A 72,089-nucleotide genomic window follows, 5' to 3' on the forward strand; every position below is an offset into this window, starting at 1 on the left:
GCTTTAGAAAGACTATGTCTCGATCTTTTGATCATGGATGTGGTCGAGTCTTGTGGGGAAAAGTGTGTAAACCTCTACAGAGTGTATAAACTAATCATGGTTAGCCGTGTCCCCGGTTATGGACATCTTGAGTATCTAGTATTTGAATTATTGATTGATCTCATCACTTTACTTAATGAATTTGTTGGGTTATTAATATTATTTCGGGATTGAGTTGGAGGAACCTTATCAATAATGACATAAATTTGGTAGTTAAATAAAATCTATTCCTTTGTTGTAGGGAAAAAATAGCTTTATGCAAATGTTAAACTTAGAGCCTCCACTAGCCAAATATGCATGTAGTGATAGCTATTATTCCATCATTTTTCTCTGTTGTGCGATCTTGCTAGCATATTCCATGTGCTGACCTACACGGCTGCAACGTATCATGTTGCAGAATTTTCAGCCGAAGAGTAAGGTGCGATAGGTTGTTGTCATGCATTCAGTTTTGCCGTGGAGTTGGATGGACTCATTTATCTTCGATGCTTCCACAAGTTATTTAGATGGCCTTCAGCCATATTATTGTAATAAGTACTCTTTTTGAGTCACTCGATGTAATAAGTGTGTGATTGAACTCTGTTATAAATCCTCGAGTATTGTGTGTGTCAGCAATACCGATCCAGGGATGACACTTCAACACAGAGACTACGGTCCATTGGGATCTGGTTGCTACAAGTGGTCTGGTGAAGCTGGCCGCTCCTGCACAATGTCATTTCCTGCCGTCTTAACTATGAACAATGCATATTATTTTAATGCTATTTTAAACCGTGTCTCTTTATTTCTGACAAAGAAATGAGATGAATTGACAATGCTGATGCTTATATGTGCAAAACCTATTATCTACCTACTTGTTTCTCTTTCAGCTTGACAACACTACTGCTAGGAAGAACTGCCATAATGATAGTGAGATGAACCCATTCTTTGTCCCTCTAATGTATATTCCAGAGAAGAAGGCAACACGTCTTGAGGGTAGGGATACAACCACAAAGTCATATCTTGATGTAGTGTCAAACATACTTAGTGACACAAGCTCGATGAAGTCGCTTCCTGAATCTGTTCGACTTCTTCAGTTTGCAATTCAAGCAGAAAGACATGCTTCCACTCAAATCCGACTGGAACTCCAATCTCTATGCAAGATTAACCATAAGTACAAGACGTCTATTGATGCTATGCAGCTTAAGTTGGTGGATATAAGCGTCAAAGAAGCATAGTCCCATCAGGTTGCTAAGCAGCTTGCGCTGCAACTCCTGGGTCACACTACTAGGAAAAGGGATATAGCTGATATGGACATTAATGGCGCACCATGTATGTGGTGCGCCATTAGTGTCCTCATTACTAATGGTGCACCAGACACACGGTGCGCCATTACTAGCAAATTTTATTTTTTTTATTTTTCCAAAACTATTAATGGCGCACCAGGGCACAGTGCGCCATTACTAGTTTAACTAGTAATGGCGCACCACACGCTCGGTGCGCCACTACTGACAAAAAAATTTACTTTTTTTCAAAAGTAGTAATGGCGCACCTGTGCGAAGTGCGCCATTACTAGCTCAAACTAGTAATGGCGCACCACACCCACGGTGCGCCACTACTGAGAATTATTATTTTTTTTGCAAAACTAGTAATGGCGCACCCCTGGCAGGTGCGCCGTTAGTAACCAGGGTTACTAATGGCGCATTTTTAGGTGGTGCACCATTAGTAACCTGAGACCAGCTAGATATTTTGGACAGCCACCTACCACACTCACTTTCCCCACTTCATTCTCTCCTCCTCCTCCTCCAAGATTGTCTCGGTGGCCTCCTCCTCCTCACCTCATTTGCACCATGGATTCACCCAAATTAAGTGGTTAAATTACCTTTTTTATAGGTAAGTAAGGGGAAAGCTTTCTTTATGTTGTAGATCTACTTTCTTCTCCCTCCAACAACGTGCACATGCACTTTTTATGGCCTAGCTAGATCTATGTATGTTTGTGGTGTTGCATATGTTTGTGGTGTTGCAGGTACCGGTATTTGAAATGCGATAGTTGCCAATATTTTGCCGGAATGTTGATTCATTTCCGTTTCGGCGAGAATTTGGTACTATGCATTATTTTTTGTCCTAATTTTAGGCAAAGTCATGCCAAAGTTTTTCTTGGTTCTAAAATATCGTTTTGCTCTACCCCGCAAGCGACCATGGTCCGCACGATGACTGAAGGCATTGTGAATAGGTTTTTGAGCTCCGCGAAGGCCGAGATGCTTCAAAGGACGAGACGGATATAAGATGTCTGTGTCGAAGGTCCAAGCTGAAGAGCCTTATTGCGGACCTGGATTCCAGGCTGGTGCGGGACCACCTGCTCGTGCGTGGTTTCATGGATGGCTATCGGTGGCAAGGTGATGAAGATGACTATGAAGTCGTCCATGGGGGCCAGGAAAGAAATGAGGAAGGGCAGCAAGACAACCACCGCGGCGAGGGCGGGTGAGAAGACGAAGAATATCTAGGACATGATCACGAGGTGATGTCGGACATGATGATGAGGAAGATCAAGACGAAGGGCATGATCATGAAGATGAAGATGCTGGAGCAGACGATGATGGACCATCGATGGGCTCGGTGCAGGACCCTCGTATTCAAGAGCTGCTTCTCAAGCAGACAGATAATGTAAGAGCTGTCGCCTGAGAGAAAGCCAAGCTGGATCAACTGGAGATAGACGCGGTTACTCCATTGTATGAAGGATGCAGGCCCGAGGATACCCACCTGAAAGTAACGCTCATGGCTCTGGAGATGAAGGTAAAACACAAAATGACCGACGCATGCTTCAACAAGAACATGTCATTCTGGCATGAACGTCTTCCCAAGGGGAACAAGTGCCCGACCAGTTTTGAGGAGGCGAAGAAAATCGTGTGTCCTCCGGATTTACCACACGTGAAATACCATGTGTGCATGAACAATTGCATCATTTATCGGGAAGAGCATGTGGAGTCTACCATATGTCCGGTGTGCGGCGTCACTCGATACAAGAAGAGGAAGAAAGCTCCTCGAAAAGTGGTGTGGTACTTTCCGATCACTCCTCATCTGCAACAGTATTTCGCGGACCCTAAGCTAGCAAAGCTCCTGCATTGGTACGCGGATAGGGAGGAGAAGAAGCAAGAAGATGATGGAAATGATCCGGAGATAAATAAAAAAGACAAGATGCTGAGTCACCCTAAGGATGCGAGCCAGTGGCAAGCGTTGAACTTCGAACACCCAGCATTTGGGGACGATCCAAGGAACATCGTGCTGGGCGCGAGCACTGATGGAGTCAATCCGTTTGGCAGCCAGAGAAGCACACATAACACCTGGCATGTGTTTGTGTGGATGTACAACCTTCCCCCTGGTTGTGCATGAAGAGAAAGTACATTCACATGAAAATGCTAATTGAAGGGCCGAAACAACCAGGGAACAACATCAATCTGTATCTAGGGCTGCTGAAAGAGGAGCTAGACAAGCTGTGGAAAACGCCAGCCAATACATGGGACGCCGCAGAGAAAGAATATTTCCCTATGAGAGCCGCACTACTCACGACGGTGCACGACTACCTCGGTTACGGATATCTCGTGGGGCAGGTGGTCCACGGATTTTCAGGATGTGTCAGGTGCATGCATGACACAACGTATCGCCAGTCAGATAGAGATCCCGGGTCTTCGAAAACCGTGTTCATGGGACATTGAAGGTGGCTTCGCGACGATGACCCATGGAGAAAACGCAAGGATCTGTTCGATGGTGAAACCGAACCCCGAAGACGCCCGCGTACGAGGAGCGGCGAGGAAATAGATGAGCTATTGAAAAATTGGAAAGATTGCCCACTGCCGGGAAAGAAGCAAAAGGCGCCGGAGCCGGGAAAGAAGCGAAAGGCACCAGAGCCACTACTGAAGGTATGGAAAATGAGGTCTGTTTTCGGGGACTTGCCGTACTGGAAGATCCACCATGTGCCTCACAGCCTTGATGTCATGCATATCACGAAGAACGTGTGCGAGAGTTTGCTTGGTACCCTACTCACATGCCAGAGAGGACCAAAGATAGGCCAAAAGCATGGGCAGACTTGAAATCAATGGGCATCAAGGAGGAGCTTCACGCTAATGATGGTGATGATGATGATGATGATGATAATGATGAGGTGAAGCAGGACACGGAAAGTCGTCGCAAAGGCAAAAAGGCCAAGAAGACCGGAAATGACTACCCTCCCGCGTGCTTCACTCTAAGTCAGGAGGAGATCGAGCAGTTTTTGACCTGCCTCGTAGGAGTAAAACTTCCTTACGGTTACGCGGGGAAGATAAGTAGATACCTAGACTCACGGAAGCAGAAGTTCAGCGGGATGAAATCTCACGACTGTCACGTGCTGATGACGCAGATACTTCCAGTTGCAATCCGTGGGATCAGGGACGCGCACGGCCATGAAACGCTAATTGGCCTATGCAACTTTTTCGACGTCTTCTCTCGGAAGTCGGTTGGCGTGAGGCAACTCAGAAGGCTACAGGAAGAGATCGTGGTGATACTATGTGAGCTTGAGATGTAGTTCCCGCCCGCATTCTTCGATGTTATGGTGCATCTGCTGGTCCATATCGTGGAGGATATCATCCAGCTCGGGCCGACGTTTCTGCACAGCATGATGCCGTTCGAATGGATGAATGGTCTCATCAAAGGATACGTTCGCAACATGTCACGTCCAGAGGGAAGCATAGCCAGGGGCTTTCTGACCTAAGAGTGCATCTCCTACTGCACGAATTATCTAGGCATCGAGAACCCCATTGGTCTGCCCATCAACAGGCACCTCGGCAGGCTCGCTGGATGGGATCACCGCGAGGGGTGCCGTGAAATGCATGTCGACTTCGAGGGTCGACTCGCCGACTTTGAAAGGGAAAACTTAGTCGCGCTACAACACATAGACGTGGTCGATCCATGGGTGGTAGAGCACAAAACCTTTATTGAGAAGACGTACAATGACCGAGGCCAACAGAGGACGGACGGAGATATAATCAAAGAGCACAACTCATGTTTCACGTGTTGGTTCAAGGAGAAGCTTCTGTCGTACCCTTTATATGAGGATTCTTCCGCGGAAGAAAAACTCATATTCGCCTTGTCATAGGGCGCCGAGCACAACCTGATGACCTATGAGGCGTACGATATCAACGGCTACACATTCTACACCGAGGACAAGGACATGAAGAGCGATGGTTATCAGAACTCTGGGGTAACGATGGAATCCTATACCGGTAACGACAAGGACAGATACTACGGAAGGATTGAGGAGATCTGGGAGGTGAGCTATGCTGGAGAGAAAGTCCCGATGTTCCGTGTCAGATGGGCCAAGAGCTTCATAAAAGAAGACCATTATTTCACCACCATGGTTATACCCGAAGCCAAATCCAAGACCGCGGGCGCAAACGTCACCGCGAAAATTGAGCCATGGGTACTGGCTTCCCAAGTTTACCAATGCTTCTTCATTACCGACCCGTCAAAGCCTAGTCGTGTTGTCGTGAGGAGAGGCAAAAGGAAGATCATCGGAATGGATGGAGTCGCCAATGAGCAAGACTTCGACAAGTACGGCGACCCGAAGATGGAACATGACAACGACGATGAAGTGCCATACACCACAAGAAGAAGCAGGACCACCCTACCTAAAGGACGTCCGTTCAACAGAAGAACTCCATTTGCGAAAAAGAAGGGGAAGAAGATTGTGAAAAGATAGCTAGCTAAGATCGATTGTATTTAAATCGTAGTCTTCATTTCTCAATTGTATTTCGACATTTTGAAATGATATTTCTTCTGTTCTAGTCCTCATGAATATTGAATTTGTTAATATTTTTTGAACTCATGAATATTTTTAAATTTCACGGGCACTTTTTGAATTCATGAATATTCTTCAAATTTTATGATATTTTTTCATATTCATAAATGTTTTACCAATTCACAAATGAATGCAACTAAAAATCCAAAAAAATATTGATGATATTTTTAAATAACAAATTTGATGATATTTAAAAAAAATCAAATTTGATGATTTTTGATGATATCTTCTGTTCTAGTCCTCATGAAAATAACAAATTTGATAAAAAACAAATTATTAGATGCAACAAAAAATAATGAAAAAAAGTTACTAATGGCGCACCAGAGGAGGGTGCGCCATTGCTATCAGAAAAAAGTTACTAATGGCGCACTAGAGGATGGTGCGCCATTGCTATCAGTGTTTTTATGGCGCACCCCTAGATGGTGCGCCATTACTAACATCCCCCCTCTAGCTGGATACCCCTTCGCCCGATCCCCCTTCCCTCTCCCTCGCCAGATCCCCCTTCCCTCCCTTGCCACACCCGCTCCGACGACCCCCGCGCCCGCTCCACACCTGCTCCGGCTCCCCTGTTGGATAAGGCCGAGACAGGCCCCTGTGCAAACCATAGCACCTCCCCACTTCCCCTCCCCTCGCGCTGCTTCGCCCGACTAGGTCGTCGCCATCACCGCATCGTCCCCGCAACCACCATCGTCCCCGCACCCCACCAAGGAGTCCAGGAGCTCTGCAGTGTTCTTCTACGTCATCTACGACCACCGCGGCCTCACCGTCGATCACGTCACCTCTTCAACCCCGGCCCCACACAAGCTCGCCATCGTCTTCCTCTCGGTGAGCTGCACCGGTTCCCCTCCCCCCTTCGATTTCGTCGCCGTAGACTGTCGCACCACTGCGCCCCAGCTCCTGGTTGCCGCCCCCCGTGGCCGTGCTCCCCTCGGCCCCTGGCCACGCCCTGGCCCCGCCCAAGCGCGCTCACCGCACCGCGACCGTGCCTCCACTATGCTCGGGCCACGCCCAGCCGTATCACATGTACTCTAGATGAGCTGCTGCAAGTTAGTTCCCCTTAGACTACATTCTATATTGCATAGCATAACTCCAGAATTTTTCATTGCACACCTGCGCATATATTTCTGTTGTGATCATAACACTAGAATTTATTTATCTGTGATTCTTATTGGGTTAAAAACTGGGGTGACTCTGGCTGTAAACTGAACTTGGTTCGGTTAAAAACTGCACTGTCAAATCTGGACAGCAAGCTTATATCTGAAAAATGAATTAGCTAGGCTCAGAATTTTGAGTTGGCCCCTTTACATAAGTTTTAGATAAAGTTTCAAGTTTTCTTTGGAGTATTTATTTTTGTTGTTTGGATGTACGGTTTGAGAGCAGCTATCAGTTTAGTTTGCTATCCCGAAATATATGTTCCTGGGTATAGTATTTTGAGGTGGTATTAAAATAAAGTTACAACATGAAAATTTTAGAGGCTGTTCTGTAGATACTTAAAACACATATCACTTGTCAGGTTTCATTCGGTATATTAAATCCTATGAAATTGTCAAAGTGGGATGTACTATGTTGGACAAAATTTTATGTTTGTACTTGGGTGAATGTAACCAGACTTATACTCTCAGATTTTGTCATAGTTGATGGTGTGAGGACTTATAATGTGATAAAGTATATACGTTGTTGCAACACCTCCATATGAAAGTAGAGGCACATTGTGGTGCTAGTTTGCTGGGTTTTGCCTCCGACCATCGTGTCATGATGATTTTGCAGGTACCCCGAGAGGCCCTTGAGTTTGCCGAAATGTCGATTAACTTCCGTTCCGGCAAATTCGGGTACTCCATATGTCCTATTTTCAGCAAAGGTCATGCTGAAATTTTCCATGAATTTTAGCATGACTTTGCTAAAAATAGGACATATGGGGTACTTATGACTAATGCACGGGCCGGGGTATCTTAGTACTTAATTAAGTAGGATCAACTGCCTCTTGTGTTATGCATGGGCCTCAGCGTCGATAAACCCTAAATGATAAAACCTTGGCTTTTAGGGTGCCTCAGTGTTGATAAAAACCTAAATGATGAAAGCTTAGGCTTTTAGGGTGCCTCGGCGTCGACAAACCCTAAATGATAAAAGCTTAGCTTTTAGGATGCCTCGGTGTCGACAAACCCTAAATGATGAGACCATGATCTTGTTCCTTGACAATAACCAACTTTTTGACCAAACTTTTTTCCTATTTAGAGAGAAACATGGCCCACAACGATGAGGCCGGCGGTTCGGGTGGCAAGCAATTCTGGGAGCTGTCCCAGGAGTTGGAGGGAGAACCTCACCGCTATGAGGACGCCGCGGAAGACACCGATCCTGACACCAACCCCTAGTGCCAAGTGATTAGGCCCAACCTAGGGTGCCTCGGCATCGATAAACCCTAAATGATGAAAACTTAGCATTTAGGGTGCCTCGGCGTCGACAAACCCTAAATGATGAAACCTTGGCTTTTAGGGTGCCTCGGCGTCGACAAACCCTAAATGATGAAACCTTGGCTTTTAGGGTGCCTCGGTGTCGATGAGAACCTAAATGATGTACGCTTAGGCTTTTAGGGTGCCTCGGCGTCGACAAACCCTAAATGATAAAAGCTTAGCTTTTAGGATGCCACGGTGTCGACAAACCCTAAATGATGAGACCATGATCTTGTTCCTTGATAATAACCAACTTTTTGACCAATTTTTTTCCTATTTAGAGCGAAACATGGCCCACAACGATGAGGCCGACGGTTCGGGCAAGGCATTCTGGGAGCTGTCCCAGGAGATGGAAGAAGAACCTCACCGCTATGAGGACGCCGCGGAAGACACCGATCCCGACTACACAACCCCTAGTGGCGTCGGGGATGACACCACTGATGGTGCCGCCGAGGATGCCACCACTGATGATGGCGGCGCACGCACAGATGGCAGCCAACCGAAGAGGCAATGGAAGGACCGGCGCCCGAACGTGCTCGGCACCGTCAAGGAGGAATTTACTGAAGTGTCCTCCGAGGGGCATCCAACGGCGCCCAAAGAAATAGTCAAGGGGTACGTGGGACAGCTCGGGTGCATTCTCTGGAGCACCGTCTCGATCAACACTGAGAACCTAAGGCATCGTGACCAAGGGAATTTGCACAACCTCCTCTTCACTAAGCTGCACAAACGATACAAGTTCCCCGGTGACTTCACAAACACACGCCTCTCAGGGAATAAAGTAAATAGTGCCGCCCTCATGAAGATGAGCACGGCCCTGGCTACTTGGAGAGCCTCGGTGAAGAGCATGATTGAAAAAGGTGATAGTTATGAGAAGATCAAGGAGAAAAATCCTTCGATCAGCGAAGATGACTACCGGGAGTTCAAGATCAAGTGCGAGAGCAACGCATCTGCGGAATCAAGTCAGTGGGGGACAGAGATGCTGGACTTGAACTTAGGGGTCCACAAACTCAGTCTCGGCGGTTACAGAGTGGCGGAACCTATATGGGACAAGGAGGATGCGGAGCGTGCCGAGCAAGGCCTACCACCCCTCTTCGAGAAATACCGTGACAAGCAGACCAGGAACTATGTCAGGGCCCGGTACAAGATTGACCCGGTAACCAAGGAGCTTACCACGGATCCGAAGACCAAGGCTCTTGAGCATGTTCTGGTAAGGAATACACCCCCACGTAATTATCTCCATATGGTTGCATTCGAATTAATGAAGCCAAATTTCTAAATGGTTCACGTTCCTTCCGCAGGACACTGAAAGCAGTAGCGCGGGGTCGTCTCAGAGCTCCCCTTTCGACACCCCTTTAAATAGGGCGTTGAACGTAATGAAAAACAAGGATAAGCTCAGTAAGCCGACGTCAGCTGGTCGTGTGGCCGACAACGGCTTGTCCACGAAATGGTCAGAGTACTATACCGCTGGGCGAAAGGAGAGAAAGACCAGCTCGGAAAGCCAGGAACGCGAGGTTCAACAACTAAAGCCACAAGTGGCGCGAATTCCGGAGATCGTGGAAGAGCAAGTGCGAGACCAACTGGGAGCGACAATCACCGCCATTATGCCTACCTTGGTTTCTGGGCTGCAGGCGTGGATTGCAGGCGGCCAACAGGGGCCGTCCCCCCGATTCCCAGTTTCACGGGCAGCAACTCGCGCAACGCGCCGGTGGCACCAGTGGTGTCTCTGGCGGAGGTGGCATTGGTGTCTCCTGCGGCGGCGGCGGCATTGCAGCTTAATACACCCGGGTGTGGGAAGAATACATCGGCCGGCACCTCTGCAGCAAGCGGCCCCTCCGTCACTTGCATGCCCGCCGTTGGCGGTGCCTCGACATTAGCCGAGCTCGATGCCACCACGGTAACTAATTATGCCTCTTGGTAGATGACTTCATCTCCTTGCCTTTAACTGGGCATGCCTGACGCCCTACATGTTTTCGCAGGGCGCCGCCGATGTTCCGTGCACTCTCCTGCACTTCGTGAACAACGAGTTGGTCAATGTCGACAAGGGCACAATCGTTCAATCGGGCAGCCGCGTGTTCCACGGTAATCAGATGCCACCCACCGTTTATAGGGTTCAACTGGTTCGGGTGTTGCCGGGCTTCGACGACATGTTACCTCCGTATCGACCCCATGGGGCCGGTGAAGATGATGTGATGACCCTCAGCGCATGCATAAGTTGGCCCATGCTTTGGCCGAAGAGCCAGATTCATTTGGGGGCGGGGGACACCACCCCACAGACAACACCGCCAGCCGTGCCGGCGCCAAGCCATGGCAAGACCCCCGCAACGCTACCGGACATGCCGGACATGGATATGGCACAAGATCCGGACATGCATATGGCACATGATCTGGACGACAACGGCGGTACATTTACCAATGTCGATAAGTACTTCAACAAACATGGGTACGGTGATGAATTCTTGGGGCCTCCTTCTCAAGAACCCAACACTGCGAAAAGACGATCTAGCTAGTACCGCGGAGAAATGCAGTTGCAACACGCGTCGTCTGGCGTTCAGTTCTCAGGAGACGCCTCCAGCTGCCGCCTTCACCGAGCCTCAAATAGCCGAGGTGCAAAATATTATCAGCCCCAACACGCTCAAGAAGGCTGTCTATGAGCAGAACTCGATCCCATTATAGCAAAAGAAGAAGGGATGGAAAAGAAAGAGTAACAAGGCTGCGAGCCAGCCGGCACCGAGTATGATCCGTGCTCAGGACTGGCCACCTTCACCTAAGGATATCTCGAGGAGGGTGCATGTGGCGGGTAGGCCGATGCTACCGACTAATCTGCTCAATGCTGCAACCGGTGCTATGCGGAGTCTGCATGATAGTGTTCTTTCTTTGGAGAAGCGGCATCTCCGAGAGAATGATGTGGCATACCCGGTTTTCATGGCCAAGGTGCCAGAGGGCAAGGGCTTTGTGGATAGCGCCATCGGGGGTATGATCGTCCTGCGGTTTGATGACATCTTCGCTATGTTTAACCTTCATCCGCTGCACTACACCTTCGTTCAGCTATTTTCGCTGAGTATGGAGATGCGGATCATTAGAGACAAGACCCCGGACATCGTTATAGTCGACCCCTTCTACATGCATGCCAAGATCTTGGGCAGCGCTGGGGACCGGCAAGTCGCGAGTTCATACCTCGAAGGCGTCATTCTGGCAAACCCAGATAAAGATAACTTCCTCATGCCTTACTTTCCCGAGTAAGTCATCCCGTCACCGCCCCGTAACATATGATTTCTTAGATTTCGATAGTTCTTTTTTTATAACATTCCGTGTTTTGTGCAGTGACACACATTGCACACTCATCCTCTTAAGCCCGAAATATTCCATGGCCACGTATTTCGACTCGGACCCGTCAGTCGAAGAAAGACTACACAAATATCAAGAATGTTCTTGATGATGTTCTCCTCGGCTACGCCAGATCTGGAGGCACCTTCGGCAGGCCAATTTGTAGGTACGGCAAGGACGTGTTCGCCCACAAAACGACGTTCCCCTGCGTCAAGTAGCCGCCTGGCGGTCAGAAGGATGCCTACTACGCCCTCCATCACATGCGGGCGATCGTACGGGACCATAATCACCTTCTGCTACCAAATAATCTCAAAGATTGGGCCGCAAGATTGTCGGCAATCCAGGACGCGGACATCAAACAAGAATTCTTTCGCATGCTGTCGGAGTTTGTGGAAATCATCCATCAAGATGTCCTTCATACCTCAGGGCAGTTCTACCTTAGATATCAACCGTCAAACAGTGAGATAGAAACAACGCTACAAATGCAGGCTGACAATGCCCGCGATTTCATGACCATCACGACAGACAGTGGCTTCATCCATGCTCCGGTCCCTGAGTCGAGTCGAAAGTAGTGATGCTATGTGTAGTTCTGAAATATCGATTAGCTCATGTTGTAATTAAACTTTAATGAACTTGTATGTCTCTTTGGTTTGGACAGTCGCTCAACTTATATGTAATCGATGCTATTTATTAGTAGGACCATGAATCGTGCTATTAATGTCTTGCTTTTCTCTTCCGATCCTTTTGTTGCATACTTATATATTACTTACGTATTGTCTGTGAATTGCTACTAACGTTTTGTTTGGCTAGTGCATAGAGATGCCGTCGTATGTTGTGTACAAGGGTAAGGTTCACAGAGTCTACGACGACTGGGAGGAGTGTCGGAGACAGGTTCACCATTTCAGCGGTAACAGTTACAAAGGGTACACCACTAGGGCGGAGGCGGAAGCTAGATACGCGCGCTATCTAGCGGGAGAGAGGAGGGAGCGGAGGAGGAACCGGATGAAGACCAGTTTCATCGCGATGATGCTAATCGTGATGACCGCAGCTCTCTTCTATGTGATGGTAGTTTAGATGATCAGTATCGACTTGTAATGTGAAGACAAACTCGTTACTTGCGGTCTCGAGACTCGTAATGTTCTAACTTTGTTCGGTATTTTGAATTCGGAGACTAGCTAATATGATGAATTGTATTCGGAGACTAATCTTCTATTGTATTCAATAAATCTGCTATTGCTGTGTGGTGCTGTCTATATTCTATGCAGTAATATATTTTGTAACCTGTGCAAATATCAGAAAGGAAAAAAATAATTTCTAATATTCATACTAGTGGCGCACCATACAGCACATTAGTGGCGCACTGCTGTAAAAATACTAGTGGCACTTTGTCTGTTAATGCGCCATTAGTAACCCAGAGCAGAAGGTAAATAAATATGGCCCCCTGGGAGGCATACTAATGGCGCACTGCCTGGTGCGCCACTACTGTCTGATATACTAATGGCGCACCAGGGGTGCGCCATTAGTATTAGTTACCAATGGCGTGATGATAGTGGCGTACCTGTAGTGCGCCATTAATGGCCAAAACAGGTGCGCCACTAACAGGCCTTTTCCTAGTAGTGTCGGGCTAACCTTTCTTGAACTGTGTTGAAGTGCTATCGGTTATGTCTATTATTTTGTCGGCCTGTTAACTTCCACCACTACTAGGAAAAGGGCTATAGATAGGATTGACACTAATGGCGCACCAGGGAAGTAGTGCGCCACTACTATATACTAATGGCGCACCAGTTGGTGATGCGCCATTAGTGTGGAAGACACTAATGGCGCACCAGAAAATAGGTGCGCCACTAGTGATAATTTTTTTTATTTTTACATACATACTAATGGCGCATCCTACCGAAGTGCGCCATTACTAGTTCTAACTAGTAATGGCGCACCAGACATGGAGTGCGCCGGTACTGAATTTTTTTATTCTTTTTTTTTGCAAAACTACTAATGGCGCACCGCCTCACAGTGCGCCATTACTAGTTTAAACTACTAATGGCGCACCCTGTAAAAGTGCGCCATTAGTATATATATATATATATATATTTACTTTTCTGCAAAACTACTAATGGCGCACCACCTGCAGATGCGCCATTAGTAACCAGGGTTACTAATGGCGCATCTGCAGGAGGTGCGCCATTAGTAACCTGGGACCCCAACAAGATATTTTGGACAGCCCCACACCTACCCACTCACTTTCCCCACTTCATTCCCTCCACCTCCTTCTCCAAGATTTCGGCTGCCTCCTCCTCCTCACCTCATTTCCACCATAGATTCATCAAAATTAAGTGGTGAAATTACCTTTTTTTTGATAGGTAAGTAAGGGGAAAGCTATCTTCCTGATGTAGATCTACTTTTTTCTCCCTAGCTCGCTCCAACAATGTGCACATGCACTTTTTGTGGCCTAGCTAGATCTATGTATGTTTGTGGTGTTGCATGTGTTTGTGGTGTTGCATATATGTTTGTGTTTGCAGGTACCAGTATTTGAAATGCGATAGTTGCCAATATTTTGCCGGAATGTTGATTCATTTCCGTTTCGGCGAGAATTTTGGCACTATGCATTCTTTTTGGTCCTATTTTTAGGGAAGGTCATGCCAAAAAATTTCTTGGTTCTAAAATATCGTTTTGCTCTACCCCGCAGGCGACCATGGTCCACACGATGACCAAAGGCATCGTGAATAGGTTTTTGAGCTCCGCGATGGCCGAGATGCTTCAAAAGAACTAGATGGAGATAAGATGTCCGTGTCGAAGATGCAAGCTGAAGAGCCTTATTGCGGACCCGGATTCCGGGCAGGTGCGGGACCACCTGCTCTTGCATGGTTTCATGGATGGCTATCGGTGGCAAGGTGATGAAGATGACTATGAAGTCGTCCATGGGGGCCGGGCAAGAAATGAGGAAGGGAAACAAGACAAGTACCACCGCGGCGAGGGCGGGCGAGAAGATGAAGAATCTCTAGGACATGATCACGACGGTGATGCTGTACACAGTCATCATGTAGAAGATGTCGTACATGATGATGAGGAAGATCAAGACAAAGGGCATGATCATGAAGATGAAGATGCCGGAGCAGACGATGATGGAGGCTGGGTGCAGGACCCTCATATTCAAGAGCTGCTTCTCAAGCAGACGGATAACGCAAGAGCTGCCGCCCGAGAGAAAGCCAAGCTAGATCAACTAGAGATAGACGTGGTTACTCCATTGTATGAAGGATGCAGGCCCGAGGATACCCGCCTGAAAGTAATGCTCATGGCTCTGGAGATGAAGGTAAAACACAAAATGACCGACGCATGCTTCGACGAGAACATGTCATTCTGGCACGAACGTCTTCCCAAGGGGAACAAGTGCCCGACCAGTTTCGAGGAGGCGAAGAAAATCGTGTGTCCTCTGGATTTACCGCACGTGAAATACCATGTGTGCATGAACAATTGCATCATTTATCGGGACGAGCACGCGGAGTCTACCATATGTCCGGTGTGCGGCGTCACTCAATACAAGAAGAGGAAGAAAGCTCCTCGAAAATTGGTGTGGTACTTTCCGATCACTCCTCGTCTGCAGCGGTATTTCGCGGACCCTAAGGTAGCAAAGCTCCTGCATTGGCACGCGGATAGGTAGGAGAAGAAGCGGGAAGATGACGGAAATGATCCGGAGATAAATAAAAAAGACAAGATGCTGAGTCACCCTAAGGATGCGATCCAGTGGCAAGCGTTGAACTTCGAATACCCAGAATTTGGGAAGGATCCAAGGAACATCATGCTGGGCGCGAGCACCGATGGAGTCAATCCGTTTGGCAGCCAGAGAAGCACACATAGCACGTGGCCTGTGTTTGTGTGGATGTACAACCTTCCCCCCTGGTTGTGCATGAAGAGGAGGTACATTCACATGAGTATGCTAACTGAAGGGCCGAAACAACCAGGGAACGACATCAATCTGTATCTGGGGCTGCTGAAAGAGGAGCTAGACACGTTGTGGAAAACGCCAGCCAATACGTGGGACGCCGCAGAGAAAGAATATTTCCTAATGAGAGCCGCACTGCTCACGACGGTGCACGACTATCTCGGTTACGGATATCTCGCGGGGCAGGTAGTCCACAGATTTTCTGGATGCGTAAGGTGCATGGATGACACAACGTATCGCCAGCTAGATAGAGATCCCGGGTCTTCGAAAACCGTGTTCATGGGACATCGAAGGTGGCTTCGCGACGATGACCCGTGGAGGAAACGCAAGGATCTGTTCGATGGTGAAACCGAACCCCGAAAACGCCCGCGTACGAGGAGTGGCGAGGAAATAGACGAGCTGTTGAAAATTTGGAAAGATTGCCCACTGCCGGGAAAGAAGCAAAAGGTGCCAGAGCCAGGAAAGAAGCGAAAGGCGCCAGAGCCGCTGCTGAAGGTATGGAAAACGAGGTCTGTTTTCTGGGACTTGCCATACTGGAAGATCCACCGTGTGCCTCACAGCCTTGATGCCATGCATATCACGAAGAACGTGTGCGAGAGTCTGCTTGGTACCCTGCTCAACATGCCAGAGAGGACCAAAGATGGGCCGAAAGCAAGGGCAGACTTGAAATCAATGGGCATCGGGCAGGAGCTTCACGCTAATGATGATGATGATGATGATGATGATGATGATGATGATGATGATGATGATGATGATGATGATGAGGCGAAGCAGGACACAGAAACTCGTCGCAAAGGCAAAAAGGCCAAGAAGACCGGAAGTGACTACCCTCCCGCGTGCTTCACTCTAAGTCAGGAGGAGATCGAGCAGTTTTTCACCTGCCTCGTAGGAGTAAAACTTCCTTACGGTTACGTGGGGAAGATAAGCAGATACCTAGACCCAGCGAAGCAGAAGTTCAGTGGGATCAAGTCTCATGACTTTCACGTGCTGATGACGTAGATACTTCCAGTTACAATCTGTGGGATCATGGACGCGCACGTCCGTGAAACGCTATTTGGCCTATGCAACTTTTTCGACATCATCTCTCGGAAGTCGATTGGCGTGAGGCAACTCAGAAGGCTACAGGAAGAGATCGTGGTGATACTATGCGAGCTTGAGATGTACTTCCCGCCCGCATTCTTCGACGTTATGGTGCATCTGCTGGTCCATATCGTGGAGGATATCATCCAACTCGGGCCAACGTTCCTGCACAGCATGATGCTGTTTGAAAGGATGAATGGTGTCATCAAAGGATACGTTCGCAACATGTCACGTCCAGAGGGAAGTATAGCCACGGGCTTTCTGACCGAAGAGTGCATCTCCTACTGCATGAATTATCTAGGCATCGAGAACCCCGTTGGTCTGCCCGTCAACAGGCACCTTGGCAGGCTCGCTGGATGGGGTCACCGTGAGGGTCGCCGCGAAATGCATGTCGACTTCGAGGGTCGACTCACCGACTTTGAAAGAGCAAACCTAGTCGCGCTACAACACATAGACGTGGTCGATCCTTGGGTGGTAGAGCACAAAACCTTTATTGAGAAGACGTACAATGACCGAGGCCAACAGAGGACGGACGGAGATATAATCAAAGAGCACAACTCATGTTTCACGCGTTGGTTCAAGCATAAGCTTCTGTCGTACCCTTTACATGAGGATTCTTCCGCGGAAGAACAACTCATATTCGCCTTGTCACAGGGCGCCGAGCACAACCTGATGACCAATGAGGTATACGATATCAACGGCTACACATTCTACACCGAGAACAAGGACATGAAGAGCGATGGTTATCAGAACTCCGGGGTAACGATGGAATCCTACACCGGTAATGACAAGGACAAATACTACGGAAGGATCGAGGAGATCTGGGAGCTGAGCTACGCTGGAGAGAAGGTCCCAATGTTCCGTGTCAGATGGGCCAAGAGCGTCCTAAAAGAAGACCGGTATTTCACCACCATGGTTATACCCGAAGCCAAATCCAAGACCGCGGGCGCAAACATCACCGCGAAAAATGAGCCATGGGTATTGGCTTCCCAAGTGTACCAATGCTTCTTCATTACCGACCCGTCAAAGCCCAGTCGTGTTATCGTGAGGAGAGGCAAAAGGAAGATCATCGGAATGGATGGAGTAGCCAATGAGCAAGACTTCGACAAGTACGGCGACCCGAAGATCGAACATGACGACGACGATGAAGTAGCAGCACACACCACAAGAAGAAGCAGGACCACCCTACCTAAAGGACGTCCGTTCCACAGAAGAACTCCATTTGTGAAAAAGAAGGGCAAGAAGATTGTGAACAGATAGCTAGCTAAGATCGATTGTATTTAAATCGTAGTCTTCATTTCTCGATTGTATTTCATGGGCACTTTTTGATATCATGAATATTTTTAAATTTCACAGGCACTTTTTGAATTCATGAGGACACTCGATCTCGATCCCCCTCCACCGCCGCCGACGAGCACCCGGCCCCCCGCACCCTCCCCCGCTCCACCGCCGCCAACGGGCACCCCCCGCACCCTCCCCCGCTCCACTGCCGCCGCCGATGATATTTTCAAGTAACAAATTTGAATATATTTTTTAAAAAATTATTACTGTTTTTATAAAAAAATATTACTGTTATGATTTAAACAAGTTTGAACATACTTAAACACAAATAAATATCAAACAGCATTTAAAATGCAAAAAAAATATTGCGGAGCCTGGGAATCGAAACCAGGACCTCCTGGTGTGTGTGCTGCTTGCTGACCAGTCAGGCTAGTGGGCGGGTTCTGATGTGGATTGGGTTAGGTGCAATATAACCTGTGCTCGAACTATAATAAAAAAAATTCTAATGGCGCACCGCTGTGGGGTGCGCCATTGCTATCTAAAAAAAGATTTCTAATGGCGCACCACTGCGGGGTCCGCCATTGCTATCTAAAAAAAGATTTCTAATGGCGCACCGCTGCGGGGTGCGCCATTGCTATCTAAAAAAAGATTTCTAATGGCGCACCGAGGTGTGGTGCGCCATTAGTAAGCTTCCCCCTAGCTATCTCCCTCTCCCTCGCCAGATCCCCTTTGACCCTCTCTCCCTCACCACCAGATCCACCCGCGCGCTGCCCCGACCCACGACGCCGCCGCCCCGACCCTCACCGGACTCCACCCCCGCGCCCCCGCGCCCCCACCCCCGCCGCCCCGACCCTCGCCGGACTCCACACCCCCGCCGCCCCCGCGCCCCCACCCCCGCTGGAGCACGTCTTCTTCCTCCGACCGACCCCATCACGCCGTCGCCACCGCCTTCTGTTTCGCCGAGCGGCTTTGCCTCCACCGTCCGTCGCCCGTGCAACCTGGCCGCCGTCCGTCACTACCCGGCCCCTGCGTAGGTGCCCCTCCCCTCTCCCCTTCCCCTTGCTTCACCCCATGCCTGATTGAGCCGACACGCCAAGTACTAGGTTATGTTCTGAATTTTGGGGCGGTAGTGTGTGTAAGCGAGTGAGCAGTGTTATGCATCGGCATCTGATGCTTCCTGGTTAGACTTGGGAGTTTGCATTTGCCAACATTTCTATATAAGCAAAGTTGCCTTCTGTTCTTGTTTGCATTATCTAACGCAATACACAGTCATGGATTGTCTAAGGTGAATATTTTAAGTACAACTTGCTGCAAAACCTGGAGTGCATTGGCATGTTCCTTTCTTTATGCCATTCCTGTAGTCTGTTTGCTAGGCACTTACAAGGGCGCAATTAGTCAACCTTAAAACTCAACTGAATTGTATCGGTTACAGAAAACCAGTCCATGACAGATAGAAGCAATGACATGAGCTACTTCAGTGACCAGTTACACTTCCCTATACTTATCATTGTTTTGGTTTCTGAATATGCATCTGTGTGCCTGACAAGACTCCTCTAGTACACATAGTACTATTTTACTAGCAAGTTTTGGGAATTGTCTTTATTTATTTATTGCAGAAGCTTTTGATTTTTGAGCATGTGTTTCTCCCAGGGTTGTTGTTCTTGCTGTAGGAGTAAAATCCATGCCCTATTAACAATGTATTACAAGAATTGTTTTCTTTTGTGTGTTTCCCTAAAATATTGTGTGATAATAGAACTGTTCCTGGATGTGGTCATGGCAGATAAATGCGTCATCAGTTTGTAGGTTGTCGAATCAGCAACTCGTAGTTGAATTGATTAGAGTTGGGTGAATTGATTAGAGTTGGGTGAATGATTTAAACAAGTTTTAGAGTGGCTAGTATGTATGTAGTGGAGCTAGCAGTAGCAGCTTCTTCTTTGCTGTTCAGCTGTGTCAAACAAAATTCCAATGGACTATCATGTGGATGATGCTAAACAGAGATAGGAGTAGTAGTGGTGGCCATCTAGTTGGACTACTACTGCTAGGACTTGCTCCAGATTTTAGGATTTCTTTTCTTTTAGGATTTATTTTCTTCTAGGACTAGGTTTTTATTATTTTTCTGTTGTGATTGTTTTTTGAGCTCTTTCTTTTTCATTTCCTACTATCCTTATCCTAATTATCTTAAATTGTTATGATGTGTGTAACAGGATTAGATCTTGGATTTGCTAGTGGACTTTGGGAGTTTCTTAGCCAGCTTGGTGACTCCATATTTTTCACTATTTCAGCAAGTCTTTTGTAAGCATTAAACTTCAGCACTACATTTCTATCTTATGTGTACAAAAAAATTGTATAGAAATATGCTGAATTTTCTGCTCTAATTGTTGCTCAAAGAAATTTAGCGAAAAAATGGGGTCCTGGGAGACGCCGCTGCTGCTTGAGGCCCTTGAGAGGCCCTTCGTGTCGTGATGATTTTGCAGGTACCCCGAGAGGCCCTTGAGTTTGCCGGAATGTCGATTAACTTCCGTTCCGGCAAATTCGGGTACTCCATATGTCCTATTTTCAGCAAAGGTCATGCTGAAATTTTCCGTGAATTTTAGCATGACTTTGCTAAAAATCAGACATATGAGGTACTTGCTACTAATGCATGGGCCGGGGTATCTTAGTAATTAATTAAGTAGGATCAACTGCCCCTTTATTCTTGCTGCATTAAACCATAGGTGGCAATAGAGCCAAGTGATTAGGCCCAACTTAGAAATTCTCCCTAGATGATAAACCCAACATAGGTGGCAATAGAGCCAACTGATTAGTGCCAAGTGATTAGGCCCAACCTAGGGTGCCTCGGCATCGATAAACCCTAAATGATGAAAACTTAGCATTTAGGGTGCCTCGGCGTCGACAAACCCTAAATGATGAAACCTTGGCTTTTAGGGTGCCTCGGTGTCGATGAGAACCTAAATGATGTACGCTTAGGCTTTTAGGGTGCCTCGGCGTCGACAAACCCTAAATGATAAAAGCTTAGCTTTTAGGATGCCTCGGTGTCGACAAACCCTAAATGATGAGACCATGATCTTGTTCCTTGACAATAACCAACTTTTTGACCAAACTTTTTTCCTATTTAGAGAGAAACATGGCCCACAACGATGAGGCCGGCGGTTCGGGTGGCAAGCAATTCTGGGAGCTGTCCCAGGAGTTGGAGGGAGAACCTCACCGCTATGAGGACGCTGCGGAAGACACCGATCCTGACTACATAACCCCTAGTGGCCTCGGGGATGACACCACTGATGATGGTGCCGCGGATGCCACCACTGATGATGGCGGCGCATGCACAGATGGCAGCCAACCGAAGAGGCAATGGAAGGACAGGCGCCTGAACGTGCTCGGCACCATCAGGGAGGAATTTACTGAAGTGAACTCCGACGGGCATCCGACGGCGCCCAAACACGTAGTCAAGGGGTACTCGATTCAGCTCGGGTGCATTCTCCGGAGCACCGCCTCGATCAACACCGAGAACCTAAGGCATAAGGACCGAGGGAATTTGCGCAGCCTCCTCTTCACGAAGCTGCACGAACAATACAAGTTCCCCGCTGAGTTCGCAAACACACGCCTCTCGGCTAATAAAGTGAACGGTGCCGCCCTCACGACGATGAGCACGGCCCTGTCTACTTGGAAAAGCACGGTGAAGGCAATGATTGACAAAGGTGATAGTTATGAGAAGATCAAGGCGAAATATCCTTTGATGAGTGAAGATGACTACAAGGAGTTCAAGATCAAGTGCAAGAGCCCCGCAACCTCCGAATCAAGTCAGTGGGGGAAAGAAATGCGGTAGTTGAACATAGGGGTCAACCAACTCGGTCCCGGCGGTTACAGAGTGGCGGAGCCTGTATGGGACAAGGAGGACGCGGAGCGTGCCGAGCAAGGCCTACCGCCCCGCTTCGAGAATACAGTGACAAGCAGACCAGGAACTTTCTTAGGGCCCGGTACAAGGAGAACCCGGTAACAAAGGAGCTTACCACGGATCCCAAGACCAAGGAGCTTGAGCTTGTTCTGGTAAGGAATACACCCCTGCGTAATTAGCTCCATATGGTTGCATTCTAATTAATCCCCAATATTTCTAAATGGTTCACGTTCCTTCTGCAGGACAAAGAAAGCAGTAGCGCGGGGTCGTCTCGGAGCTCCCCTTTCGACACCCCTTTGAATAGGCATTGAACATAATGAAAGACAGGGATAAGCTCAATAAGCCGACGTCAGTTGGTCGTGTGGCCGGCAAAGGCTTGTCCACAAAATGGTCATCATACTATGGCGCTGGTGGGCGAAAGGAGAAAAAGACCAGCTCAGAAAGCCAGTCGCGCGAGGTTGAAGCACTCAAGGCACAAGTGGCGCGGATTCCGGAGATGGTCCAAGAGCAAGTGCAACAACAACTGGGATCGACGCTTACCGGCATTATGCCTACCTTGATTCATGGGATAATGACGTGGATTGCGGGTGGCCAACAGGGGCCGCCCCCGATTCCCAGCTTCACGGCCAGCAACTCACACAATGTGTAGGCGGCGCCATTGGTGTCTCCGGCGGCGGCGGTATTGGTTTCTACGGCGGCAGCGCCATTGGTGTCTCCGGCGGCGGCAGTGTTGGTGTCTCCGACGCCGGCATTGGAGCTTAATGCACCCGGGTGTACGCCGGCCGGCACCTCGCCAGCAAGCGGCCCCTCCGTCAGTTGCACGCCCGCCGTTGGCGGTGCCTCGACATTAGCCGAGCTCGACGGCATCACGGTAACTAAGCCTCTCGGCCGAGGACTTCATCTCCTTGCCTTTGACTTGGCATCCCTGACACCCTACATGTTTTCGCAGGGCGCCGCCAACGTTCCTTGCACTCTCCTGCACTTCGTGGGCGGCGAGTTGGTCGATGTCGCCAAGGGCAGAATCGTTCAACCAGGCAACCCCGTGTTCCACGGTAATCCGATGCCACCCACAATGTATAGGGTTGAAGTGGTTCGGGTGCTGCCAGGCTGCGACGAGCTGTTACCTCCGATTCGACCTGCTGGGGCCGACGAAGAAGATGAGATGACCCTCAGCACCTGTGTAAGCTGGCACCTACTTTGGCCAAAGAGCCAGATTCGTTTGGGGGTGGGGGACACCACCCCACAGACAAGACCAGAAGTCGTGCCGGCGCCAAGCCATGGCAAGAACGCCACAACGCTACCGGACATGCCGGACATCCCTACGGCACAGGATCCGGACATGCATATGGCACAGGATCCGGACGACGACGACAACGATGATGGTACATTTATCAACGTCGATAAGTACTTTGCCGAACATGGGTACGGTGACGAGTTCTGCGGGCCTCCTTCTCAAGAACCCAAACAAGACTACCGCGATCTAGCTGGTACGGCAGAGAAACCCAATTGCAACAGGCGTCGTCTGGCGTTCAGTTCTCAGGAGACGCCTCCAGCTGCCGCCTTCACCGAGCCTCGGGTAGCGGAGGTGCCAAATATTATCAGCCCCAACATGCTCAAGAAGGCGGTCTGTGAGTAGAACTCGGTCCCATTACAGCAGATCAAGAAGAAGGGCCGGAAACAGCTGATTAAAAAGGCCTCCGGTGCGAGCCAGCCGGCACCGAGTACGATCCATGCTCAGGATGGGCCATCTTCACCTAAAGATATCTCGAGGAGGGTGCATGTGGCGGGTAGGGCGATGCTACCGACAAATATGCTCAGTGCTGCAAGCGGTGCTATGCGGAGTCTGCACGACAGTGTTCTTTCTTTGGAGAAGCGGCATCTCAGAGAGAATGATGTGGCATACCCGGTTTTCGTGGCCAAGGTGCCAGAGGGCAAGGGCTTTGTGGATGGCGCCATCGGGGGTACGATCGTCCTGCGGTTTGATGACATCTTTGCTATGTTCAACCTTCATCCGCTGCACTACACCTTCGTTCGGCTGTTTTCGCTGAGTATGGAGATGCGGATCATTAGAGACAAGACCCTGGACATCGTGATCGTCGACCCCTTCTACATGCGTGCCAAGCTCTTGAGCAGCGCTGGGGACCGCCAAGTCACGAGTTCACACCTCGAAGACGTCATTCTGGCAAACCCAGATAAGGATAACTTCCTTGTGGCTTACTTTCCCAAGTAAATCATCCCTTAACCGCCTCGTAACATATGATTTCTTAGATTTCGATCGTTCTTTTTTTCTAACATTCCGTGTTCTGTGCAGTGACACACATTGCACACTCATCATCTTAAGCCCGAAATATTCCATGGCCGCGTATTTCGACCTGAACCGTAACTCCAAGATATACTACACAAATATCAAGAAAGTTCTTGATGATGTTCTCCCTGGCTACGCCAAATCTGGAGGCACCTTCATCAGGGCAGTTCGTAAGTACGGCAAGCACGTGTTCGCCCACAATACGACGTTCTGCTGCGTCAAGCAGCCGCCTGGCGGTCAGAAGGATGCCTACTACGCCCTCCATCACATGCGGGCGATCGTAAGGGACCATCATCACCTTTTGCTACCAAATAATCTCAAAGATTGGGCCGCGAGCTTGTCAGCAATCCAGGACGCGGACATCAGACAAGAATTCTTTCGCATCCAGTCGGAGTTTGCGGACATCATCCATCAAGATGTCCTTCATACCTCGGGGCAGTTCTTCCTCATATATCAACCGTCCAACATTGAGATAGACGTAATGCTACAAATGCAGGCTGACAAGGCCCGCGATTTCATGACCATAACGATAGACGGCGGCTTAATCCACGCTCATGTCCATGAGTCGAGTCGAAAGTAGTGATGTGTAGTTCTGAAACATTGATTGGCTCGTGTTGTAATTAAACTTTAATGAATTGTATGTCTCTTTGGTTTGGACAGTCGTTCAACTTAGATGTAATCGATGCTATTTATTAGTAGGACCATGAATCGTCCTATTAATGTCTTGCTTTTCTCTTCCAATCCTTTTGTTGCATACTTATATATTGCTTATGTATGTATTGTCTGTTGTTTGGCTTGTGCATAGAGATGCCGTCGTATGTCGTGTACAAGGGTAAGGTTCCCGGAGTCTACAACGACTGGGAGGAGTGTCGGTGTAGCGACCAGACCTCAAACAGTCTGATCTCCGTGCTCCGGTGTAATCCTTGGATCAGTAATGCTGACACCACACAGTACTCGGAGGATTTATAGCAGAGTAGCAATCACACACTTATTACATCGAGTGTCTCAGGAGAGAACTTATTACAATAAATATGGATTAGGGCCATCTAATAACAATAACAGCGGAAGGCTTGGAAGATAAGTGAGTCCATCAACTCCAACGGCATCACTGAGTATAGAACCACGACCTAAAAACTCCTTAATCGTCGTCTGAAAAGTCTGCAACATTAACGTTGCAGCCCGAAAATGGGTCAGCACATGGAATATGCTGGCAACGTAACACATAGAGAGTAATGGAATGAAACAGCTATACTATATGCATATTTGGCTGGTGGAAAGCTCTATGGTTACAGTTTCGCGTAAAGCCAATTTTTCCCTACTTCAAAGGAATAAAATTCATGGTGGTTGTTAAACATTTAGAATGGTTGACAGCATTCTCAATCCCAATTAAGCATCATCATTAAACATAACCCAACAAAATTAATTTAGAGTAACATGTTGAGATTCACATGAAAATCCAAGTACTAGATACTCAAGATGTCCTTAACCGGGGACATGGCTAACCATGATTAGTTTATTACACTCTATAGAGGTTTGCGCACTTTTCCCCACAAGACTCGATCGCCTCCGTTTGGTTTCTCGCACTACATGGTGTTTGAGAAGACGGATGACCGAGACATAGTCTTTCAGAAGTGCTAGCACCTTACGATCGGGTAGACCGTACCACCTACATCCCCTACATCTGCTAGTCTACCACTGTAAGAGTCTGCACGACTTAGTCAACTATGCTAGAGCCCATAATAGCTTGTGGCTGCACACAGAGTTTCTAGTATGAATAGTCTGATGATCCCTTTGAGCCTGGGTGGCGGTCCAAAAGAAAACAGGCAAGTCCTGGAATACCCAGGTGCCTCAATCCACCCAGATGTGTGTTTAAGTTGCCACCTTAGATAAACTATTAATTAACAATCTCACATCTTTCATGGATATCACTCACCCAATCCACGTCTACTAGCATAGCATGGCATAAAAAGCAAACGTAGAAGTAACTCCCAAAGGTTTGATAATAACAGGTAATAGGTACTACCTCATCTACTTCCCATCCCACAATTTGATTAGATCCTAATCATGCAATGTGTGAGGATTGATCTAATGCAATAAAACTGGGTAGTAGAAAAGGTATGATCAAAGTGTTACTTGCCTTGCTGATGATCCGCGAAACCTAACGATTCGAAGTAACAGGCGGCGCACTCCGGGTACTCTATCGCAGACAAACAAACAAGCATATAATAAGTACTCATCTAATGCACAGGTAAAACTCAAATAAGAGATCTAACCAGAAGGTTCAACTTAAGAACTCCGGTTGGCAAAAAGAATCAAATCGAACGAAGCAACGAAAGACAAACGGCGAAAGAAAACAACTTTGTTCTAGTAATCTGGATCTAGCGCAAATTTTACAGTAGCAAAATCTTATTTAAGTTGGTTATTCGGATACAGGGTTTCGAGACGAAACTCTAGGCGCTTGAATCGCCTGATTCCGATAAACGAGCGAAAAGTTAAACTAAAACGAAAATCGGATCAGGAATCGCGATCAGAAAAATCGCGGATTTAATCCGAGAAAAAGAAAAACGACGAACGCCGACTTTTTTTTCTCTCTTTTTTTCAGCACGGAAAACGAGGCGCGACGAACCTCGGCGGCGAGATCGTCGGTGGCGGCGGCGGCGGCTCCGGCGGCGCGCGCGGATCGAGGCGGGGTTGATGGGCTGGGGCGGCTCGGGGCGGCGCTATTTAAAGGCTGCCCCCGGGCGGTGTCCCGCTCGGGTATGGCCCGAAGTCGGTTCGTTTTTTTTAATTATTCCGCTCGGAAGAAAAATAAATAGAAATACTAAACGGACTCCAAAAATTCCGAAATAAATTTTCACGGGCTTCTAAAATCAAGCCGCACAAGGTGAACATTTATTTGGGCCCTAAATGCAATTTTGAAAAACGCACATTTTTCCTAAATTCAAATAAAACACCGAAAAACTCCGAAATAAAAATCTTATTTGATTTTTTATTAAATCCTCAATATTTTTTTATTTTGGGAAAGTCATTTTATTCCCTCTCTCATTTTTTGTAATAGAAATAATTGATGATAAAATAAATAAAATCAAATGATCCTATTCTCAAAATTTGAGAGAACTCAAATATGAAAATAACGAAATCCCCAACTCTCTCTGTGGGTCATTGAGTTGCGTAGAATTTCTAGGATCAACCAAAATGCAAAATAAAATATGATATGCATGATGATCTAATGTATAACATTCCAAATTGAAAATTTGGGATGTTACAAACCTACCCCCCTTAAGATGAATCTCGCCCTCAAGATTCGGGTTGGCTAGAAAATAGGTGAGGGTGGTCTTTGAGCAAATCTTCCTCTCGTTCCCAGGTCGCTTCATCCTCTGTGTGGTGGCTCCACTGAACTTTGCAAAACTTGATAACCTTGCTGTGAGTAACTCGGCTGGCAACTCGAGAATCTTGACTGGTTTCTCCTTGTAGGTCAAATCGTTATGCAACTGAATAGTTTCCAAAGGCACTGTATCTCTCAACGGTATGTCAGCCATCTCCGCGTGACATTTCTTTAACTGAGAAATGTGGAACAAATCATGTACTCCTGACAATCCTTCGGGCAATTCCAACTTGTAGGCTACTTCTCCCATACGCTCCAAAACTCGATATGGTCCTACAAATCGTGGCGCTAATTTTCCCTTAACTCCAAAACGCTTTGTTCCCCGAAGTGGAGATACTCGAAGATAAGCTCTGTCTCTGACTTTGTAAACTATCTCCTTGCGTTTAGAATCTGCATAACTTTTCTGTCTGGACTGGGCTACTTTGAGCCTATCGCGAATCAACTTCACCTTCTGTTCAGACACTTTAATCAAGTCAGGTCCAAACAACTGGCGGTCTCCAACTTCGTCCCATGACAACGGTGTCCTGCACCTCCTTCCGTACAATGCTTCGAAAGGGGCCATCTTTAAACTGGTTTGGTAACTGTTGTTGTAAGAGAACTCTGCATATGGCAAATTATCGTCCCAACTAGATCCATAATCTAGCGCACAAGCTCTCAGCATATCCTCCAAAATCTGATTGACTCTCTTGGTCTGTCCATCTGTCTATGGATGAAAAGCTGTACTGAATTCTAGCCTGGTTCCCAAAGTTTCGTGCAACTGCTTCTAGAACTTTGAGGTAAACTGGATTCCTCTGTCTGATATGATACTCCTTGGAACTCCATGCAAACATACGATCCTGGTCATGTATATCTTTGCCAACTTAGCACTGGTGTAAGTGGTCTTTACCGAGATGAAATGAGCTACTTTCGTCAATCGATCAACTACAACCCAAATCGAGTCATAGCCTGAACGAGTCCTGGGCAATCCCGTGATAAAATCCATGCCTAGCTTATCCCACTTCCATTCGGGTATCGGCAATGGTTGTAACAATCCTGCTGGCTTCTGATGCTCTGCCTTTACTCTCTGGCATACATCACAAACTGCTACATACTCCGCAATATCCTTCTTCATTCCGGTCCACCAGAAAATATCCTTCAAATCCAAATACATCTTGGTATTTCCTGGGTGAGTTGAATACGGTGAGTCATGTGCCTCTTGCAGTATCAACTTCCTGATCTCCGGGTCATTGGGCACGTAAACGCGGTCTTCAAAACATAGGGTGTCGTGCTCATCCTCGCGAAATCCTTTAGCTTTTCCTTTATTGAGTTTCTCCTTTATAGCGGCAATCTCTTTGTCAGCTTTCTGAGCTTCTCTGATTCTATCCATCAAAGTTGACTGAATCTCCAATGCTGCTACATAGCCTCTCGGAACTATTTCCAAACATAGTTCACGAAGATTTTCTGCTAACTCTGTGGGTATTTCTCCCGTCATTAATGTATTGACATGGCTCTTACGGCTTAATGCGTCAGCTACTACATTAGCCTTTCCGGGGTGATAATGCAATTTCATATCATAATCATTGATAAGCTCCAACCATCTCCTTTGTCTGAGATTCAACTCCTTCTGTGTGAAAATGTACTTCAAACTCTTATGATCCGTGTACACCTCACAATGATTTCCAATCATAAAATGTCTCCATGTTTTCAATGCATGCACTACGGCTGCTAACTCAAAATCATGTGTGGCATAATTCAACTCATGAGGCTTCAGTTGTCTTAAGGCATATGAAACAACTCTGCCTTCCTGCATAAGCACTGCTCCAAGTCCTCGACGTGAAGCGTCGCAATACACCTCATAATCCTTGGTCTGGTCTGGCAAAATCAACACTGGTGAGGTAACCAAACGTTTCTTCAATTCCTGGAAACTAGCCTCACATTCCTCTGTCCATATGAACTTGGTATCCTTCTTCAACAACTCAGTCATAGGCTTCACAATCTTTGAGAAATTCTCAATAAATCTCCGGTAGTATCCTGCGAGTCCAAGAAAACTCCGGATCTCTCCAACTGTTGTTGGGGCTTCCCACTTGGTCACAGTTTCAACTTTAGCGGGATCTACTGCTATACCTTCTCCAGATATAACATGTCCGAGGAATCCTACTTCCTTCAACCAAAACTCACATTTGCTGAACTTGGCATATAATTGATGTTCTCTAAGCTTTCCAAGTACCAAACACAAATGCTCCTTATGTTCCTCTTCATTCTTCGAATAAACCAGGATATCATCAATGAACACTACGACGAACTTATCCAAAAACTCCATAAACACTTTGTTCATCATGTTCATAAAATAGGAAGGTGCGTTAGTCAGACCAAATGACATAACGGTATACTCATACAGCCCATACCTGGTGGTAAAAGCTGTCTTAGGAATATCCTGTTCTCGAATCTTCAACTGGTGGTATCCTGATCGCAGATCGATCTTGGAAAATACCTTAGCTCCTTGCAATCGATCAAACATATCATTGATCATTGGTAGTGGGTACTTGTTTTTGATTGTTACTTCATTCAATCCTCGATAATCGACAACCATCCTTAACGATCCATCCTTCTTCTCCACTAGAAGTATTGGCGATCCCCAAGGCAAAGAACTTGGGCGAATATATCCTTTATCCAGTAACTCCTTAATCTGCTTCTTAATTTCCACCAAATCCTTTGCTGGCATCCTATATGGTCTCTTTGATATTGGCCCTGTGCCTGGCAATAGCTCAATCAAAAACTCAATATCTCTATCTGGTGGCATGCCTGGCAACTCCTCTGGAAATACATCAGGGAAATCCCTTACCACTGGTACTTCCTCCTGCACAACTCCTGTTAGGCAATTTACTTGAGTCCTCTTTGGCACATGCCGAGATACATACTTGATCCTTCTCCCTTCTGGGGTGGTAAGAAAAATTGACTTACTAGCACATTCAATATTCCCTTCATACTTTGATAACCAATCCATGCCTAATATCACATCCAATCCTTGAGATTCCAATACTATTAGGTCTGAGGGAAAAACGTAGTTACCAATCCTTAATGGTAACCGATCACACCATAGACTAGCCACATACTCTGCTCCGGGCGAGGTTACTAACATGGGTGACCTAAGGGCTTGGGTTGGTAGGTTATACTTATCCACAAATCCCCTTGAGATGTATGAATGCGATGCGCCAGTATCAAAAAGAACGAGTGTAGTAAATGACTTAACCAAAAACTTACCTATTACTGCATCGGGCTGAGCTTCAACCTCCTCCACGCTAACGTGGTTCACCTATCCCCTATTAAAACGGTTTGGCTTCTTCCCAGAACTTCCATTGCTATTTCCATTTTGCAATTCAGGACATTCATTTGCATAATGTCCTGTCTTCGAACACTTAAAACAAGTGACTTGGCTCAAGTCCTTCTTGGCTGGGGTTGAGGGGTTGGTACGATTCTGGTCGTTGCTTCCTCCATTGCCATTACCATTCTTGGTGCCATTGTGATTGTGCGAGCTACCTCCTCCATGGGTATGCTAAAAATGTCCTCCCAGTCTAGGGGTAAAACGTGGCTTCTGCTGAGCTCCTGAATTGTACTTTCCTTGTCCATACTTCCTCTTGCGATTCTCAATTTGCTGCTGCTTCCCTTCAATCATAAGAGCATGATCTACCAACTCCTGGTAGTTGTTGAAGGTTGCTACCATCAACTGCATGCTCAACTCATCATTCAGTCCTTCCAGAAACTTCTCCTGCTTAGCTGCATCCGTAGCGACGTCATCTAGGGCATAACGTGCTAGCTTACTAAATTCCTCCACATACTGGCCAACTGTCCTTCCTCCTTGGCACAAGTTGCGAAACTCACGCTTCTTCATGGCCATAGCTCCTGCTGAAACATGGGCAATACGAAAAGCCTGCTGAAACTGGTCCCACGTGACAGTGTCTACAGGGAAAGTGGCTGTGAAATTCTCCCACCATGACGCTGCTGGTCCTTCTAACCGATGTGCGGCAAACTTCACCTTCTCCGCATCTTTGCATCCTGCTGTGGTCAACTCCCTAGCTGTCTTGCGGAGCCAATCATCTGCTACTATTGGCTCAGTGCTACTGGAAAACACCGGCGGATTCAGCCTAAGAAAACGGGCTAAGTGGTCAACAGGTGGTGGTGGTGGTGGTGGGTTGTTGTTGTTGTTCCCCTAATTCTGATTCTGGACTAGTAACTGCATCAATGTGTTCTGCTGCTGGATCAACTGGGTGAGCTCCGGTGGAAAGGTAAATCCGGGGTCATGTCTCGGAGGCATTTGAGGGTTTAGAAAAGATGAGATATAAGAATAGAGGGGGTCTAAAGAGAAAACACTACCCATATGCACATACGGCAAAAGCAAACAATTCACTTCAATCAATCAAACAAGGGCATACAATCGATCTAACTATCGCAAAAGTGCTCGGGCTACTATATTTACATGGTGGACTACTACTACTGATGAGGTGGTCTACTAGAAATATTCTTCGGTCGTTGACTCCATAATATCTGCTCCGGCTTCATCAACATAGTCATCATCGCTACTATCTGCTTCCGAGTCGGTTCTGTCGATGATGATGTAGTCTTCCGGGCTAATCTCCTGAGGTTCTTTGTCTTCATCTACTGGCGTAGGGCCTCCCATAAATATTCCAATATTCTTGATCAGGTCGTCATTCTTCTCCACCAATACTTCAATTTCCTCTTCATAATCTTCACGTGTAGCCTTGAGTTCTTCCTCCAGTTTCTTGATTCTAGTCTTTGCCTTCTTCAGGTCTATCATGTCGGTGCACATCTGGTTCTCCTGTCGTCGAATGTGCTGGTTTAGCTCCTGGATAAAAGCTGCGATTGACCTATCCTTCCTGGTGTTGATCATCTCCCAGTGTTCATCTCGGCGCCCACAAATCTAGTAGATAGTATCCTTGAGATCCTTGCGGTAGACTTATCCAATGCGTCCCATGGCGATGTGAGCTGCCATGCTCTTTCCTAGACTCCAAGTTGGTGCATCAAAAGAAAACTCTATGGGCTCAGTGACTGGCATGAACGTCCTTCCTGGAACTTGAACTTGAATCATCCAGCACTCTTCTTCAGGTAAAGTGGCGTTGTAGGTTCCTGTGAAGCTTGGTACTCCTATGTTTAGGTATCTAGTGACTTCCTTCAAGTGGCGTCCAAAGGGTGTATCTTCATCCGGTTGCGTGAACTTGTTCCTTGCATCCGCCATCCTAAAGAGTAGAAAAGATGAGAAGTTAGGAGAGAAGAGAGTGAATAGTGATCTAGGTCTTGTGCTTAGTGGTCGTGTCCTACAGTCAGCGTGTGCTCTAATACCATCTCTGTAACGACCAGACCTCAAACAATCTGATCTCTGTGCTCCGGTGTCATCCCTGGATCAGTAATGCTGACACCACATAGTACTCGGAGGATTTATAGCAGAGTAGCAATCACACACTTATTACATCGAGTGTCTCATAAGAGAACTTATAACAATAAATATGGCTTAGGGCCATCTAATAACAATAACAGCGGAAGGCTTGGAAGATAAGTGAGTCCATCAACTCCAACGGCATCAATGAGTATAGAACCACGACCTAAAAACTCCTTCATCTTCATCTGAAAAGTCTGCAACATTAACGTTGCAGCCCGAAAACGGGTCAGCACATGGAATATGCTGGCAAGGTAACACATAGAGAGTAATGGAATGAAACAGCTATACTATATGCATATTTGGCAGGTGGAAATCTCTATGGTTACAGTTTTGTGTAAAGCCAATTTTTCCCTACTTCAAAGGAATAAAATTCATGGTGGTTGTTAAACATTGAGAATGGTTGACAGCATTCTCAATCCCAATTAAGCATCATCATTAAACATAACCCAACAAAATTAATTTAGAGTAACATGTTGAGATTCACATCAAAATCCAAGTACTAGATACTCAAGATGTCCATAACCGGGGACACGGCTAACCATGATTTGTTCATTACACTCTGCAGAGGTTTGCGCACTTTTCCCGACAAGACTCAATCGCCTCCGTTTGGTTCCTCGCACTACATGGTGTTTGAGAAGACGGATGACCGAGACATAGTCTTTTAGAAGCGCTAGCACCTTACGATCGGGTAGACCGTACCACCTACATCCCCTACATCTGCTAGTCTACCATTGTAAGAGTTCGCATGACTTAGTCAACTATGCTAGAGCCCATAATAGCTTGTGGCTGCACATGGAAGTTTCTAGTATGGATACTCTCATGATCCCTTTGAGCCTGGGTGGCGGTCCAAAAGAAAACAGGCAAGTCCTGAAATACCCAGGTGCCTCAATGCACCCAGATGTGTGTTTAAGTTGCCACCTTAGATAAACCATTAATTAACAATCTCACATCTGTCATGGATATCACTCACCCAATCCATGTCTACTATCATAGCATGGCATAAAAAGCAAACGTAGAAGTAACTCCCAAAGGTTTGATAATAACAGGTAATAGGTACTACCTCATCTACTTCCCATCCCACAATTTGATTAGATCCTAATCATGCAATGTGTGAGGATTGATCTAATGCAATAAAACTGGGTAGTAGAAAAGGTATGATCAAAGTGTTACTTGCCTTGCTGATGATCCGCGAAACCTAACGATTCGAAGTAACAGGCGGCGCACTCTGGGTACTCTATCGCAGACAAACAAACAAGCATACAATAAGTACTCATCTAATGCACAGGTAAAACTCAAATAAGAGATCTAACCAGAAGGTTCAACTTAAGAACTCCGGTTGGCAAAAAGAATCAAATCGAATGAAGCAACGAAAGACAAACGGCGAAAGAAAACAACTTCGTTCTAGTAATCTGGATCTAGGGCAAATTTTACAGTAGCAAAATCTTGTTTAAGTTGGTTATTCGTATACAGGGTTTCGAGACGAAACTCTAGGCACTTGAATCGCCTGATTCCGATAAACGAGCGAAAAGTTAAACTAAAACAAAAATCGGTTCAGGAATCGCGATCAGAAAAATCGCGGATTTAATCCGAGAAAAAGAAAAACGACGAACGCCGACATTTTTTTCTTTTTTTCTCTTTTTTTCGGCACGGAAAACGAGGCGCGACGAACCTCAGCGGCGGCGGCGGCTCCGGCGGCGCGCACGGATCGAGGCGGGGCTGATGGGCTGGGGCGGCTCGGGGCGGTGCTATTTAAAGGCTGCCCCCGGGCGGTGTTCCGCTCGGGTACGGCCCGAAGTCGGTTCGTTTTTTTTAATTATTCCGCTCGGAAGAAAAAATAAAAAGAAATACTAAATGGACTCCAAAAATTCCGAAATAAATTTTCACGGGCTTCTAAAATCAAGCCGCACAAGGTGAACATTTATTTGGGCCCTAAATGCAATTTTGAAAAACGCACATTTTTCCTAAATTCAAATAAAACACCAAAAAACTCCAAAATAAAAATCTTATTTGATTTTTTTATTAAATCCTCAATATTTCTTTATTTTGGGAAAGTCATTTTATTCCCTCTCTCATATTTTTGTAATAGAAATAATTGATGATAAAATAAATAAAATCAAATGATCCTATTCTCAAAATTTGAGAGAACTCAAATATGAAAATAACGAAATCCCCAACTCTCTCCGTGGGTCATTGAGTTGCGTAGAATTTCTAGGATCAACCAAAATGCAAAATAAAATATGATATGCATGATGATCTAATGTATAACATTCCAAATTGAAAATTTGGGATGTTATAGTCGGAGACAGGTTCACCGTTTCAGCGGTAACAGTTACAAAGGGTACACCACTAGGGTGGAGGCCGAATCTAGATACGCCCACTATCTAGCGGGAGAGAGGAGGGAGCGTTGGAGGAACCGGATGAAGACCAGTTTGATCGCGATGATGCTCATCGTGATGACCGCAGCTCTCTTCTATGTGATGGTAGTTTAGATGATTGATATCGACTTGTAATGTGAAGACAAACTCGATACTCGCGGTCTCGAGACTTGTAATGTTTTATCTTTGTTCGGTCTTTTGAATTCGGGGACTAATATGATGAATTGTATTCGGAGACTAATCTTCTATTGTATTTGATGAATCTGCTGTTGCTGTGTGCTACTGTCTATATTCTGTCAAATAATATATTTTGTAACCTGTGCAAAAATCAGAAAAGTAAAAAAAACTAAATATTCATACTAATGGCGCATCACCACAAGGTGCGCCATTAGTATGCCAAAGGATACTAATGACGCATCAAGACAGAGTGCGCCATTAGTATGCCAAAGGATACTAATGGCGCATCAAGGCAGAGTGCGCCATTAGTATGCCAAGTATACTAATGGCGCATCTATCCGTAGTGCGCCATTAGTGTGCCAAAGCACATGGTTAAATATGGCCCCTGGGAGGCACACTAATGGCGCATGGTGTTATATACTAATGACGCACTGGGTGGTGCGCCATTAGTATACCAGATACTAATGGCACACCAGTGGTGCGCCATTAGTAAAAATTACTAGTGGTGTGCTACTAATGGCGCACCAGTGATGCGCCATTAGTAGGCAAAACTGGTGCGCCATTAGTAGGCCTTTTCCTAGTAGTGCACTGGTGATGACCTGCCCAGTTTATGGAATCTGCTGTTTGGTTGCCCTTTATTATCACTAGCAGCGAACTTTGATGCCCAGGGGATGTAAAATGTTGTAATTTCTTTGCCGTATAGTCTAGGTTCATTCTGCGTCACGATGTTGTAACTTATTTGTTGTTTATGCTGTCGTGTCTCTGAGAAAAGGTCATAATCTTCGATCGGTGCGCAATGAGACAATAGGTTAGGTTTATAAAATAAAAATTTCTATACTAAAACTGGCTGGTCGCCAATCGCTAGTATGGGCCGAACCATGGGCCTACAGTCATCTTGGGCCATTAGTTAGGTCTAGCCTTAATCTGGCCCACTATTAGTTCCGAGCCTTTAAAAGGTCGAGTAAACCGATTGCCTTAATTAGGCCGGAAAATAAAATAGGCTTTTAATAGGTTGAAAACTAGATTCAGCCTTAATTGTGGCGATCAAATCACGGGCCGACGGTGTGCCGTAATATAAATTGGCCCATTATTGGACCATTCGGGTGACGGGCCATTAACAGGGTGAAATATTTTTGGGCCTTGGCTGAGCCAATTACATGACGGGCGGGAAGTAAGCCGGATGTATAACGGGCCAAAATTAGGCCCAACACTCTCAAAGGCCTTTAATGGGCCGATAGTCAATTTGGGCTAGAATATATCCATGAAGACTACGGGTCGTTAATAGGCCGAAAGTAACTACGGACCATAATTAGGCCCAGGTGCAACTCGGGCCTTTAAATGGCCGAAAGTGAAACCAAGCCGAAAAAGGCCCATATGTAGACAGGGCCGCTGACAGGCGGAAACTAATATCGGGCCGAATTGATAAACGAGCCATTAAGAGGCCGAAGAGCAAATCAGGCCCCCAATGGGTCCAATGGCACAGTAGCTGTTAAAACGGTTGTACCTGTTATGGGCCGTAATTTGGCCCAAGAAATGAAAGTTAGTTAACGGGTCGGATCAGGTATGGACGGTAATTTGGCCCAAACTATTGCAGGTTGTTAATGGGTTGGATCTGATATGGGTCGTAAACTAGCCCAGAATATTGCAATCATTTAACGGGTCGTATCTGATGTGGGCTATAATTTGGTCCAAAAAATGTTAGGTTGTTAACGGGCCGACCCATTAGATCTGACAAAATCTTGTGGGCCTGTTCCTGGGCCGGCTTTAAAACCTATATGGGCCTCTATTGGGCCATCCCACGTGTCAATGTTTCATTAGAGATTCTTGTCAAATGGACGATTGACATCTATCCCAACGTTGAAACGACACGTGGATCGTCGGTGAATGAGCATTTTACACGTGGAAAATCGCCATTGGTCCGGGCTGTTAACGGGTTATCGGATCCAAACCGGAACCTGATAGCTTAAGGGTGACCCGTTATGGTGGATGCCACGTGTCGGTTACCCTTGACGAAAGCACTTCTATGACGCGCGATTTATCATCATGGAAGTGGACACTTCTGTGAAGATAATTTTGGTAATGTCATGGAACACTTCTACGACAGTACAGGTATGACTATCTTGATTCTGTCATAAAATCTTCAAGGATCTACATGCATGACAGAAAACGTGACCTACTGTGACAAACACGTATCATCACGGAAGCGTTTTTTTTGTAGTGCAACCTCCGCCCGTGTGCCAGGGATCTTGAGGAGCCAATGGCCCAAAAGAGGTTTATCACGGCCTCTTCGCCTGACGCCAGCGAGGTGGCCGCCGAGGTGTCCCCGTCGTCCTCTGCAGGCTCTTTATCGATCCGCTGTCGCCGGTCACCGTATCCGCCCACCGGCGTGCCCCTACGCCGGTTCGAGGACTTCGCCGTCCTCCCTCGGGCCCGGCCACTGCCGACGTCCTATCTCGGGGTCCATTAGCGGCGGTGGGGGACATGGGTCACCAAGATTACAGATCGGGAGACCCACACCTGTCAGTGGCTCGGTAGCTTCCACACGGTTGAGCGCGCGACCATGGAGTACGACCGCTAGCAGGTCCGCTACCACGGCTAGGCGGCTAGGCTCAATTTCCCCTTTGGCACATGTTCGGTCGACCTCGTTCCGCCAGAGCCAGGGGTGGTGAGCTCGGCTATGGCGCGGGAGGACCGCGAGGCATGGGAGCGCCTCGAGGCCGAGGCTGCCGATGAGGCCTACATGCAAGAGCTCCGTCGGCAGCACCCGGAGCTCGTGGAGGCAGAGCAGGTATCTTTATCAGCATGGAGGGTAGCGAGGTTATCGTGCTCTCCTCCGATGATGAGGTACAAGGCAGTGAGGACGGCAGCGCGGAGGGCGTCGAGGTGGACAGCGAGGACGAGGAGATCGACGTCGACGAGTGGAGGAGTGTCTTCCCCAACGACCCCGACGACAGCACCGGCCCGGACCCGGCTCGCGGCACACCGTACCTGACGAGGAAGGATTGGCTCAACATCCACTTCGACCAAAAGTAGTTTTGTTTAGTTTAAATTTATGTTTTATGTTCTGTTATGCAAAACTATCTATGTTTATGTTTGAATGCATGCTACTTTTGGTTGAACCAACTTTGAACTTAATCAAATTGAAGTTTTCAATGTTAAGTTTAGGGGATCCACTAGAAACGGCCAAAAATTGCTGGAGTATATATATATACATATATCCACTAAGGGTTTTAGTCTGTTAACTTTTGAAGGATCGGCTAGAGATGGCCTTATGCCTTGTTTATTTCAGTTCTTCACAATGTGGTGCTCTATATGTGCAACTATTTGCCGTGCAGTTCAATTTCATCAATAACAGTTTCAACAATACCACTATGAATTACGATATTCGGTTGTTGTTAAGGATGTTGAAGTTAACATGCCTTTTCATTTTTTAACAACACTAGTGTACTTTGAACCTCCACAATACCGGTTTGAATGACTGTTTGCTTGTTTTAAATGTTATTCCTGATGAAGTTAACACACCTTTCCACTTCTTGTTTTTCTTAACTAGCATGCTTAAACCTGCACACTGAAGCTATCATTTGTAGATTATGTTGTCTACCATGGATACATTTGGTTGATGTTTAGCCTGTTGTGATTAAATGCCTTTATATGTACTCATATAGGACAATATTGAGAACAGTGTTGTTTTCCATCAAGGTTAGTTTCATCGCATTGCTTATATTTACTCACTGTTCAGGATATCGGTAGCTGCCTCGGGGCTGATAAGGGATTAATCGTCGAATCGGACATTTCACTAAATATATCTATAACCCATTTATTAGTAGGTTAACTAGGGAGATATTTAATATATCTGAGGCTACATAGCAACATGCATTGTACTGAATGACTAAATATGCTATTCCAGGCTACATAGCAACAAGGAAGAGTGTTACCTTAATGTTCTGATGATATCTAGATATACATGTAAAAAAAATCTTATATGATGGGATGGAGGGAGTGTTGCACCACATCATCTGCAATTTTTGTTTAGCTTCTAATATTAATTTGGTTCTTTTAGGTACATATGTCATTGCCAAAGATCCACACTTCAACCCTTTCTGCGTATGGGGCAATGAGATATTCATGAACCAGCATCAAGTGAGGAAACTGATAAAGATTGTTATTAAAATGGGTCAAAAGATGTCAATCGAACTATTTGTGTACACTTTATGCAAGACAACAGTGAACTGCATGATGGTAAGTAAGAACTCTCTAGCCTTCTTTTTACTGTCCGTAATGAGCTGTGTTAGATGACAATGTCTGAATCTGTTTTCCTTTGTAGTGGATCCTTAAGCAGTTTACTCAAGATTACCTCTCAAACTACATGATTGGCGGCCGACCATCACAAGGGGTTGGACTAGATTCGTGCATGCCTTCTGCATCCAGGAGATCACAATAGGGCCATTCCGCTTCACCTTGTTCAGCAACCAGGATGTTTGTCGCCTCTTTCTTTACCATCTGTAATAGTACAAGTATAGAACCCTGGTTCATCATTATTTATTTGGTGATTATGTAATTCTTGAACATATGTACCCGTGAATCGAATAATGCATTGGTTGTTTGAACCTGATGGGTATGTATAAAGTTATAGCCTACTTTCAAGTTCAAATTAGGTACAATTTTAAACAACGGCAATTAAATTAGGGTGAAATTATGCTCCGCGGGTCATTACGGCGCCCACTGTCTATAAAGCACAGCGTGTGTGATATACATCATAATCCAACATGGTTCGCGAAGAGGAAATGTGTGTAACCATGCACATAGTTGCCATTTGCAAAGCGTGTGTCATGTCAGACAATATCACAAACAGTGCGGCGAAAATAAATGTGTGGGATTGTCGACCTATTGTACACGTTTACAATCATGAACTGTTTGTGATGTGCCAGGCATCGTAAATGTAGAGCCAGTTTGGTACGTGCCTGGAAAACTCTCGTGCATGGAATGTGCTTGGTTTTAGGTAAAACCACAGAAGTCTGACTGCAATGGCAATGCGCACAAACAAGTAGCAAGGATGAACCGTTTGGGATATTCAAGATATCAGAAACGGTTTTATAGGGAGAACTGTATGCATCAAGGCTCCCTATCCTCGACGATTTCTGGGTCATGTGGGAAGGACCCCCCCTATCGCAGTCACTCACTTGGCGACGATTCCAAACACTGTCACGGAAAGGGGTTAAAAACCGTTTCTATAGCACCTTTCTGTACCAGTGTACAAAGGCTTCGTGATGAACTATAATATGCTGAAATATGTGGAGGTAGAAATCAAGAAGGAGCATCAAGTGTTGATGGTTAACAAGACCACTAGTTTCATGAAAAAGGGCAAGGGAAAGAAAGAGAACTTCAAGAGGAATGGCAAGCAATTTGCCGCTCCCGTGAAGAAACCTAAAGCTGGACCCAAGCCTGAAACTGAGTGCTTCTACTACAAGGGAAATGGTCACTGGAAGCGGAACTGCCCCAAATACTTGACAGATAAGAAGGATGGCAAAGTGAACAAAGGTATATTTGATATACATGTTATTGATGTGTACCTTACTGATGCTCGTAGTAGCGCCTGGGTACTTGATACTAGTTCGGTCTATCATATTTGTAACTCAAAATAGAAGCTACGGAATAAACGAAGATTACCTAAGGACGAGGTGACAATGCACGTCGGGAATGGTTCCAAGGTTGATATGATCGCCGTCGGCACGGTACCTCTACATCTACCTTCAGGATAAGTTTTAGACCTGAATAATTGTCAATTGGTGCTAGCGTTGAGCATGAACATTATATCTGGATCTTGTTTATTGCGAGATGGTTATTCATTTAAGTCAGAGAACAATGGTTGTTCTATTTATATGAGTAATGTCTTTTATGGTCATGCACCTTTAATGAATGGTCTATTCTTGTTGAATCTCGATCGTAGTGATACACATATTCATAATATTGATGCCAAAAGATGCAAAGTTGATAATGATAGTGCAACATACTTGTGGCACTTCCATTTAGGTCATATTGGTGTAAAGTGCATGAAGAAGCTCCATGTGGATGGACTTTTGGAATCACTTGATTATGAATCATTTCATACTTGCGAACCTTGCCTCATGGGGAAGATGACTAAAACTCCGTTCTTCGGAACAATGGAGCGAGCTAATGACTTATTGGAAATAATACATACCGATGCATGCGGTCCGATGAGTGTTGAAGCATGCGGCGGGTATTGTTATTTTTTGAGCTTCACAGATGATTTGAGTAGGTATGGATATATCTACTTGATGAAACACAAGTCTGGAACATTTGAAAAGTTCAAAGAATTTCAGAGTGAAGTAGAGAATCATCATAACAAGAAAATTAAGTTTCTACGATCTGATCGTGGAGGCGAATATTTGAGTTACGAGTTTGGCCTTCAATTAAAACAATGTGGAATTGTTTCACAACTCACGGCACCTGGAACACCACAGTGTTATGGTGTGTCTGAATGTCGTAACCATACTTTATTATATATGGTGCGTTCTATGATGTCTCTTACTGATTTACCACTATCGTTTTGGGGTTATGCATTAGAGACAGCCGCATTCACGTTAAATAGGGAACCATCTAAATCCGTTGAGATGACACCGTATGAACTATGGTTTGGCAAGAAACCTAAGTTGTCGTTTCTTAAAGTTTGGGGATGCGATAGTTATTTTAAAAGCCTTCAACCTGATAAGCTCGAACCCAAATCGGAGAAGTGCGTCTTCATAGGATACCCTAAGGAAACAATTGGGTACACCATCTACCATAGATCTGAGGGCAAGATCTTTGTTGTCAAGAATGGGTCCTTTCTAGAGAAGGAGTTTCTCTCGAAAGAAGTGAGTGGGAGGAAAGTAGAACTTTATGAGGTAATTGTACCTTCTCTCGAATTGGAAAGTAGCACATCAGAGAAAATCGTTCCCGTGATGCCTACACCAACTAGAGAGGAAGCTAATGATGATGATCATGAAACTTCGGATCACGTTACTACTAAACCTCGTTGGTCAACCAGAACACGTTCCACACCAAAGTGGTATGGTAATCCTATCCTGGAAGTCATGTTATTAGACCACGGCGAACCTATGAAATATGAAGAAGCCATGATGACCGCAAATTTTGATAAATGGCTTGAGGCCATGAAATCTGAGATAGGATCCATGTATGTCTGAATCATGTTAGCAATTGCCACATTTTCTGATTATGAAATCTGGCAAATGGACGTCAAAACTACATTCCTTAATGGATTTCGTAAAGCAGAGTTGTATATAATGCAACCAAAAGGTTTTGTCAATCCTAAAGGTGCTAACAAAGTGTGCAAGCTCCAGCAATCCATTTATGGACTAGCGCAAGCATCTCGGAGTTGGAATATACGCTTTGATGATGTGATCAAATCATATGGTTTTATATAGACTTACGTACGGAGAAGCATGTATTTACAAGAAAGTGAGTGGGAGCTCTGTACCATTTCTGATATTATACCTCGATGACATATTATTAATTGGAAATGATATAGAATTTCTAGATAGAATAAAAGGATACTTGAATAAGAATTTTTTCAATGAAAGACCTCGGTGAAGCTACTTGTATATATGGCATCAAGATCTATAGGGATAGATCAAGACGCTTAATAGGACTTTCACAAAGCACATACCTTGGGAAAATTTTGAAGATGTTCAAAATGGATCAGGCAAATAAAGGGTTCTTGCCTGTATTACAATGTGTGAAGTTGAGTAAGACTCAAAGCCCGACCACTGTAGAAGATAGAGAGAGAATGAAAGTCATTCACTATACCACATCCATACGTTCTATAAAGTATGACATGATGTGTACTAGACTTGTTGTGCGCCTTGCCATGAGTTTGGCAAAGATGTACAATAGTGATCCAGGAGTGGACCACTAGACAGTGGTCAAAATTGTCCGTAGAGGACAAAGGAAGTGTGATACGTCTCCAACGTATCTACTTTTCCAAACACTTTTTCCCTTGTTTTGGACTCTAACTTGCATAATTTGAATGGAACTAACCTGGATTGACGCTGTTTTCAGCAGAACTGCCATGGTGTTATTTATGTGCAGGAGCAAACGTTCTCGGAATGACCTGAAACTTCACGGAGACACTTTTCAGAAAATAAGAAAAATACCTGCCAAAGATGAAGGACAGGGGCCCACCACCTTGCCACGAGGGTGGGGGGAGTGCATGCCCCCCTAGGGCGCGCCCCCTACCTCGTGGGCCCCCTGTTGCGTCTCCGACTCCAACTCCACCTCCATATATTGAGTTTCGATGAGAAAAAAACCAGAGAGAAGAAATCATCGCGTTTTACGATACAGAGCCGCCGCCAAGCCCTAAAACCTCTCGGGAGGGCTGATCTGGAGTCCGTTCGGGGCTCCGGAGAGGGGAATCCGTCGCCATCATCATCATCAACCATCCTCCATCACCAATTTCATGATGCTCACCGCCATGCGTGAGTAATTCCATCGTAGGCTTGCTGGACGGTGATGGGTTGGATGGGATCTATCATGTAATCGAGTTAGTTTTGTTAGGGTTTGATCCCTAGTGTCCACTATGCTTTGAGATTGATGTTGCTATGACATTGCTATGCTTAATGCTTGTCACTAGGGCCCGAGTGCCATGATTTCAGATCTGAACCTATTATGTTTCATCAATATAGGAGTGTTCTTGATCCTATCTTGCAAGTCTATAGTCACCTATTATGAGTTATGATCCGTTAACCTTGAAGTGACAATAATCTGGATACTTACCGCTGATGACCGTAGTTTGAGGAGTTCATGTATTCACTATGTGTTAATGCTTTGTTCCGGTTCTCTATTAAAAGGAGGCCATAATATCCCTTAGTTTCCATAAGGACCCCGCTGCCACGGGAGGGTAGGACAAAAGATACCATGCAAGTTCTTTTCCATAAGCACGTATGACTATGTTTGGAATAGATGCCTACATTATATCAATGAACTGGAGCTAGTTCCGTGTCACCCTAGGTTATGACTGTTACATGATGAACCGCATCCGGCATAATTAATCATCACCGATCCATTGCCTACGAGCTTTCCATATATTGTTCTTCGCTTATTTACTTTTGCGTTGCTATTGCTATCATCACTACAAAATACCAAAAACATTGCTTTTACTACAGTTACCTTTTGTTACCGTTACCACTACTATCATATTACTTTGCTACTAAATACTTTGCTGCAGATATTAAGTTTCTAGGTGTGGTTGAACTGACAACTTAGCTGCCAATACTTGAGAATATTCTTTGGCTCCCCTTGTGTCGAATCAATAAATTTGGGTTGAATACTTTACCCTCGAAAACTGCTGCGATCCCCTATACTTGTGGGTTATCAAGACTATTTTCTGGCGCCGTTGCCGGGGAGCATAGCTCTATTCTTTGAGTCACTTGGGATATATATATATATATGCTTATCATTATGAAGAACTTGAGAGATCCAAAAACCAAGATCTATCCCTCAACTACGAGGGGAGGTAAGGAACTGCCATCTAGCTCTGCACTTGATTCACCTTCTGTTATGAGTAAGTTTGCGACACCTACACCTGCTTCTGCTATTCATTCTGATATGTCGCACGTTATTGATGATGCCACTTCTGCTATGCATGATACTTAGTGCTTTTATTGATGAACTTGCTAGGGCTAGAGAAATTGAAAATATTGAATCTGATGATACTGATGAAAGTGATGATGAAGAACCACTTGCTATTCCTAAGGGTTATGTATTTGATCAAGATGCTTCTTTAGCTATTTTATCTTGCAAAAATAGAACTGAACTTAAAAGATTATTAGCTAAATGGAGTAAGCAATCTCTAAATGATAGAATGAAACCTGGCCCTGCTTTGGCTACTTCACCTATCTTTGTTACTGATAAGGATTATGAATTCTCTGTTGATCCTGATATAATTACTTTGGTTGAATCTGATCCTTTTCATGGTTATGAATCTGAAACTGTTGTGGCACATCTTACTAAATTAAATGATATAGCTACCCTGTTTACTAAAGATGAGAGAACTCGCTACTTTTATATCCTTAAAATATTTTCGTTCTCATTAAAGGGTGATGCTAAGATATGGTTTAATTCTCTTGATCCTGGTTGTGTGCGTAGTCCCCAGGATATGATATATTACTTCTCTACTAAATATTTCCCTGCTCATAAGAAACAAGCTACTTTAAGGGATATATACAATTTTGTGCAAATTGAAGAAGAGAGTCTCCCACAAGCTTGGGGGAGGCTTCTCCAATTACTTAATGCTTTGCCTGATCATCCTCTTAAGAAAAATGAAATACTTGATATCTTTTATAATGGACTAACCGATGCCTCCAGAGATTACCTGGATAGTTGTGCTGGTTCTGTTTTCAGGGAAAGAACACTGGATGAAGCTGAAATTCTATTGAATAATATGTTGACAAATGAAAATAATTGGACACCTCTGGAGCCAATTCCTGAGCCTATTCCTAAACCAACTCCAAAGAAGAGAGGTATTCTATTTCTCAGTCCTGAAGATATGCAAGAGGCAAAGAAATCTATGAAAGAAAAAGGTATTAAAGCTGAAGATGTTAAGAATTTACCTCCTATTGAAGAAATACATGGTCTTAATTTACCACCTGTTGAAGAAACATATAATCTTAATCCTTTACCTATTGAAGAAACTCATGGTCTTGATAACCCGACACAGGTAGTAAAGGTAAATTCTCTCTATAGATATGATAAGGCTGAAATCCCATTTACTAAATTTGCTAGCCCATGCTTAGATGAGTTTGATAAATTTATGGCTAAGCAAGAAGACTTTAATGCTTATTTTGGTAGACAATTAAAATACAATTCAAATATGCTTGGGCACTTGGGTGATTATATGGCTAATGTTAAAGGTGAACTTAAACTTATTAGTAAACATGCTTCTATGGTTACCACTCAAGTAGAACAAGTACTTAAAGCTCAAAATGATTTGCTCAATGAATTGAATAATAAGAATAATGATAATGTTGTTAGAGTTATGACTAGAGGTGGTAGAATGACTCGGGAACCTTTGTATCCTGAAGGCCATCCTAAAAGAATTGAGCAAGATTCTCAGAGAAATAATATAGATGCACCTAGTTCTTCTAAAAAGAAGAAAAAGAAAAATGATAGGACTTTGCATGCTTCTAGTGATCCTATTGTTGAAACACCTGAGAATCCAAATGATATTTCTATTTCCGATGCCGAAACACAATCTAGTAATGAACCTGAAACTAATGATAATGTTAATAATAATGTTCATGATGATGCTCAACCTAGTAAAGACAATGACATAGAAATTGAACCTGTTGTTGATCTTGATAACCCACAATCAAAGAATCAACGTTATGATAAGAAAGACTTTGTTGCTAGGAAACATGGTAAAGAAAGAGAGCCTTGGGTTCAGAAACCCATGCCTTTTCCTCCTAAACCATCCAAGAAAAAGGATGATGAGGATTTTGAGCGCTTTGCTGAAATGATTAGACCTATCTTTTTACGTATGCGATTAACAGATATGCTCAAAACCAATCCTTATGCAAGTACATGAAAGATATTATTACAAATAAAAGAAAGATACCCGAAGCTGAAATTTCCACCATGCTTGCTAATTATACTTTTAAGGGTGGAATGCCAAAGAAACTTGGAGATCCAGGAGTACCCACTATACCATGCTCCATTAAAAGAAATTATGTTAAAACTGCTTTATGTGATCTTGGAGCCGGTGTTAGTGTTATGCCTCTCTCTTTATATCGTAGACTTGATTTGAATAAGTTGACACCTACTGAAATATCTTTGCAAATGGCTGATAAATCAACTGCTATACCTGTCGATATTTGTGAGGATGTGCCTGTTGTAGTTGCAAATGTTACTATTTTAACGGACTTTGTTATTCTTGATATTCCTGAGGACGATAGTATGTCTATTATTCTTGGAAGACCCTTTTTGAATACTGCAGGGGCTGTTATTGATTGCACTAAAGGCAATGTCACTTTTCATGTTAATGGTAATGAGCATACGGTACACTTTCCGAGGAAACAACCTCAAGTTCATAGTATCTACTCTATTGGAAAAATTCCATCGATTATATTTGGAGGTTTTGAATTTCCTCTTCCTACTATCAAGAAGAAATATGATATTCTTATTATTGGGGATGAGCATATCCCCGTTGAGGTAACATAGTGTTATTCGAAATTTCTCCGGATCCATGTTATTCGAAATGAGTTCGTTAACAAGACTTGATCAACCTTGTTAGTGGATTCCTTTTGATGATCATGAGAAGGATGAAACTAGAAGGCACAACCTTCTGTACCCCACTTTTACTTTCTGTTATTCATATTAAATAAAAATAAAATAAATATTTTTCTGTCAGTTATCTGATTATCCGTGCAATATAAAAATACCTCGAAAATAAAAGTTCTCCAAATGCCCTAAAAATTAAATATGATTTTTTCTAGAATATTTGAGGATTTATGGAACAAAGAACACACCAGGGGGGCCAACCACCTTGCCACGAGGGTGGAGGGCGCGCCCCTGCCTCATGGGCCCACGTTGGCCCTCCTCCACTTATTCATGCACCCACACACTTCATCTTCCTCCCCCAAACACGAATAACCAGCTCAAGCACGAGTTCTATCTCATCTTGCTACCATTTTCGATCTCCTTGCTCAAAGCACCTCTCACAAAACTGCTTGGTTAGATTGTTCCTTGGTATGTGACTCCTCCATTGGTCCAATTAGTTTTTGTTCTAGTGCTTTATTCATTGCAAATTTTTGTTGCTTAGGTGACCCTGTTCTTGAGCTTGCATGTCAAATTTATATGGTCAAAAGTAGTTTTGATGCATGATATAGGCCCTAGGCACTTGTAGGAGTAGTTACTATCAATATTATTGAGTTTGGTTTACTATTATTTTGAAGTTACTAAAAATTTCAGAATTTTTCAGAAAATGATGAGGAGACTTTTGAGGGGCTCATCGAGCCAAAGCTCGAAGGAGAAGGCACCGAAGCCTAAGTATAATTTGCCTCGCACCGCGGAGGTTCGGGCGTGTGAATGGCCTTCCAAGGATTTCTTAAGAGCAGCCGGGATTTATGAAGATTTTCATGAGTTGGCTCAGACTGCAAACCTTACCGCTTTCCTCCATGACCAATGCGATCGGTATCTCTTGATCACAAATACCTTTGTGCAAAACTTTCATTTTCATTCTAGGAACTCACCACCTACGGTGGAATTTCATTTATATGATGAGCATGAGGAGATGTCACTTTATGATTTCTATCGGATTTGTTTAGTCCCTTTTGGGGGCAAGACAGAAGAACCACATCATGATGATGTGGAGGGATTTATTGACACTATCACTATAGGGGAAACAAGGAAGGTTTCCGATGCACAAATCACTAGCATACATTTTCCTGTTTTACGCTACTTTGCATTATTTGCTAGTCATTGCTTAATTGGTCGCGGAAACTGTGGAAACCTGAGTATCCCTGATATTATTATTTTGCACCATGGTTTATACGATGATAACTCTTTTAGTATGGGCAGCATTATTGCCAAACGGTTAAGTCTGAACCGTACCAAGGGCCCCATCTTTGGAGGCATCTATGCTACACGCCTAGCTGCACATTTTAACATACCTATTAGGCATGCTGAGAAGGAAGAAAAAGTGCTGCCCTGTGTTTTTCTAGATTATAAAAGTATGGTGGCACATGATTTTATTGTTAAGAATAGGGAAGGAGAGCTTAAATATCAATTGTTCTTTGATAAACATCATCCTGAGACTATTACCTTGCCTGCTCCTTCTTTGTTTGATTTAACTGTAGGCACGTACCTTGTTCCGTTGACGGCTATCCACGCCTACTGGAACCCTGCACCAGCCGAGGAGCCAGAGCCGGAACCACAATTTGATCCTTCATGACAGTCTAATTACAAGTGGGATCCAGAGATGATTGTTAGCCAGTGGCAATCTAAGCCTTCTTCTTCCTCATCACAGTACAACCCCAACAACTATTATTATGGATATCCGCCAGGCCAGCCGTGGCCATAGACCATCTTAGGCCAAAAGCCTAAGCTTGGGGAGTACGTATTTCCCACCGACATTACATTTATGCTCACGCACTCATTGCTAGATGTCGGTGCTCATACTTTTTCATTCTATCATCCATGCTAGTTTATTTCCCTTTTTATGCTTTCTTCTTGTGTGTTTAATAAACCTTAAGAAAAACCAAAAAATTAGTTGTAGCTTTTAATCAATTTAATTTCCATGCTTGTAGTGGTAATTAAAAAGAAAACCCAAAAATATTTCATGTTCTTCTTTTGCTTGTTGGGAGCTTTCCCGTGTAAATAGTTTTATTTCTTTTCTTTTCTTTGGGGGTCGATAGGAGAAGACCATAATTAAATTGTTGAGGTGGCTCTTATATGCATTATTGTTGATCTGACAAAAGAGCCCATATTGCCTTGTCTTCTCATGTTTATTGAATGCTTGCAGATTCCAGCTTAGTCCAATGCACGTGCACTATTATTATTATTCACACCGTTCGGTCGTGCAAGTGAAGGGCAATTATGATGATATATGATGGACTGACTGAGATGATAAAAGCTGGTATGAACTCGACCTATTTTGTTTTTGTAAATATGATTAGTTCATCATTCCTGATTCAGCCTATTATGAATAAACATGTTTGCAATGACAACTAGAGATCATAGTTTCTTGTGCCATGCTTGATTAGCTATGAGTTATAATGGTTTACCTTGCGTGCCAACATGCTATTGAGATGGTTATGATGTGGTATCATAGGGTGGTATCCTCCTCTGAATGATTTAAGTGACTTGACTTGGCACATGTTCACGCATGTAGTTGAAACAAAATCAACATAGCCTTCACGATATTTATGTTCATGGTGGATTATATCCTACTCATGCTTGCATTCGATGTTGACTACTTTTAATGCATGTTCATGACTGTTGTCGCTCTCTAGCTGGTCGCTTCCCAGTCTTTTGCTAGCCTTCACCTGTACTAAGCGGGAATACTGCTTGTGCATCCAAACTCCTTAAACCCCAAAGTTATTCCACATGAGTCCACTATACCTACCTATATACGGTATCTACCTGCCGTTCCAAGTAAATTTGTATGTGCCAAACTCTAAACCTTCAAATAAATATCATGTTCTGTATGCTCGAATAGCTCATGTATCAACTAGGGATGTCTGTATCTTCCATGTTAGGCGGGTTATTCTCAAGAGGAGTGGACTCCGCTCCTCACTCACGAGATAAATGGCTGGTCACCGGGATGCCCAGTCCCATGCTTTATGCAAAATAAATCAAAATAATTGCAAACAAAACTCCCCCTGGGACTCTTGTTAGTTGGAGGCACTCGTTGTTTCGAGCAAGCCATGGATTGATGCTTGTGGTGGAAAGGGGAGCATAAACTTTACCTTTCTGTTTGGGAACCGCCTATAATGTGTGTAGCATGGAAGATATCGCCATCTCTTGGTTGTTACGTTGACAATGAAAGTATACCGCTCAAAATATTATTCACCTTTGTTTCAAAACCGAGCTCTGGCACCTCTACAAATCTCTGCTTCCCTTTGTGAAGGGCCTATCCATTTACTTTTATGTTGAGTCATCATCCTCTTATTAAAAAGCACCAGTTGGAGAGCACCGCTATCATTTGCATTCATTATTGTTAGTTTACATTGAGTATGACTTGACTAGATCTCTTTTACCATGAATTACAATGTCTAGTCAGTCCTTGGTCTTTAAAGGTGCTCTGCATTTATGTTTTGCGGTCTCAGAAAGGGCTAGCGAGATACCACCTTGTTATATCATATTATGATTGTTTCGAGAAAGTGTTGTCATCCGAGTTTTATTATTATGGCTCACTAGTTGATTATGCTATTGATATGAGTAACTTGAGACCTATGCATTATTGCGAATGTGGTTAGTTATAATCTTTGCTGAAAACTTGAATGTTGGCTTTACATATTTACAACAACAAGAGCAAACAGAGTTTGTAAAAGTTTTTCTTTATCACTTTCAGTTTGTCAACTGAATTGCTTGAGGACAAGCAAAGGTTTAAGCTTGGGGGAGTTGATACGTCTCCAACGTATCTACTTTTCCAAACACTTTTTCCCTTGTTTTGGACTCTAACTTGCATAATTTGAATGGAACTAACCCGGACTGACGCTGTTTTCAACAGAACTACCATGGTCTTATTTATGTGCAGGAGCAAACGTTCTCGGAATGACCTGAAACTTCACGGAGACACTTTTTAGAAAATAAGAAAAATACCTGCCAAAGACGAAGGCCATGGGGCCCACCACCTTGCCACGAGGGTGGGGGGCGCGCCTGCCCCCCTAGGGCGTGCCCCCTACCTTGTGGGCCCCCTGTTGCGTCTCCGACTCCAACTCCACCTCCATATATTGAGTTTCGATGAGAAAAAAATCAGAGAGAAGAAATCATCATGTTTTACGATACGAAGCCGCTGCCAAGACCTAAAACCTCTCGGTAGGGCTGATCTGGAGTCCGTTTGGGGCTCCAGAGAGGGGAATCTGTCGCCATCATCATCATCAACCATCCTCCATCACCAATTTCATGATGCTCACCGCCATGCGTGAGTAATTCCATCATAGGCTTGCTGGACGGTGATGGGTTGGATGGGATCTATCATGTAATCGAGTTAGTTTTGTTAGGGTTTGATCCCTAGTGTCCACTATGTTTTGAGATTGATGTTGCTATGACTTTGCTATGCTTAATGCTTGTCACTAGGGCCCGGGTGCCATGATTTCAGATATGAACCTTATGTTTTCATCAATATATGAGTGTTCTTGATCCTATCTTGCAAGTCTATAGTCACTTATTATGAGTTATGATCTGTTAACCCCGAAGTGACAATAATCGGGATACTTACCGGTGATGACCGTAGTTTGAGGAGTTCATGTATTCACTATGTGTTAATGCTTTGTTCCGGTTCTCTATTAAAAGGAGGCCTTAATATCCCTTAGTTTCCGTAGGGACCCCGCTGCCACAGGGGGGTAGGACAAAAGATGTCATGCAAGTTCTTTTCCATATGCATGTATGACTATGTTCGGAATACATGCCTACATTATATCAATGAACTGGAGCTAGTTCTGTGTCACCCTAGGTTATGACTGTTACATGATGAATCGCATCCGGCATAATTCTCCATCACCGATCCATTGCCTACGAGCTTTCCATATATTGTTCTTCTCTTATTTACTTTTGCGTTGCTATTGCTATCATCACAACAAAATACCAAAAGCATTGCTTTTACTACCATTACCTTTTGTTACCGTTACCATTACTATCATATTACTTTGCTACTAAATACTTTGCTGCAGATAAGTTTCCAGGTGTGGTTGAATTGACAACTCAGCTGCCAATACTTGAGAATATTCTTTGGCTCCCCTTGTGTCGAATCAATAAATTTTGGTTCAATACTTTACCCTCAAAAACTGTTGCAATCCCCTATACTTGTGGGTTATCAAAGTGTTTCTCAGTTATGGGGGTGATAAAGAGTTCGTCGTAAAGAGTTACATCGATGCAAGCTTTGACACCAATCTAGATGACTCTAAGTCAAGTGGGAGCAATTAGCTAGAGTAGCTCCATGAAGAGCATTATAGACATAGAAATTTGCAAAATACATACGGATCTGAATATGGCAGACACCATTTACTAAACCTCTCTCACAAGCAAAACATGATCGCACCTTAGAACTCACTAGGGTGTTAATCACATGGCGATGTGAACTAGATTATTGACTCTAGTAAACTCTTTGGGTGTTAGTCACATGGCGATGTGAACTATGGGTGTTAATCACATGGCGATGTGAACTAGATTATTGACTCTAGTGCAAGTGGGAGACTAGTGGAAATATGCCCTAGAGGCAATAATAAAGTTATTATTATTATATTTCCTTATTCATAATAAAGCTTTATTATTCATGCTAGAATTGTGTTGATCGGAAACTTAAATACATGTGTGGATACATAAACAAAATACCGTGTCCCTAGTGCGAGCCTCTACTAGACTAGCTCGTTGATCAAAGATGGTTAAGGTTTCCTAGCCATAGACACGTGTTGTCAATTGATAATGGAATCACATCATTAGGAGAATGATGTGATGGACAAGACCCATCCGTTTGCTTAGCATATGATCGTTCAGTTTATTGCTATTGCTTTCTTAATGTCAAATACATATTCCTTCGAATATGAGATCATGCAACTCCCGGATACCAGAGGAATACCTTGTGTGCTATCAAACATCACACCATAATTGGGTGATCATAAAGATGCTCTATAGGTATCTCCGAAGGAGTCTGTTTTGTAGGCATAGATCGAGATTAGGATTTGCCACTCCGTGTATCAGAGAGGTATCTCTGGGCCCTCTCAGTAATACACATCACAAGAAGCTTGCAAGAAAAATGACTAAGTAGTTAGTTACGAGATGATGTATTACGAAACAAGTAAAAAGACTTGCCGGTAACGAGATTGAACTAGGTATGAAGATACCGACGACCGAATCTCGGGCAAGTAACATACCAACAGACAAAGGTAATTACGTATTTTGTCATAAGGTTTGATCGATAAAGATCTTCGTAGAATATGTAGAAACCAATATGGGCATCCAAGTTCCGCTATTGGTTATTGACTGGAGAGGCTCCTCTGTCATGTCTACGCCATTCTCAAACCCGTAGGGTCCGCACGCTTAACATTCATTGATGATATAGTATTATATGAGTTATGTGATTTGGTGACAGAATGTTGTTTGGAGTCCTGGATGATATCACAGACATGACGAGGAGCTCCAGAATGGTCCGGAGGTAAATATTGATATATAGGACGATGCTATTTGGTCATCGGAAAGGTTTTGAGAAATACCGGGTATGCATTGGGTCATCGAAATGGGTTTTGGGAAATCCACGGTGAGTATATGGGCCTAATGGGCCAAGGGGAGCCACACACCAGCCCACAAGTGGCTGGCGCGCCCTCTCCCTGGCCGCCGACCTTAGGGAAGGAAAGGGGGAGTTGCCTCAAAGAAAAGGAAAGGGGGGAGGACTAGCCCCTCCCACCTTCCCCTCCTAATGAGAGAAAGGAAAGGGGGGTCGCCACCCTCCCCTACCATTCCCCACACGCCTAAGAAAGGCAAGGGGGTCGCGGCTAGGGCAAGGCCCAAGGTGGCAACCGGTCCCTTGGTGGAGCCCTAGGCTGCCTTCCCTCCTCCCCACAACCTATATATATGAGAGGGAGAGAGCACCACACAACCAACAACAATCTCTTAGCCGTGTGCGGCGCCCCTCTCCACAGTTTAGTCCTCCGTCAGTTTTTCCGCAGTGCACGATGAAGCCCTGCGGGAACAAGTTCACCATCACCATCACCATGCCGTCGTGCTTCTGGAACTCATCTAGTACTTCGCTCGTCTTGTTGGATCAAGAAGGCGAGGACGTCATTGAGCTGAACATGTGCTGAACGTGGAGGTGCCGTACATTTGGTACTTGATCCATTGGATCGCGAAGGTGTTCGACTACATCAACCGTGTTGTTAAACACTTCCGCTTTATGATCTACGAGGGTACGTAGACATACTCTCTCCTCTCGTTTCTATGCATCTCCATGGATAGATCTTGCGTGTGCATAGAAATTTTTTGTTTTCCATGCAACGTTCCCCAATAGTAGCTCACTTCAAGTGACAACCACCACGACAAGATGAATGTTTAAAATAGATTTTATTCCTTTAAATTGAGGCCAGTTGATCAGGATGAGCGCATGGTCAGTGTTGCAATACTATGGTTCAACCCAAGCCATGCTATGAATTTATAATTGCTATAGAAGGAATTTTAGTCCTTTGAGGCCCTGTTTGTTTGGCTTGGGTTGTGAGTTTATAACTTTTATAACTACTACAAAAGGAATTTTGGGGCTTCCATTCTCCCAATGGCTTATGTTAAGGATCCATCACATATATGTTTAAGTACACATGATCTCCATTTTCACTTCAGTATATGTGCTCTTTTTGTATATGTATCAACTCTCCACCTTTTGTACTTCATCCCAGATGAGTTTGATTTTTCTACATTGTATCGCTGAATTACTTAGTACCATATATGCACCCTGTTGTGGTATTCAGGTCTCCTATCATTAGAAGGTAGCCGCACTTTATCTTGACCAATGTCCTTCAACCTCTCTGGTAATTCACTGTTTAGTGTGCCCGCCATCTCTTTCTGTTAATGTCTAGTATTCTTATACTATTTTTCGGACGGATGGTCATTGTTACTTTTATGTAGACATAATTTTTTTTAAGAAACCAAATGCTTGTTATGTTATGTTTAGTCCCTCCTCTGATTTGTGCATGAAACTAGGTGCATGTTATTATGATATGTATTATTTTGAATAATAATCTAAATAGGTCCAAGCAAACAGTAGAGCAATTAACTGTCTGTGCATAGTATTGAACCATAAAAGGTTAGTGTTTAGTAGGTTTTGTCTACCAGGCGGGAACTGTAGGAGAATTAGAATGAATACCGTATGCAAAAATACTACTCCCTATGTAACTATGCAATCTAATTGCCTATCAACAAATAACCAAAAAAGATTAGGATAGTTTACATTGTTTACTTTAGAAAGGAGGAAAATTGTAAAAAAATGTAGTATGAAGTATTATGACATTTTCAAATTGCTAGGTATTGTGTCAGTGGGGAGGCACTAACGACGAGGTGAGCCATTATCGAGGAGACACCATGGACACCCCCTAGAAACCACCGCAGGGGAGGAATGTGGGGTACACATCTCCATGGGAATGAGCCGAGCAGCAGTGGACGCAATTGTCCCTGGTGGGAAGCCAGCCATCCGCGAGCGTGATGGAGCCACACCGCTCATGGGAAATAATATGACAGTGGCAGCGGCTGTCAGCAGACATGTATCTTCTCCTAAGGCTGTGGTGGTCAGCTTGGTTTGGCTTGTGTCGAGAGGAAGGGGAAAGATATAGGAGAAGGACTAGAGGCTATTTTTAACGACTATGGGGAATGCGACGTGTCAATCATTTCAAGGGCATGGTAGTGTTGCTCAATATCGGTTGGTATTGAGATTCATTTCCACAACTCAATTCAGAGGCCATCAAAACAGTCGTATTCAGGAGGCTCAATACCAATTCCGAAATCTGAGCCTCGAAACAAGCATCCAAATGGGGCCTTAGGCTGTTATTTTTATGTGTGATTTCAATCCTTGGGTAAGTGCCTTTGTATGGCTAGAACCATCATCTCGCATACAATGCTAAAACAGGAAAACGAGAAGACTTTAGTATTTTTGTTGTATAACATTGAAAAATTGTTTTGAGAAACCACTGAATTTGTCATGTTTTTGAGGTGGGAGTTTCAAATGCTGCAAGCCATCCGAATTTGGTGAAAGAAAACTAAAGAGGAATTGGAGCAGGGTGATAACATAGCAAAGCGACATGACGAACAAAGTGTTGAATCCAAGAGGCTAGTTTCATTTGTTGTCCCGTGGCAATGCATGGGTGTTTAATTATTAACATACTAGTGGGTTCTCTATCCACACTTGTCATATTCATAATTCAGGCTGCATCCCACCAATATTCAGTTAGCCATGATGACATGGTGGAAATCACAAAAGAATAGTATGTCCTGCTCGAAAACAATCTCCATTACCAGATACATCACTACAAATGCAGGGAATGGTGAATCAAAATAGCAGGCCGATGGTGCCACAAGAATTAAATCAAGTTCAAATGTTGTATACAAAAACATGAACAAAACCCTTTACCGATTATATAATATCACTTCCACCAAGGTGGTTGGCAGTCCTCATCACTATGTGGCCTAGATGCCCGGTGACGTATCACTTTTGTCCAGATTCTGCCCGGGCCCTTGCTCGGGCCTGGTAAACTCTTCTTTCATTTGTCGCTCAGAAAGTACCAGCAGATTGTGCTTTGTAGAGACCCCGGAAGAACACCATCCACGAGGGGAATGCAAGGTGTTGACTTGCCAGTCTTCATGTCAAAGACCATGCCCTGATCCCTACCCCTCCCACCAATCCAATACACACAATTAGCCTTGAGTCCCGGAACGCCTTCTGCGTATATTGACACTGAATTGTTCCTCCCAATAAACACCGAGTATCCCCTTAAGTCGTACACAATGTCCCAACATGGTCGGCGGTGGGGGTCATACCTCAGAACAAATATTTCATCATGTTCTATACGACATCGACCCCCTTCTTGCAACTGCAAAGTGACTGTGCATGATGCATTCCTCCAGATTTGGTACAGGTTACCATCGCAGAACACGAGGTTCTTGACACTAGTGAAAGTTGAGATTGTGTTGTATGGCGGTGCAAAACTAGTGGCGGCGTCGAACGATAGTTTGCTTCCCCTAGATGACAACAATGCCTTAATGGTGGCCGGCGCATTTAGATCCGGTCTTGTCCCATGCATCTGGATGATTTTCCTATTATGCACTGCAGGATATATTGATGTTTCGCCCTCGAGGATGATAGGTTCCCGGCGGCGGCGCTGCGGAAGGAAGAGCACATGGACGTCTCCAAACCGAGTGAGGCAGTAGACCCTACCATTTTCGTGGTAGAGGAGGTCGACGAACTGATCTCCAACAGTGAGGTGGATGGGGTCAAGGACGGACCACCTCCTGGCCCCTACGGTGATGTAGGCAACCCTATCGATGTCACATATCACAGCGGCCACGAAGTCGTCAGTGGCAGGGTTGGGAGCGAAGACGATCTTGGAGACGAGGCGACTGTCATAGACAAGCGGGGGTAGGAGGATCTCGGCGGCCGTGATGGGGTGGAAGAGGCTGAGTAGGCTACGGACGTCATCGATGTGAATGGAGAGGGCGAGCCATCCGCTACAGCAGCCGAGACAGGTCCTGACCGATGGGATGGTGGTGAGATTGAAGGAGCGGCGCGTGGCGGGGCAGAGCTGGCCCGAAGGGATGGCTTTGAGCTCGAAGGAGCGACGCGCGAGGATTGAGGTTGCGGTGGTACGACGCTTGATGGCAGCGGCGGTGCAGCGCTTGGCAGGGTCGTCGCTGTGGTTGATAAGCAGTGATGGCGATGGCGGCACAAGCGTGTGATGCCATGTCGGGCAGGCACCCCGCGCACTCACGTAGCACTTGAGGTCATCAAGGCCGTCGGCGATGCGGCAGACAAGCTCCGGTGGCAGGTCCTTGCAGGTCGGGCATGGTGGCATGGTGGGGCTAGGATTTCGGCGAGGTTGAAAAATTTCTAAATAAATAACGAGGGGCTCTCGCTCACGCAAACAAAGAAAGAAAGAGAGAAGATGTGTGCCCTGGCTTACAATGGACACCTTTTAAAGCGTTCGACTGAGCCAGAGAAACGTGCATGCAAAAAACTGCTTCGAGAAATTGCGGTAATAGCTCTATTTTCTACTTTTTTTGGTAAGTCATGATTTGCTTCCACCAAATCAATATAAATTTAATTAATGGTTCCTAAAATAATTAAATTTTGTTTTCCTTGGTAAGTCGTGATTGCTTCCTGTTTTCTCTATTACTTTTGGTAAATTGTGATTGCCTGAAATAGACATATACTCCCAAAGTCCCAAATTAGTTGACTCAGATTTGTGTAAATACAGATGTATCTAGACACGTTTTAGTGTTTGATACATCTGTTGGGGATATAACTATTGAGTATAAACCGCCCAGGAGGGGCCGGGTTATACTCATAGTGGTTTACTCTTATTAAAGCCCATGAAGACAAGGAATATGGTGCTTCACGGTGGGGATTAACAAGAAGGACCAAAGCCTAAAGGCGGATTTCTGTCGTTCTTTTACATGAGTTTCTGATTACCTTGGTAATCCGGCTATCAAGCCCATATTATAAGAGCACAGCTCTGTTACCTCGGTAATCCGGCTATCAAGCCCATGTTATAAGAGCACAGCTCTGTTACCTTGGTAATCCGGCTATCAAGCCAATATCACAAGATCACTTGGGGGCTTGATCGTATTTGAACCATAGCTACACCTCTTGATCGGGGTAAGACCACCAGGGAAATCACTTGGGGACTTGGTCGTATTCGAACCATAGCTACACCTCTTGATAGGCATAAGGCCACCAGGGAAATCACTTGAGGGCTTGGTCGTATTCAAACCACAGCTACACCTCTTGATAGGCATAAGGCCACCAGGGAAATCACTTGGGGGCTTGGTCATATTCGAACCATACCTACACCTCTTGATAGATATAAGGCCACCAGGGAAATCACTTGGGGGCTTTGTTTACCCTCTTGATCGTTGTAACACCACAATTATGACTACTTCATACTTTTTTGATTTTTTTCTTTAGTTTATAATGCTTTATGAGTGTAATTTATTTATGCTATTTAAACTTGGTCTAGGCCCATTCATAAACCGGCAATAGCTAAGGAATATCAATATTCAAATTATGGGTTATCACCCTTATTATACTACCTTGTTGATCCAGCAGTGTGATAAAATATCACAGGTATGATATCTTTCATATTTGGTTACTCTTAAGTACAGCCTTGGTTATAAACCCAGGTTATATGTCGGGCATTATGACCCGTCCGGCAGTAAACCGCCAGGACACTTTACACTTGTTTTATGTAGAAACAGGTTGAATAAAGCGGCTAAAGGTCATAAGCAGACATAGCATAATCATGACGGATTAATAGTGTCATGCAAAGTGAATATGCACGTTGGCATAAGAAGACCAAGTATTTAAACTAGCCTATTACAAGGCGCTTTGATGCCCCAAAGGATAATTGTTTTCATCAAGTATTGCAGTATGCAAAAGGTTAAATCGTCCTCCGGATCATGACTCTTCGCCGGGCTGCCTTGACGGATGTGGATCATCTTGCACCGGTTCATCCTCCTTCTCTCCACCCAATGGCTGGAAGTCAATGGTTGCCCAGTCAATTCTAGTTAGAGCCTTGAATACAGCTTCATCGCTTATAAGAGTGGAGGGGTCAACATCAGGGGCGTAGGTATGCTTACGGATTGGTGGGATAAGATTTTCCACGTCATGAGTTGGCGCATTAACCTGTTTGTTGTCAGCGTCATAAATCGACTGGTAATGAGAAAGATCTGTCTCTTCAGCCAATTTGCTCGCTAATGGGCACAGTTCCTTCGTCAAAGCTCGGAGATCATCATTGTTAAAATCTGACCCGTCCTCCTACAACAGCCGGGTCAAGATCTGGTATCCATGCTTTAGCCCGGATTAGGGCAGTTAGAGCACCTGCCCTTGCAGATGATCTTTTTAACTCCTCAAACCGGGCAAGTTGCATTGACAGCTCTCCAATGTGTCCTTGATCAAGGTTGGGGCGGTTTGTTATGAGAGGCAGTACAAATGATCCGTTGTGTGCCGGAATATAATTGCTCTATAAGAGTATAGGCAGCCTTCAATTTCTTCTGCATATTAGAGCCCAGATGGGTAATGCGAGATCCTACATCATTAAACACGTCGATAAACTGACAGTTCATAGGATAATACATGTTAACAGCTGATAATAAGGGTACTTACCAAACACAGCAGTGGGCATGGCATGGATTTCCCACTTCAAGCCAGTCAATTCTTCTGCTACCGGATTAAGAGTTGTTTCAGCATCCTCCACCCGCTTTAGCAGAGTTGCTTTTTCAGCGTCCCACCCTGCCCATTCACTTTTAAAGCTTTCCTTCAGTTGTTCCATGGCTGTTAAAGCGCTAGTCATCTCTTCTTTAGCCTTGAAAGTTTCTGCTTGCTGGGACTTGATATTTTCTTGAAGGTCGGCGATCTGAGATTCCTTTTTGCTCAGATCAGCCTGCAAGAGACATTTAATGAGTTGGTAGTGCATATTTGAATTCCCAAGCACATAATAAGTCATACACTTGGCACTTGGGGGCTAATGCATCTTACTTCTTGTCAACTGACATTTTAAGTCCCAAGCACATAAGAAGTTATACACTTGGCACTTGGGGGCTAATGCATATTTGCTCAAGTTAGGGTTATGGATTTTTCCTCATCAATCGGATTGCAAAGATGATTATCAAGAATTTTAGAAGCTTCATGACAGAAAGGTACCGATTCATCCTAAAGGTATAAACCGGTCCCTGGGGGCTACGCAAGAAAAGTTAAATATTGTTCTGCTACAAGTCCCGGTTCACATTAACATTATGAACCGGCCCTTGGGGGCTACTGGAATTGATAATCTAAGCTGGGCATAAGGAGAGAAAAGCTTATGCAGAGTGAGTGATATTTACCTCATACCGCTCCTTCATTAGGCCCACTAAACCGGCTTCATAGTCACGGCTTGTGTACAGGCGGTTTAAGAATCCAAAATGAATGTCTTGGGCGTTGAGGTGGGCATAGCTTGATAAATCTGTTTTCCACTTGCCCGTGTCCATAGCAGAAAGTTCTTCCTTGGCACTATGGTTTGATAAAGCGATAGGATTTCCAGGGGTGGTGTGGCCAATGCCGGTAATCATAATATCATCCGTATTGTCATCAACAGTTTTTGCTGGACTTAGCGGTTTATCAGCCATTTTTGCTGGTCTTGGCGGATCAGCAGCTTGACTCGTCGGATCTGTCTCCACTGGCTCAACAAAAGTATCCTGGACTTAAGGTATCGAATCATCCAAGTTAGCATTAGCATTTGGGTCCAGTGGTTCTAGGTCTTCTCTGGTTCAGTGGCCGGATTATCATCAGTCGGTGTATTCAATTTGGCCTTTTTCCTGGGCCTAGCTTTGGCTCTGAAATGAATGGAAATAAAGGTTAGTAGATTAAACAGGTGCAAGGGATAAAGAGCTAAGTATAGTATGCTTACCCAGGAACAATCTTAAGGGGAGGAAGTTGTGTCCCTGTTGATTCTCCAGAGGATGAATGGGAAGTTCCCTGGTAGTTTGAGTCGGATGGATTAAGAGGTTGCCAAAAATAACCAGCCTTGGAATAAGATGTGTCAGGAATGGATGAAACCTCGGGTCGGTGTTTATGAACCGGCATGCTCGGTAAACCGGACGAAGTAACCACCTGGCCACTATCCCGGGTTGTGCGGCGAGCTTCATGCTGTTGTTTCTTCAAAAGAAAGTTTGGATCCAGATAAGCTAGATGGTGTGAAAATTTTACTTTCCGGTTTGCTTGACGGGTTTTCTGTGTTGGCTGAGGATCTAAACCGAAGGAAAGAATTCTTACCTCTACAACATCAGCCCGGCTAGCTTCAGCGTCATCCTGATAATGGTCATTATCAATGAGGTGTATGAAAAATGAACCAAGAGAATCAAGTTCTACCTCTGACTCCAGGTTGTCAAGATCTTCGTCGAGGTTCAGCTCAGTGGATTCAGCTGCTTTCTTCTTGGCATGTTTTTTGACGACCTTTGTCTTGGGTCGAGGGGTCTTGACCGATTTATCCTGAGGTTTCTTCTTCCAAAATGGGTTGTCACCCTGTTAAAAGATTGGCAAAGGTTATAAGGAAGAATTAAGAATGTCAGGTTCAAATAGGAGTTAAGCAATTCTTACAGCTGGTGGTTTATTCGAAACGCAGAAGGGACTTAGCCCTGTTTTGCTACAGACAGCCACCGATTCATCCAGTATCTTTTTAACAGCTTCAGTGATTTCAGCGTTAGTTAACTGAATGTGAGTGTGCCGTTGAGGGTCTTTTGAGTCCCTTGTGTACTTGCACATTAAACCGGGGCGACGGCTTAAAGGCAAAATACCCCAAGATATCCAGCAACGAACAAAGTCAATTCCTATTAAACCGTTAGCCATAAAGGCTCTAAGCTTTGCAAGTTGTGGTGCATATTTGGCCCATTCTTTTGCAGTCAACCTTTGGGGAAATGGATGTGTATTGGTAAGTCGGTGAGCATGATAACCCGGCAGAGGATTCTCATCATCAGGGGAAGTATCCTTGCAATAGAACCAAGTCTGGCTCCAATCCTTAGGGTGACAATGATGCTTGGCGTGAGGGAAGCTGATGTCTTTCCTTTCTTGAATTGAAACGCCGCCAAGTTCAGTATTGGGCCCGTCTACAAATTCAGTTCGGCGGTTTAAATAGAAAAAGTCCTAGAACAGTTCAACGATCGATTCTTCTTGCAGATAAGCCTCGCAAAACACTTGAAAATTACAAATATTGGACACAGAGTTAGGTCCAATATCTTGAGGGTGGATTTGGAAGCTAGCAAGTACATCACGAATTTTTTTTGATCCGGGAGGTTTAAAACCACGGCTTAGATGATCAACAAACACAACTATCTCTCCATCCTTGGGTGTAGGAGGATTTTCTGGACCGGGGGCTCGCCAGTGAATTTCACTCTGTTTTGGTAAAGCGCCAGTTATAACACATCCTTTCAGATCTTCTTCCGTAATCCGAGATGGAACCCAGTTACAAGCATAAAAAGTCTTGGCCATTTCTTGGACAACCTGAAGGAAGGTTTGTGCCGGTTTAAGATTCATGGTTGACAAGCATAAAGCGTTGCAGGTTAAGAGACAAAAGGTATTCAGCATGCAAGATTGTTAAACCAGAGGTTGATGCTATTATAAATGATAAAGCGATTGGCGGTTTACAAGGGGACTGATGGTATATGACGGGTTATCATTTTCTAAGATTAAACCGCCTATATTGATATAAAGAGTATAGATCTGAAGCCAAAAAATGACTAAGTGAGGAACAAGTTTCACAGTTTCACATTAGAATTTCAGATCTACCGCATGTCAGGAAAAGGAAAGTATTTATACCTAAAGGTTGATGCTTAAGCAGTTCATGAAGTTCCAGGTCGGGCTTTTCTACACAAAAGAGATACTCCGATGGAAAAAAGAAGGACTATCATTGCTACCGCATAAGGATATATCAGGTTTGGAATCTATCATGTAGGCTATGATGAAGAACAAGGGAAGAACACCATGAAACTTTCATGAGCCCGTGCGAACCCTAAACGGATCTATAGAGAAGAAGAAGAACTTACCGAAACTATGGAATGGCGGAGGTGCGTGAGCAGGGTCTAGTCCGAACAGGTCGATGCAGCGGCCAAAGTCGAAGCAAAGGTGAAGTCCGATGGCGGTGGCGGAGCTCGAGCGCTGGGGCGACGCGAGGAAGACGACGAGACGAAGAGGCACGAGGGGAAAAGTGAAAATGACCCTCGGCCCTATTTATAAGGTGAATGGATAAGTGGTAGGCGTGAAAATCGAGGAGGTCGAAAAACGGATATGCAGACATGCGGACGCCTCGATTTTCAGAGATCCATTAAAGGAGATACATTAAAAGATTTGGGTTATGTGTAAAGTTAATAGTGGATGACGTCGCGGTGGGTTATCATGGTCTTGGAAGATGACGTCACGGTGGTTTACAAGATTTTTGTGAAGATATTGAAGAAGGAATTTTTCTAAGTGCTGAAGATTGACATGAACAAGTTCAAATCAACCTGGCGCCTAATGTTGGGGATATAACTATTGAGTATAAACCGCCCAGGAGGGGCCGTTTATACTCATAGTGGTTTACTCTTATTGAAGCCCATGAAGACAAGGAATATGGTGCTTCACGGTGGGGATTCACAAGAAGGCCCAAAGTCCAAAGGCGGATTAGGGCCCGTAGAGGTAAACCGCCATATGGTGTGTAACTTGTGTTGTAAGATAGGAAAGGGTAGAAACCGAGCCGGACACGTTTATGAGCCGGCCGGGATTCTGTAATCCGCCGGGCGTCAACCTGTGTATATAAAGGGACGACCCGGCGGCAGTTCAAGGATAGAAACAACAACAACTCGAGAGCCAGGCAAAGCATATTCGCTCCTTGGTCATCGAAACCCTAGCAATCCCGTCACAACTGGAGTAGGCTTTTACCTTCACCGTAAGGGGCCGAACCAGTATAAACTCCTTGCGTCCTTTGTTCCGCTTTAACCCCTTTAAGCTAACTACATTGCGATGGCTCCACGACTAAGTCCTCACACTAGGACATCTATCGTGACAAACCCACGACAACATCTGTATCTGAATAAATCTAAGTCAACTAATTGGGGATGGAGGTTGTACAAAAGATTAATGCTTTCCAGAAATTACAGATTTGCTTCCAACAAACAACTAAAATGTTTTTCCCTTGTAGCACTAGGGTGGCATGGACACTTTAATTTTGGCCAACGCTCAGTGTGGGACCACCAACACGCTTGGTCGTCACCGTGTGGGCCGTCCGTTGCGAGTCATGTGGATTGTTTCAAGCTTTGACCTAGCTCCCCAACTATATCTCCCGTAGGTCCCTCAAAAAACCTAAGGTGGAAAAACATTATTGAAAGTAACATGGTTTGTTGCCGAAGTAACATCCCACACATCAAGCAGCAGCGTGCCATCCACTCCTCTGCCAGCACATCAAGGTCCACATGACTCGTCCCTCGCATCTAGCGGCTGGTGATGGCTCATGTCCGCGTCAGTATTTCCCCGAAGAGGAAGGGATCATGCAGCACACTTACAGTAGGTATTTCCCTCAGTGATGAAACCAAGGTTATCGAACCAGTATGAGAACCAAGCAACACTATGTAAATGGTACCTGCACACAAAGAACAAATACTTGCAACCCCACGCGTAAGAGGGGTTATCAATCCCTCTTGGGTAAAAAGATAGATTGGTTTGTAGTAGATTGCATAAATAGATCTCGCGGAAATGCGAAATAATATAAATAACAACAGATTGCAGCAAGGTATTTTCGGGTTTTTGGAATAATAGATCTAAAAACAAAAGAAAATAAAAATAGATCTCAAAGGAAAATATGATAAAGAATAGACCCGGGGGCCATAGATATCACTAGTGGCTTCTCTCAAGAAAAATAGCATACGGTGGGAAAGAACACCTCAGGACCGAGCTCATCACAAAGCACCTCTTCCCATGGCAAGAAAATCAATCTAGTCGGCCTAACTAAACCAAAGATTCGATGAAGAAATATGAGGCTATAAGTAATCATGCATATAAGAGATCAAAACTCAAATAACTTTCGTGGATAAAATAGATCTGATCATAAACTCAAAGTTCATCAGATCCCAACAAACACACCGCAAAAAGAGTTACATCAAATAGATCTCTAAGAGACCATTGTATTGAGAATCAAAAGAGAGAAAAAGGAAGCCATCTAGCTACTATCTACGAACCCGTAGGTCTACAATGAACTACTCACGCATCATCGGAGAGGCACCATTGAGGATGATGAACCCCTCTGTGATGGTGTCTAGATTTGATCTGGTGTTTCTGGAACTTGCGGCAGCTGGAATTGTGTTTCATAGACTCCCCTAGGGTTTTTGGATTTTTGGGGTATTTATAGAGCAAAGAGGCGGTGTGGGAGGCGGCTGAGGTGGGCACAACCTACCAGGGCGCGCCTGGGCCCCCAGGCACGTCCAGGTGGGTTGTGCTCCCCCCGGAGCCCCCCTTTGGTACTACTTTGGCCCAACGTGTGTCTTCAAGTCCAGAAGAAATCTCCAAAAAGTTTTGCTGTGTTTGGACTCCGTTTGGTATTGATTTTCTGTGAAGTAAAAAACAAGCAAAAAAACAACAACTGGCACTGGGCACTATGTCAATAGGTTAGTCCCCAAAAAATGATATGAAGTTGGTATAAAATGATTATAAAACATTCAAGAATGATAATATAACAACATGGAACAATAAAAAAATATAGATATGTTGGAGCCGGATCAGCATCCCCAAGCTTAATTCCTGCTCGTCCTCGAGTAGGTAAATGATAAAAACAGAATTTTTGATGTGGAATGTTGCCTAACATGTTCATAGAATATTATTTTATTTTGTAGCTTGGACATATGGACTTTTATATGGTTCAAAGCAATAGTCTAGTTTTGACATGAAGATTTCAATACTCAAGCATATCAACAAGCAACCATGTCTTTCAAATATCAACACTAAAGCAAGTTATCCCTAGCCCATTATGCTCAATCATTGATCCATTCATGAAACACACTCGCATATTAGCTACACCCAATACTCAAGTACGATCATAGTGCCCCTTAGTTGGTGCTTTATAAGAGAAGATGGAGACACAAATAAAAATAAAAATTGCATAAAGTAAAAAAAGAAAGGCCCTTCATAGAGGGAAGTAGGGATTTGTAGAGGTTCTAGAGCTCAAAGCAAAAAAATAGAGGTAAAACATTTTTGGTGGCATGCTTTTCCTGTCAACGAAAACGATCGACTAGTTCCCAATACTTTCCATGCTAGATATATCAGAGGTGGTTCCCAAATAGAAAATAAAGTTTATTCCTTTTTCCAACATACTTTTACATTCCACGGCTAGCCGTATCCACGGGTACCGTCCATACCAACACTTTCCAAGGAATTTATTATTTGACAACATAAAGTAAATTCATTTTTCATTTCGGGACTGGGCATCCCTAATACCTTTGTCGTACTCTCATGTAATGACAAGTGAATAAACACTCATCTTGAGAATAACACATCTAGCATGGAAAAATATCAGCCACCCCCGACCATTTAATGAGCGGTACGAGCACACAAAAAGAAAATTACTTTGAAAATTAGAGATGGCACATACAAATTTGCTTAGAACGGCACGGAAATATCGCATATAGGTAGGTATGGTGGACTCATATGGGAAAACTGGTTTGAAGGGTTTTGGAAGCACAAGTAGTATTTCCACTTAGTACAAGTGAAGGCTAGCAAAAAATTGAGAAGCATCCAACCTAGAAACAAAAAATTACATAAGCAAGCATTAAGCATAACTAACACCAAACAATGCACCACAAGTAGGATGTAATTTCATTGAATAACTATTGACTTTCGTGCTTGGGAATCACAAACCTTAACACCAATATTCTTACTAAAGCATAATTACTCACCAACATGACTCACATACCACTATCATCATATCGCAAAACTATTACAAGGAATCAAGTTTATTTTGTCCAATGATCTTCATGAAAGTTTTTATTATATCCCCCTTGAATATCTATCACATTGGGACTAATTTTCATATGTTGCTTTTGATAAGCTCAAACAAATTTTAGTGAAGAACATGAGCATAAATATTTCTTCTCTCAAAATAATTTAAGTGAAGCATGAGAGAATTTCTTCAAAATTTTACTAACTCTCAAATAAATTTAAGTGAAGCATGAGAGCATTTCTTCAAAAATATTAAAGCACACCGTGCTCAAAAAGATATAAGTGAATCACTAGAGCAATTCTATAGCTCAAAAAAATAAGTGAAGCACATAGAGCAATTCTAGCAAATCATAGAATAATTTTGGCTCTCTCAAATAGGTGTGTCCAACAAGGATATATAGATGACACAAACTAAAAAGAAAAACAAGCAAAGACTCATATAATACAAGACGCGCCAAGCAAAACTCATGATATGTTGTGAATAAAAATATAGCTCCAAGGAAAATACCGATGGTCATTAGAAGAAAGAGGGGATGCCACTTGGGGCATCCCCAAGCTTAGTTGATTGTTCCTTTTTGGATAATAACTTTGGTTCCATGAGGCATCCCCAAGCTTAGGCTCTTCTTACTCCTTATTCCTTCATCCATCATGATCTCACCCAAAACTTGAAAACTTCAATCACACAAAACTCAACAAAACCTTCATGAGATCCATTAGTATAACAAAGCAAATCACCACGCTAAGTATTGTTGCCAACCCATTCATATTTTATTTTTCATTATATCTACTGTATTCCAATTTTACTATGGCTCATACCCCCCGATAAAGTCCATAGATTCATCAAAATAAACACGCAATGCAAAGAAAATAGAATCTCACAAAAACAGAATAGTCTGTAGGAATCTGAAAACTTCGAATACTTCTGTAACTCCAAAAATTATGACAAATTAGGAGAACGTAGGCAATTTGTATATCAATCTTGTGTGAAAACTTCATAATTTTATCGCACTTCTGTGATTTGTTAAAATTGTTTTACTGGGCTCAAAAGTTTCTATTTTTCAACAAGATCAAATCAACTATCACCCAACATGATCCCAAAGGCTTTGCTTGGCACAAACACTAATTAAACATGAAAAACACAATCATAACAGTATCATAATTGTGCTAGCACTAAAGAACAAAAATAAAAAGCAAAAATAAATTTTATTCATTGGGTTGCCTCCCAACAAGCGTTATCGTTTTATGCCCCTAGCTAGGCATAATGCAATTATCTAAGTATTGTCATCTTTGGTTTCTGCAACTTTTGTAAGGGCCTTTTCAAACCCGGGAGACTCTTTATGCTTCCCAAGATTTTAAGGAAAAGAGACCATCTTGAGATCCAAAATATCCAAACGCTTATTGCAAAGAGTAGTCAAGGTATTCATTCGATTGAGGTTCCCACTGATATGTTTCAGAGGTTCATTGTATTTTTGTAACTCAACCAAATGTTTTTGAAAATCACTCAACTTGTTCAAAATTTAAGCTCCTTCTTGAATAAAAGAAATCCCCTTTTTGGTAGGCGGAATTCCCCAAATCCCTTCTAGGATCTCATAAGCGGTATTAGCATCAAGCTCAATAAAATTCCCCTTCGCGACAAAATCCAAAAGTTGTCTATGATGCAAGGCTAAACCTATATAAAAATTCCGAAGCAAAATCTTTGCATCCCCTTTTAGATTGCAAATGTGATAAGATTCCATTAGCATATACCAAGCATCTCTAAAATTTTCTCCTTGTATCTGCTTGAAGTATAAAACTTCAAAATCCAGTGACAAAGGAGGAGTGGTCATGCTAGCCATAGCAACAAGATCACAAGCAAAAAACACAGATCTGATGAGAAAAACGGAGAGCAAAAAAGGGCGAATAAAATGGTAACTTTTTGTGAAGTGGGGGAGATGAAAACGAGAGGCAAATGGCAAATAATGTAAATTGCAAGGAGATGAGATTTGTGATTAGGAACCTGATATATGTTGATGATGTCTCCCCGGCAACGGCGCCATAAATCCTTTCTTGATGGCTCATGTCTGCATCGATATTTCCCCGAAGAGGAAGGGATGATGCAGCACAACTACGGTAGGTATTTCCCTCAGTGATGAAACCAAGGTTACCGATCCAGTAGGAGAACCAAGCAACACTATGTAAATGGTACCTACGCACAAATAACAAATACTTGCAACTTGACGTGTAAGAGGGGTTGTCAATACCTCGCGGGTAAAAAGGTAGGTTGGTTTGTAGTAGATTGGACAAATAGATCTCGTGCAAACGCAAAATCAAATAAATAACAAAAAAATGTATCAAGATATTTTTGGGGTTTTGGAATAATAGATCTGAAAACAAAAGCAAATAAAAATAGATCTCAAAGGAAAATATGATAAAGAATAGACCCGGGGGGCCGTACATTTCACTAGTGGCTTCTCTCAAGAAAAATAGCATATGGTGGGTAAACAAATTACTGTTGGGCAATTGATAGAACTTCAAATAATCATGACGATATCCAGGCAATGATCATTATATAGAACTACTGCAGGTTGCTGCTAACGTGACACTACGATCAGAGACCCTTCAACAAAACTGTGTGCGATGCAATAATCGCAAATGGTGGTGTAAAATAACTGTCAAAAAAAGTGCAAAACGTTTGTGATGATGGATGCATCAAACACAGTTCAAATTTTAGTTGGGTGAGCGATGCAGGGCATACGGTTCAGGTCAATTAACTATTTGCAATGTGGCAGAACAAAAGAAATGAGCAGCCAGATGAAGGCGTGTGCGATATACAGCTTATGGTTCACTCGGATGAACTATTTGTGATTAGGCAACACGACAGAAACGGTCAGCCAGATCAAGGTGTGTGTGATATATGGCATACGGTTCACTAGGATGAACTTGTTTCGATTAGGCAACGCAACAAAAATTGTTCAACCAGATCAAGGTGTGTGCAATGGAGGGCATACTGTTCATTCCGATAAATTGTTTGTCTTGAGCCAAGAGAATAGAAATGTTTCACATAAACAAGATGTGTGTAATACGTGGAAAACATCTAATTACATAGGTGGCTAATACACACATGACATTTCCACACACCAAAGTAAACTATTTACATGCATAATTAACTAGGATAAACGATCATCTGATTATCATCTTCTTCTTGTGCTAGCTCGATGTTCCTTCTATGCTAAGTTTCCATTAATTGATGGCATTTTATGAACATGCCACCATTTCCCCCCATTTCCTCACCGGTCTCCCGCCACCCAGCGATATTGCGCATAAACCTAGGCGGCGCGCGATGCACGGAGGCAACAAGCGCAGCCTGTAGCACATCCACCTTTTCCAAGCATGCCAACCCACCAAAGCGCCACCTCTGCCATCAACCTCGTCGACGAGGAAAACAACCATGCGCCATGGCCCGTCGAGGCCAAGGCGCTCCCCGGCAATGCGATGGACGACGCCGTGATGCGTGTCATCACCAGGGTTGAGTAGACCCTTGGAGCATGGAACATCAGCGCCGCAGATCAAGATAGGCATGTCAGCACCGACAGGCTGCAGCTCGCCACACAACATGATCGATGGCGCGCCGCAGAGCAACCTAGGAGCGTCCGCGCCGATAGGCTGCGGCTCGCCGCATGGCAAGACCGTTAGAGCGTCGCCGAGCGAGAGGCGCGACGCTTT

General features: G+C 44.4%; 1 protein-coding gene and 2 pseudogenes across 1 annotated transcript; 2 read left to right on the forward strand and 1 right to left on the reverse strand.

Annotated features, from left to right (window-relative positions):
- The first annotated feature begins 8,578 nt into the window (after nt 1-8,578).
- Nucleotides 8,579-10,163, forward strand: LOC147974759 (uncharacterized). Its single transcript, XM_087519548.1, has 2 exons — nt 8,579-9,496; nt 9,588-10,163. Exons 1-2 carry the CDS (start codon nt 8,579-8,581, stop codon nt 10,161-10,163), a joined length of 1,494 nt encoding a protein of 497 aa, XP_087375674.1.
- Nucleotides 10,164-22,119: 11,956 nt separating this feature from the next.
- LOC147974760 (uncharacterized) lies at nt 22,120-37,943 on the forward strand (annotated as a pseudogene).
- A 19,446-nt stretch (nt 37,944-57,389) lies between these two features.
- Nucleotides 57,390-58,752, reverse strand: LOC125554595 (uncharacterized; annotated as a pseudogene).
- Between the last annotated feature and the right edge of the window lie 13,337 nt (nt 58,753-72,089).

Source organism: Triticum urartu, chromosome 4A, assembly GCF_056163025.1.
Source record: "Triticum urartu cultivar PI428250 chromosome 4A, HENAU_Tu73, whole genome shotgun sequence".
NCBI lineage: Eukaryota > Viridiplantae > Streptophyta > Magnoliopsida > Poales > Poaceae > Triticum > Triticum urartu.

Excerpts from the sequence above, each read along its gene's own strand:
- LOC147974759 (XM_087519548.1), top strand. The coding sequence starts at position 8,579 with ATGGCCCACAACGATGAGGCCGACGGTTCGGGCAAGGCATTCTGGGAG. Across the intron at positions 9,497-9,587 it reads AGGCTCTTGAGCATGTTCTG|GACACTGAAAGCAGTAGCGC; the intron begins GTAAGGAATACA and ends TTCCTTCCGCAG.